A 71861-nucleotide genomic window follows, 5' to 3' on the forward strand; every position below is an offset into this window, starting at 1 on the left:
CCCCTCGCGGGGAGATGGGCCCTTTTAAACTTTGCTTGGACGTCATGCTGTCATGTACGTCGGGGACTTTTTTTTTAACACGAAAATGTTTTATGCCGGGGTCCACCAAGATGTAACTTACGTCATATCCGTGACGGGAATGACATCGCCAGAAACTTTGATTGACGCGGCGGCGCCGGGATTCGGGCCACGAACTCCGCCGTAACGGGAGGTACGAAACGCGCTAGCGACTGCGCTATGAACATACGCGTGAATAGGACGACAACCGCGTTTTATAGCCTTCATTTAGGATGGTGCTGCCATCTAGGAGAGGCGAAACAAGTAGTGCATCATGGTACGAGGGACGCGCAGCGTAAGCTGCGGAGAAGCCGACTTGCGGATATCGCGCTCGTGGCACGGTCCGCTGCTCCTTTCGCTGCAGCGGACCGTGTGTTCACCAAACGATTCGATGACAACCCGATTGGTTTCGTTCGCACGGACGGTTTGCGAGCGCCTGTGGTTTCAGTCGGATTTACGCAATGCTGCTACGCGTACAATGCAGTGCCTAACGCTGATGCGTCTAGCGGTGCCATGCCGACGAAATATAAAAAGCGACGTGCAAGTTCATATCGATGCACAATAAACATTCAACTGCTCCTGTGAAGGCACATTTCACTTTCGTGCTTTTACCGGTTCCTATGGCAGAGGGAACAACCACATTTTTTTAAACATCAAATTGGCTTTTTCTGGGAATGTTTGGTTGGCTTTTCGCCCTATTTATTTATTTTATATTGGCTTTAAATCTGTCATAGCCTAGCTGGAGCAGATCTCGTTCCCCACATTCTTTTTCTTTTTTTTTTATTCAGAAGGGGCTGGAGGTGGTACATGGAACTGGAATTGGAATTGGTTCGGGGCGTCCCACGCTCCACGCGCCTACGCGACGCTTGCACCGGGCGCCTGGGAGTCAGCATGGGGATGTCTCCCAAAGGCGGTCAATAGAGAGTTTTAGCACTCCCTGTGCTCCGTCGGTTCCGTTCGTACCGTGTTGACCGGGACCCGACTGGGCCCTTGCGCATTCGTTCCGGTAGGGTGGATTAGTTCCGTTGGCCGGCCCTCGCCATGCCCGCGCATTCGTTATGGTGGCGAGTGTCCTCCTCGCCGTGCCCGCGCGCGCAGGCGCAGTCGGGTCCCGGTCAACATGGTACGAACGGAATGAACGGACCATACGGAGTGCTAAAACTACATTGCTCGAACGCGGGGTGGGACGCGCGTCGGCTCTTCGGGGTTTCCGTGCACGCCGTCGGCTGCCGGTATCAATGTCCGAACGTCACAAAGCTAATGCCTAAAATATGTCCGTCCCAGTAGGCCAGAGGGTGCGCGAGGAATTTAATCAACACTAGTCGCGTAGCCATCTAGCTGTTGACAGAAAAAGTGGCATTACAGTCAGCCTAAAAATATTTCGAAAGTAATGAAATCATGCCTCAATCACCAGAGGCAAAGGAGACCCATATGGGCTTGAGAATACTGATCGCTGCTTGAATAGGGACTCTAGTGATCACTGTATTACTGATCTAGAGAGAACGGGGCTGTCTATAGGTGTCACATTCTCTGTGCTCCTTGTTTGTTCCCTTGTTAACTTGAAATCGTTTACAGGTCTCGGCGTACAATATATTTCCCGACCCGAAGTGTTACCGGGTCTGGTAGGCATAATATTGTCTTGCAGCCAAAGACGACGCAGCTGTGTTGAAGGACTTGTGCTCGCCTAACAGCTCAAAGAATACACTTGCGGCGAAGCAGCAGTCAACAAAGTGACGTGCGCAGGCGAGTGTCGGCGAACAAAATGCCGAGGCGTCTGCTCTGCGGGCATTTATCTTTTGGCACAGGTGTTTCTTAAACAGTCGAATTACATCGAGAGCACTCTAGATCAAAGAAGACGATTCTAGGCTAGTGACGTTAGGGCGGAACATTCTCCCTATCAAATGAGATAACCCGCGGGGCATAAGAAAGAAAAAAATGCAACACGCGCTTCACTTGGGACACAGATAACACAGCCCGGCGCAGCCGGCCAGCAAAATCAAAACCTAAACAAACCCAATGCATAGTTCGCGGGATACAATGCATGGGATACGAGGGAGGGGCATTGATTGATTGTGTGGTTTAACGTGCCGACGCAACACAGGCGATGAGGCGCGCCCTAGTGGAGGGCTCCGGATTAATTTTGACCACCTGGGGATCTCTAACGTCCGCCGAAATCTCGTACACACGGGCGTTTTTGCTTTTCGCCTCCATCAGAAAAGCGGCCACCGCGGCCGGGAATCGAACCCGCGACCTCGTGCTCAGACGAGGGAGGTGCAACTAGACAAGTAAAACTAGTGTCACTAGATTTTATTTAGTGACTTTAGGTGAAACCATATCAGAAAGGGTCCTCGGCGCACAAGCAGCACTCCCTCACAGAAAAGGGTGTGGCGAACTGCAACGGAAGAGGCATATGGTACAGGCCTTCGTCCTGCCGTAGACACAAATATGCTGCCGCTGTTGGTTTATAAAGATGTTTGTAATGCTCATAGGCTGATGAGGATTACGCTAGGAAATACAGGCTAGGATAGAGTACTTAAGGACCAATTTGGTCCGTGAGTTTTTATTAGTAACTTTTAGTAACTTTAGAGGACGTGAAAAGGCGCTTAGGAAGGTGAAGAGAGCAAAAGATGCAGGTTACGACAGAGTAACCGTGGGTCACCTAAAGGAGGTTGGAGACATTGTACTAGAAAAGCTTGCAACAAACATTTGGCAATTCTTTAGTACTTCAAATGTACCCGTGGACTGGAACAATGCCAACATAGTTCTTATCCGCAAGAGGAAGAGCGCGGTAATTTAACGCATGTATTCGTTGTACTAGCGTAGATGAAAATAGTTCGGCGATGAAAATAAACAAGTAAAAAATACAAAAATAAACTAACGAAATAAAAAAAATATGTATCTCAATCACCACCCTCACAAAACAAAGAAAAGAATTAAAAACCCACAACTATCGAAACACGAATAAAGAAGAAGGAAAAAGCACCGACCGTGCAGTATGGCATGCCGCATGCATCTGCACAAAAATACACACTTGGCGGGGTTAAGGCACTTAATGGCTATAATAGTGTAGTGTACATCATTGGCGAAAAGAAGAAAAGGAAAACAAAAAACTATATAGTAACCCAACGTATTTGACGACTCATAGCCAGATTGCGCTATAAAAAAAAACTCCGAATGAGGACAAGAGGCGTTAAAATGTTTATACATTTGTGGTCAATTATCTGGAGTTCTGCACATTCTTGATTTCTCTCCTGGCGTACTTTTCTTTATAGCTTGTATTTGCTCCTCTCTATGTTCCAAGAATGGCGTGGGCGTCAACCTTCCGGCAGACCTCTGCGCTTTCTTATAGTACAAAAACGAAAACTGCGCATAAAACGAGGACACAAGAGAAGACGACTAGACGCACAGGGCGCAGACTAGCAACTGATTCTTTATTTCAGTGAAAAAAAAAAATCACACCATCTTCCCGTAGGGGAACCCTGAGTAGCATGCAAAGCAGCCATGGGGTCGATTCAAGTGCCCATTAGTTTTCAGTTCGTCGTTTCCATTAGGTTGAGGTACGTAGCTAACGTTATATTTACAGTTTGGTTTCCATGGTAACTACCACACTTTTAACTTACCGGAACTACGAAATGGGAAATTGCGTTGAGCCCATGGCTGTTTCGCATACTACTCAGGGTTCCCCTACGGGAAGATGGCGTAATTTTATTAGATGCGACGGAGCTATGTCCCTCCCTTGTCGTTGTTGCGCCGTCCACACCCCCACTGCGCATGCTCGGTTTGCGGAACGCCCGGTGGTGTCTTACCCTTTAATGGCTCCTAGAGCGACAGTGTTACCGGTGTCTTCCTGGGCCCGCCCGAGATGAGCCGAGCATGCGCAGTGGGTGGACATAGCCCCGACCATGAGATGCTGGAGCGACAGTGTTGCCGGTGTCTTCCTGGGCCGGAACGGGACGAGCACGCTTCCCCTTAAATGGCTCCTGGAGCGGCAGTGTGGCCGGTGTCTTCCTGGGCCGGTGGATGGACGGACGACGGACGACGGACGGGGGAGCCGAGAGCAAGAGATGCTTTGCATCTAAAACACATCATGAAGGAAACTGCCATCTACGCATGTGCGCAAACCTAGGGCGCAGAACGAAGATAAACAACCAAAACCACAGCCAAAAGACTGAGCGCAACACGAGGGAGGGGCAAGGAACTGGACACTATAGGCAGAGTCCGTCAATGCTTTTGACGGACTCTGCTATAGGCATGCGGAGCCTCCACGTCAACAGCCTCCGCACTTTTACCGGCAGCAACCTGGCCACCCACTGTAAATACTGCAAAGGCTGTGCGCCACGCCTCGAAGCATGCGAAGTGTTAAGGCGTTAAAGTCTCCCTCGTGCGCGCACCCCTGTGCGCGCACGAGGGAGATTTTTTAAGCGTACGTGATCCTCAAAAAAAAAAAAAAGGCGAGGATTGCGTCAGTACACCGTCGGTGTCTCTACTAAGTACCGAGGTCGCGTATTTTGACAGGAGGACTCTTGGGGGTGATTTTTAGTGCCCTTGAACTGCTCCGGCCCTCGCCTTGTTTTGTTTGTGTACGAAGCGACTGCGCATGCCTAGTGTCAAGTTCCGTGCCCCCCACCCCGTGTTGCGCTCAGTCGTTTGGCTGTGGTTTTGGTTGTTTTTTGGCTGTTTATCTTCGTTCTGTGCCCTAGGTTAGCGTACATGGGTAGATCGCAGTTTCCTTCATGATGCATTTTTCACTCAAAATAAAAAAAAAATCTGTTGCTGGTCAGCGCCCCGTGTGTCTAGTCGTCTTCTCTTGTGTCCTCGTTCTATGCGCAGTTTTCGTTTTCGTAATGTACCAACTAGCCCAAGTTTGTATTCTACCTAATTTCATTTCTTATAGTAAAGAGCTTTCAAAGCGAAGCGTTCTTTTCCTCACTGGAGAGTTTTAGCATAGCGGGTACCGTGCGCTAACGCTACGGCGACGTGTAGCGGGGCCCGAATGGGCAGGTGCGAATTCGTTCCGGTATGGTGGCATAGTTCCGCGGGGCGGCCTTCGCCCTGCCCGCGCATTCGCTCCGCTGACGGGCAACCTCGTCGCCCTCTCCGCGCGCGCCTGCGCAGTCGGGTCCTGGTAACCCGCCGCCGTAATGTGAGCCTCCGGTAGCCGCTATGCTTAAACACTCTACTGATGGCGACCGTACGCAAAAACGCACAGCAGGAAAGCCAATTTTGCACAATGAGGGGGGGCACATAATGATTAATGGTTTCCGCAAGGGCACATAACACTCCCCAAAAGAAAAAAGCGCGTCCCGTGGCGGGAATCGAACCTGAGACTCTCGCGTTGGGAAGCGGACGCCTATCCGATTGAGCCATCCCGTTTCCTTTTTCCTTCATTACCTGTCTTTGACAATGTACAAGACATTAAAGGGGCACTGACACAAAATTTTGAAGGCGAGATAACGTCGGAGATAGATTGGTGGGAACACATATACATCATATGCAAAATATCAGCGGCGAATACAGCCTAGAACATATTTAAAATCAATTTTGAAGTGTGCGAAACGCAACCGAGCAGCCAGCAGAGGACCACGCGCAATTGTAAATAAACAACATCCAAACACGTCACGAGTTTGTGTTTGCCGCTTCCGCACTACCGGCGTTTTACGCGGGCTCGCCCGGCTCGCCGCTCCAATCGGAGGGCCGGAGGGCGGAGCTTCTGCTCTCGAGAACGAACGACCCGATCGTTGGCGGCGGAGGCGCCGTGATTTCGTCAGCTAATCGGGCAGCCGGCCGCGACCAAAGTTCTACAGCGATTCCAGGCACTCTGTTTCTATTACTGTTTATTACCATTGGATGCGAAAACGCGCCGGAGGCACGAAAAGCCCACTGAGCTAGCCGCACGGTCGCTGTGCAGGCGGCGGCCACGGCCGCGAAGTGGCCCAGGCCGGCGCAGGTAGCTCGAGTGATAGCTTGTTACCGCTGCACGAAATTGTCCCCAAGTCCCGACCATAGTGGCTTACATGAGAAAGGAGTTAATGATGCGATGGCGGGTTGCATTAAAAATTGTCATCTGCACCGCTTACGAGAGCGGCACTCGAATATCCGCCGCAGTGCTGAGCCGAACACATCTGTAGGCGGACCTGTAGGCAGACCGGCCGGCTGCTCCCAGCGCGCGTCTTGCCACCCACCGTCTCGAGCGTCGCGCGTCGTTCTTTAGCCGCGGTAGCATTTGCACTCGCAGCGCCTGCGTCACATCCACGGTCGCTTTTTAATTAAGCGCCTCACGAGATCAGTACGCGGGGGCATTCGCAGAAACTGCCGTCGATGCGGATTCGACAGTGCTACGGCGGCTCTGCTCTGTGATATCCCTCCGACGGTCACGTGGTCAGCTTTGTTCACACAAAATCCACAAAATCCATCGTTTCGCGGCACTCTCTGAAACCGAAACTGCGACTGGCCGCATTTAAAATCCCTCTAATTAAACAACCGTCGCACACTGAAGCAAATGAGGTTTCTACAGGTTATAAGTAGGTCACTAGCTACTTATCGCAACGAAAAAAACAAGATGCTAAATTTTTGTGTCAGTGCCCCTTTAAAATACAACGGCGTAAAACTGCCCACATACTAAAGGTGAAGCTGGCTACGAACAAAGGGCTGACGTTGTCAATTAAAATGCCCTCATAGTGGTCAGCTGCTCTATTTGCGGCAGCCAATCGGGAAATAGCAACTGGGATCCGATAACTTGAACGAATCGCCCAAAGCTCTCGTTAGGGTACTGCTTTACACAATGCGCATCAACATCACTGTACAGCATTGCTGTGGGCGAGCGCCATATACTGTAGAGGCTCAGGGCCATGACTAAGTCGTAAGGCACTCCACCCTTATTGCCGCCCGCAAGGAAACGTATACCGTAGGCGTCTAATGGAAAATCCTTGTGAAGTGTTCTCTGCAGCGCGTCCCAAAAATATATTCCTTCCCAACAATGCAAAAAAAAAAAAAAAAAAAAAAACGTTATCTGCCGTTTCTGGTGATCTGCAGCTAAAGAAATCAGTGTCCCTCATGGCACAAATAATAGCAATCTTTGTTCCATATCCGGCAATTTTCTCAAAAGTGGAATGTCGCTTTTGTAATTAGCGAAAACAAGCGGAACAACCACTTGTAGGAGTCGAAAACGAATTCGACACTTTCAAGTTCCGCAGCGTTGCCATTCGGCGAAATTGCAAGAATAAGACGCATCTTGGAAATTTTTATTCAAGCTCGTTCATATACCGGGAATCTTGAATGCAAGATACGCGATAAAACATATCGTCTTTTGGTACAGGCACTGAAATGCGTATTTCCTGGCTCATTCGATACAAGTACGAACTACTAAAATTGTATATTATGACTGTATCTAAAATACATGCATCTTCGTTACTGGCAAGCATTTTTACCAAAATATCCATACTTCAAAAAAAGAAGAAAACAAACAAACAAACAAACAAAAACACACAGGCCAATACGGGTGGTGTTTGAAGTTTATTTTGAATATACGCCTGTTTTACTGCGATATTCAGTACGAGGAATGCGGGCAAGCGGAAACAGTTCGTTTACGGGCTGGAAAGAACAGGTGTGTCACACACAGTAAGGACGACACTGAACGGCAGAGCTTCTAATCACGGTGTTGGAGAGAACAAAGCGCACCATCGTTTTAGTTTACTACAGAATGCCTTTAAATCCTATTTGAAACCTTAATTCCTCAGCATGGAAAGGACAAAGAAAGAGATTCATTTTTATCGTGGACAAAATAGTGAGAGAAAAGTATAGAAAAATGCTAAAATGAAACCAGGCCATAATTTGACAACCCTTCTCGCTCGTGAAAGTGAGTTGCGATTGTTGAACGCTTGCATGGCTTAACGTTTTTATAGTGCGATTGATGTCAGACGACAAAGCGGCTAATGATGACCTAGCCTAGTGTACGAAATGTCTCTGACTCTGACTTCAACGTTTTACAGTAAAGCAATTATGAGAAACTATAGGATCGTCAGCTTACGGAATATTTCGGAATACTTATGGCTAATGATAACCTAAAGGTACTTGGCAAAGCGTTTATTCAGTGAATTCGCACGCAACTTGACGCAGTAACTTCGTTCAGCAGATATTCACTCGTTTTAAAACTAAGGTAGGGCTCGTATTTAGCTAATTATTAGGTGAATCCAAATCCATGCTAATAGTTATTATATGCCATCAAATATGCGTATTTAGTATGTGTTTGTTAAACGACGATTTTAAGAAGTTTTTTATGCCTGTGAATTTTACTTGAACTGGTGGCTCTTGCGCTGACTCATACCATGACAGAAGTTAAAATAGTGTGTAACAGAGTGCGTTACATGACAACAACTTTCGGAAAGAAAAAAAAATTAAGTGTGATAATGGACTAGGGGTACGAGTGTTCCGAGGAGAAAATCATGTCAGTACGTGGACACCAATGCATGTTTAAAAAAAAAAAATGTCGCGAATATTGTTTTTTTGTTTTACTAAAAATAGCACTCAAAGCTTACGTTTTCGCATTTATCCTTTAGAATTAACGCTGAAAAAATGACTGAAGCAGGTGCCTGCTGTTGCGAAGATTATCTTCTTGGACATCAGAAGCAAGCCAGCCAGCACTCGCTCTTTTTTGCGGCTAGTGCCGTAAAGCAAAGGCGGCTGCCAGTCCGACCGAAATGGCCACCGCAGAGGTAGAAACCAAGCTAGAACCGTTGTCCTTCCCTTTTTTCTGACCCGGCATTGGCGTAGCTGGATTGCCGGTACTGGCAGCGCACCCGAAGGTTCCCAGGTAGGCTCCGATCAGCTTGTTCGCATTCTTGACTTGGTCGGCTGGGAAGCACGGCTTGCCACTTTGGGCGATGCACTTGTTTGCTTTCGTAAAAGCGGGGCTAAAGAAAAGAGGCAAAGGAAGTGGAGAAACCAGTGAAAGGATAGCTGTTAGCGGCGTTGTAACGCCACCGTTGCAAAGTCGTCAAAGCGCTGTATGGCAAAAACAAATGCGCATATTTACTCTGTCGCGTGACAAGCAGCGAAAGCCGACTTTGGAGTTTTACAAGTGTCGGATCGGTATTTTCACTTCCATTTTCATTACAGCAAATATGTCAAACGGCTCAACACGGCGCCCCGTTTCATCAAATGCAACAGAGAGAGTAGAAGGGAATAAAGCAAGGCAGTTGAGAAAAATCGCTTCTGATCAAGAACGTGAGGACAGCATATATTTTTAAATTTCTACAGAAGTTTTAACTATACGCGGGACATTGACGAGGTAGTTGTATATAGCACGTCGTAAAATTTTACACTACAAAAGCCAGCACTCACGCACTGGAAGCTGCGGAGCGACAATTTATAATGTATCACGTCAGGAACATGACAGGGTGCTTACGATAATGAGAACAGCAGGCGTGAAAAAATGACTATTAAAACATTCCAAACACATCTACGCACTTCTTATGAGTTCTGAATGCGAAAGCATTGCTGTACAATAGAATTCCGAAGAGCGCTCCTTAGAGTGGTTGTGTTGACGACGCAGGTAATGGGAATTTGTGAATTGGCCGTGACCCTCCGATCGCAGTTGTCATAGTCACTGGTCAGCCCCACAGCGTGTTGACGTCGTCATAAAGTGTAAATTGCTGAATCGGCCGTGAGCTTTCACACAGCAGTCATCGTCTTTGCTCAATCCCCTTGCGTTGGAATGTGAGAATTGCGGATGCGTACGTTGACATCACAGCCAGATGGGAATCGATGAAACGGCCATGAGATTCTGACGGCAGCTGCCAGGACAACTGGTCAATCCACCTGAATAAATACGTTGTTGCGCCTATATTCAGGCTTAACGTGTTGATACCTTGATTTTAAGCTTAACGACTTGCAAATCAAAGTTGCAGACATTGCCCGTTGTCGGTGTTCTCCAAGTCGAAGGCCACAACACACTCATTGGGTTCATCTTTAAAGAACTAAAGCCATGAAGCCGCAGTGACGCGTCGTGCGTGCATGCTGGACTCGCATTCCAGAGGCACTGCAGGTTCCGGCTCACATCCAGTTCACATTTGTCTGTTTTTGATAAGCTCAATTACTTCACTTTATTTATTTTATTTGAAATTTTTAGGAACCGTTTCGCTGCGCTTAAGATGTTGAAGCGGGACGTCGGTCTTCCGGCTCCATGGGCGAGTTAATGCTTCCGGATCACAAATATCCTCAGTCTACATTGTCAGTAAGTTTATTAATGGTTAGAGAAATGGCGTATTCGGATACCTCACTCCAAACCTTACATATTTTCTCAAAATTACATGAACGTCAAGTATAGGGCGTGGCGTGTTAATAATTTCCTGTTTAATGCAAGTCAAGCACACGGCGCGGCTACCCTTGAAGTGAGCATCATTTTAGCCGTAATTATTTCCGAACTCATGTACTGGTTTCGTCACGGTTAAATCGTCCGGCGCAGAGATCCAATGCAGGTAGCCCCTTCACGTGAGTGAGATTCGCATAACTCTAGCAGAGATCAGTAGCACACTGAGGAACGACCTGTTTTCGGGGCTGTAGCCTACTTGAGCCCACCTGCAGTTTACCGCTATATACGGTCGCAAACCCATGCGCATGTCTTAGAGCCTCGGATGTGTCGTAGCGCAATGTGGAGAGGGACACCTGATAATTGAGCCTGCATTGCACCAGAAGCGTTTTCTCATAGTCCTTGCTGCTTCCATGGGAAAAAGCTCCCACAGAGGGCCAACGGAATAATTAATTGCTTTATTCACTCGCTGTACTGTTCAAGCTCCCTTAGTCCATATTAGCGCCCACTATTGTTCGGCACTCTCATCTTAGCACACAACAACCCCGCAATACTTGGTCGGGGGGGGGGAGGGGGGGTAACATTTGGAGTACCTTAGAGTATAGTGAAGGGGGAAAGGTGGCACGCACTGTACGTTTGGCAGTGCTGCTTTCGAAAGCGCTTTTTGGGGACGGGTTACGGAAGTGTTCTGGTGTTTATGAGAGGTTCCGCGATGGTGCGTAAAGAACCTAGTCATGGCTCAATCACTAGGATGACCCTTTGACGCCGCTAAGCTGTGCACAGCTGTGATGGTGTGCACGATCTCCGCCCGCTCCCCTTGATGCCTTCAGCCAACTTGAACACCCCAGGGGATAGGACGCTCTTTTAATTTCGCAGGACGCGTTCATTCTGTTTCGCCCCTCCCGAAGGTTGGCTAATTTTTATGAATGCCTGCAAGGCCACGTAGGTTACATATATTCTTTTAAGCTCTATGTTCAATTAACGAGGTGCCACCTACTGAACCAGAGAAATAGCGTCCACCTTACGCGGCAGCCGAGCACTACAAATCGGAGAGCCGCGTCACGCGTACCTGTGTCCTATTTTTTTCCGTTTGACGCGGTGTCTACGAAGCTCCCTCAGCAAAGCATTTTTTTCCCTAGGAGGTGCTGGCCAAACTGTCGCATGTACGGAGCACCAAGAGGGCTTACGAATCAGGGAGGGTAGGCAGCAGGACCCGTGAGGGCGCCGTGTGCTCTTGTTACTGGTACTAAAAAATTAGAGGAGGCACTGGTATATTCGATGGGAGACTCGAGGCGAACTTGGTCCAGGGGGCACAATTAGGCGCCCTACGAGATACGATCGCTCGGGGGGACATGAAGATACGTCTGCCCGTGCCCGTCATATCGACACCACCGACTCAAGCATCATTTAGTGCAAAAGGCCACGCTGTTGTGCTTACTCGCAGAGCTCCTTGGTGGGTGCATTCCCGAGCCTGATGTCGCTCTGGGCTAGGCACGCTCTGAAGGCTACAGCGTCAAAACAGGAGGCTGCGCTGCGGATACCTAAAAAAAACAAAAAACAAAAAGCAGAGAAAAAACAGTCACGTCTTCGCGTTTCTCGCAGGATCGAGGCTTTAACTAAAGTTACGGTTTCTGCGAGACCCTCCACGATCTGGCTGAACTCGAATGGTTTGCTCGCATATTACTTAAAAAGTGCCTTTGTCGACTGGAGCTGCAAAGACACTGACTCTTTTCAGAGGGGTCGAGTCACAGTGAGCTCACTAACAGTGAAGGCGTAGTGGCGCATCATGCCGTTGCCCCGTCCGCTGGCCTGTCCCTCTGCATTTAATTTCAGCTGGCGGCTGTAATGAAACCGTGTATCCGTTTGTTCTTTCCTCGTCACACTGAAAAAAGAAAGCTCTTTGTGTAGTTTTTGTGTTGTCTGTATTGTATGATCCGCTTTATTTTTCCATGTCGCCTAAGTTCGAAGCTTTTCTGTGCCCTTCGACAGCATTTCGCTGAGTTGAGCTAAGCAATATAATTTTTATTCAATGGCTTTCGGACAAAATTCTTCTTCTAATCTCTCTTACTTGCCTTTCTATACTGTTGCATAAAAACTTTCAGTGTTGGGCCGGTTGGCAGGTCATATTAAGTAGTTACTGTGAGACACGAATGATGACCGGAAAAGGACCGACTTGAAGCTGAAAATTAATTACGAAAATGTGCACTTTATAGTATGTACACCTAATCACCAGGTTTGAAAAAAATTATTAATAAGGTGTAACACATAAACAACGCCACCTCAATGGAGTTCCTATTGGTGCTATTCGCGGTATCCCGATCTGTTCTGTGCCGTCGCGCTGTCCGCGTTTTTAGTCCGGCATTAACTACTTAATAATGTAGCCTTGGGTAATGTTCATTAGCGCAGGTAATAGAAAATTTCCTTCTGCAGCGTGCCGGCGGCATCAATAACAAGCCACTGGAAAACACTGCACCTACGCCGAAAAGTTTCCACTTTGGTTCGAGTTTTAATGTTGTGTGGTAATGAAAATGCAAACAAGAAAAATTGGCGCAGCTTGCATTATAGCGGTTCAAGACTGGATAATCAGCAGGGCTGGCGGCCCCTCTCCCTTCGTCGGAGACCCGGCTGTTCAAAGCCAACGCTACGAATAACCCCAAGAAGAGTACTCCGCGCGCGCACTGCGATGACAGCTCAATCGCATAGACGCAGGGTTCATAGCGCGAGGGACCCAGTAAATAAATTGGAGATCAAATCTCCAATTGATTTACTGTTGGCGTTGGACAACTGACGGCCGGGTTATAGAGCTCCGCTGTTAAAATGTAGTGTTTGATGTACCCCAGCAACACCGATGAGCCGTAGTGTAGGGCTACAAGTTCGGTCAAATACACTGCGATTCCTTAGCGCGCACAAACGCCCTAAAGCGTACAATAACTTAATAATGCCACCCTCGATGGTGGGGAAGGAGGCGTTAGTCAGTTGCGCGGGGGTTTAGCAATAGTTGTTCGGGATGGACAAACACTGTTCAGTGGAGCAACGAAAGGCGGCTCCTATAGTTCTCTAAGAACACAGGCTCTAGCTGCACTCTGCACATTGCGTGTTCACGGGATTCGTCCATAATTTCGTTAATTTCGCTTACGTCAAAAGTGCAGCACCGCGGGTGATTAAAAAGAGCAAGCCATTGTGATTAGTTGATACCCGGTTAAGGGGCGCAAGCAGTTTTCTGCAAATGAATAAAAAATTCTAGACAGAATGGTGACTAAGAGTTGTCACAAACATTGTACTCTGACAGCGTTATTAATCCATAGTTCCACCTGATTGCACACATACAAGGATGCATGCGTGTTGTTCTTACCAGCACACACGGCCCCAGCCGCCAACAAAACACTCGTGGCTTCTGAGTGTTTTATGTCATCGCGTACCTCTTGCGGTAAAGCTAGCTAATATCTCCACGTTACCGCTGGCGGTATTCTATGACGCTGGCGAAGAGATTGAGGAACTAACGAGGCAGTTCGAACATGCACACCGAGAAATACGAATGTCCTACATGTAACGGCCACACTACCAAGTGCTACCTCTTTACGGCATTTGGTCTGTGCCAAATGGCTCGGCGCGCGACTCAAGAAGCTGTGCAGTTTTTCTACCCACCAAGAATTCTTCTACAGAGATTTTGAATCGAAGCTGGGGGGCATAAATTAGGGCTTTTTCACTGTTTTGTTATCTAATGCCCTGTGGTATAAACGCGCCACACCGTATGTATTATTGTTCTTGTTTTCTTAATTTTATTGGAACGTTTGCACTGCGCGGCAGCTTTCCCTTGCCTATAACACGCGTGCAGTCGCCTGTGCTGTTGTCGAGGCTCCCGATTTTCGGTTTCACAAACGACACCTCTTCCGTTCACAGAGTTACCCGCCGTCATCACTGAGTTGCTAAGGCGTTGCTCCTGTTTCTAAGCTCAAAAAATAGAGTTTTACGCGGCCGCAGTGCATGACATTTTTTGGCTCAGGTGACTAACTATAACGTCCGTGTTACTGTGATATTTCAGCGCACTGTCGAAGTGAACAAGCGGTCCAGCTGAATCCTTAGTCTTATCGGGCTGGCCTCCTATCTCAAGCTTACACAATAAACTTTCTTACACTCTTTTTGGGCGGAAATAGTGTAACTATTTTGCCCCACTGCGCACACCTTTAAAAGGTGTTTTGGCTAAAAAAGGGTGTTCTTCGTGTGAACACCGTAAAAAAGGGTGTAAGGTTGCTTAACGCCCTAAAATAAGGGTGTGGGCAGCGCAGCTACGCGTGACAACGTGGATCGGCCGAGCGAACAGCATGACGCACAGACACATTTAACACGCAGAAGTCACACTTGAACCCCAAATCAACTCAGCAAGAAAACCAACGCGATGAATGGGGACATCGAGTGCCTACTGACCCAGAAATACATCTGCTCTTCTTGCTTTTATAGCCAGCAGAGGAAAGCCCTCCGATTGAGTCGGCTGGATTGTCGCAAAAATTAAATATTTTAACGCTAATTTTGGAATTATGCATTTTCGTGTGAGCATGTACAAATCAGCATGCGGATTTGCAAAGCTTTTTTCATCGTAAGGTAGTTAATATATTCAATAAATCATAGAATTTTAATAAATACCAAGCCCCTATTCCACATAGTTTCCAAACCCTTCAAGAAGGGTGTTCATGATTTCAGCGCCCTTTTCCCACAAGGGTGTAAAGCTGCAAATTAGGGTATTGGAAACTAAGAAAAAGGGCGTAAAGAAAACGGGTGTAAGAAAAGACCGCCAACTAAGAAAAAGGGTGTAAAAGACTTCCAACTTTGGAAGTATTTTATACCCGGTTTACACAAGGGTCGACTGAACATTTTACACAAGCAGGGGATGTTTTGTGCCTCGCGATGTTTAAAACAATATTAATTGGCCTCATTTATTACCAGTGGAGGCTGTTTAAGCTTGAGCTAGGTTCGATGGCATTAGCAAAAAAAAAAAAAAAGACCAAGAAAAAGAACTGCGTCGCTTGTAAAAGGTGCACCACCGCAGATAGGTATTACAACAGTGAAGCCGGCTGTCAAGCGTGTTCGATTGTAAGCACAACGGGTGCATGCGTATGCGCACCTCTTGCTTTACCATTTCAAAGACACTTGTTTTTTGGAAATACTAAAGCACAAAAAAATGGCGCAGCTTGCACTAGTGGTGCAAGGCCTGAGAAAGCGCGGAGCTGGGTGTCTACCTAGCTTGTTTCGCCCTTGAATCCGCTGTCAGTGTGGGGGACACACTGGAACAAACTTGTAAAATCCGACTAAGCTTGGTCTCCGAGAATAGTTTTTTTTAATTCTAAAAGACGTTTATTTTAAAAGACGAAATTTTAAACTGACGTTTCACATGCCAAAGCTGAACTTGAGCCATGAGGCGCAACGCATATGGAAACGAACGATCATTCCAGACGAACAGTTTTTTTTTGCTTATGAACATTTCTTACGAGGGGGAAGGGGGGGGGGGTAAGAGGGGATGTCTTGTCTTCTGCAGTGCAATTATACATGCATGCATGACCTTCATCAATCAACAGCTGAACACCTTTTGCACACCCTTTCAACACCCTAGAAAAGGTGTAGCATAAAGGTCAGTAAAGGTGTAGCATAAGTGGAATAAGGGGGTTGGAAGGCCATTACACCATTTTTCTTGAATCTGAACACCCCTTTTGTAGCTGTACACACTTCTTGTTTTGAAAAAAAAAGGTGTTGCACCCTTGGTTTTTCGTAGGGTGTTGAAAGGGTGTGAAAAAGGTGTTCAACTTTTGATTGATTAACGCCATGCATGCATGTATAATTGCACTGGGAAGTACAAGAGATCCCCTCATACCCTCCTCTCCACCTCGAAAGAAGTGTCCAAAAACCAAACAAGAAAATTGTTCGCGTGCAATGATCGCTTGTTTCCATATACGGCGTGCCTCATTGCCCAAGTTTAGCTTTCGCACGTGAAACATCAATTTGATCTTCTAAAATTAAAAAAGACTACATTTTTGTGGCGAAAAGGGTGTTGACCGACTGCAACGAGCTTGGCTTTCTGTAGGATGTTGAAAGGGTGTGAAATAGGTGTTCAGTTGCAAAAGCTGGGGGTTGACCTAGCTTCTTCTGGTGTTGCTAAGTTTGGCTACATTTTGCCTTCGATAAGTTTTGTTAGGTTTTACAATGTTCTTGCTAGGTTAGGCTAAGTGCTGAGGGGTGAGGCCAAGTTTAGCCGGATTTTACATGGCTGTTCCAGTGTGTCCGACACACTGACAGTGGATCCAAGGGGGAAACAAGCTAGGTCGACCCCCAGCTCTTGCGAGCTGCGCCAATTTTTTTCGCGTTATAGAATCCCAAAAATACTAATACCTTTAAAATGGTATAAGAGATGCGCATACGCATGCGCCCCTTGTGCTCACAGTCGAACCGGCTCGAAGGCCGGCTTCACTGCTAGAAAACTCTACCTGCGGTGGTGCACCCTTTACAGGTGGCGCAGTTCTTTTTCTCTTTTTTTTGGTATTTTTTTTGCTAGCGCTATTGAAACTAGCTCAAGCTTAAACAGCTTCACTGGTGATAAACTATTCCAAGTCATATTTATTTAAACATCGTGAGGTACAAAACATCCCCCAGCTTGTAGAAAATGTTCAGTCCACCAGTGTAAACAGGTACAAAATACCTCCAAATTTGGAGGTCTCTTACACCCTTTTTCTCAGTTGGCGTTCTTTTCTTTTTATTATACCATTTTTATTTACGCCGTTTTTCTTTGTTTCCAACACCCTAATTTGTAGCTTTACACCCTTGTGGGAAAAAGGGTGTTGAAAAAATAAACACGCTTCTTGAAGGGTGTCCAGATGGCGGTGAATATCTGCTTGGTATTTAATAATATTCTATGACTTATTGAACATAACTACCTCGCACTTAAAAAGTTTTTGCAAATCCGCATGCTGATTTGTATATGCTCACATTAAAATGCATAATTCCAAAATTAGCGCTAAAATATCTTGTTTTCGCGACAAGCCCGCTGACAAGCCCGGGGGGCTTTACTCTGCAGGGTATAAAAGCAAGAAGAGCATATGTATTTCTAAGTATGCACTCTCTGGACTCATGAATCCCGTTGGTTTTCTTGCTCAATTTGTTTGTGGTCCAAGTGTGATTTGTGCGCGTTGAATGTGTGTTTCTTATTGCTGGTTTTCGCTGTTTTTTTTTCTTTACTGCTGTGCCTCTTTTAGACTGGAGTCAGCATGCTTCGTTATGCTGATTTTATGCTAATTCATTTATACTGATTTGATACCCGTTTATAGCCAACATCACATGCAAAAGTATAGTCCTTGGGCCCATACGGATACAATGTGCGATTTGCTGTTGTCGTCGTTGTTGGGTTGTAGAGATATTTGTGTCACTAATTTGTGGAGTTTCGTCACCTGAAAGGCGCTATATGCGCCTCTCCCAGCTTGAAATGGGGCCTCGAAGTAATTATGCGAGAGCAAACGCTCGGGCACCCCTTTCACTGAAGACCGATCTCCCAGTGTGCATAACCATGCTCTAACCTGAAGCCGCTGGTTGGATGGCATACCGTCTGGTCAGTCAGCACGATACAGAAACTGCAAAATAGGTAACTGACCAAGTCAATAAACAAATGACGTTTCTGGAACGCTACGGCTCTCAAATGACGTTTCGGGAACGCTACAGCTCTCTAGGGAGCTGTAGTGTTCGCAAAACGTCCTTTGTTTATTGACTTCGTTAGTGACCTGTTTTGCAATTTCTATATCATGCTGTATAATGTTCCTCTTAGAATTGCCTAGGTGCGCGTTAGCACAGATGGGCGTGCCGCTGAGTACTTGCCTTTCAGGATGGCTTTGCCGTTCTCGCAAGCAGCCGTTCTCACTGCGTCGATAGCTGTTTGCCGAACAGGGAGATCGAGAGTGTCGCTGAAGGAGCAGCCCTCGAGCAGACGTTGGTCGAGGCACGTCTTCTGGCTCCTGTTCAAAGTCGATTGAGAGTTCCGCAAAAGAAATTACACTCAAAAGATATTACACGGTCGCATGTAGTTGTTGAAGATTGCGTTGCATATCCCTTCAAAAAACCGCAGTTGACAACATAATTGTTAAACTTGGCAAGTACGGCGGTTCCAAGTGCTTTTTACTTGATTACATGCGCACCGGGCGTCATACGCGAACTTCCCCTCCACCACGCGAATGTCAGCCGCCGTTCAATGCCAGAGTGCATTTGCGTTTGTTGCCCATTGTCCCTAAAAAAAAAAAAAACATACGCCCCGTAAACAATCGAACATACGCGTATGCACCTTCTCCGTTTACAAGGATAAATGTAATAGAGGTGGTGCTCGGTTTACAAACGCGCCATTTGTGGGGAAAACGGCATGCCGCAGACAAAAGAGCAGGGGTATAAGCGAATGATTTGTCAAAGCGTGGAGGCGCACTGGAATTGCAAATTGGTTCGGGCTCGCGTGTTGGTGGACGTATACTGGGCCAGGTATACGTGAGCCCAAATGAAAAGTCCATGCTCGAAATAGCTGTATTTACCGTTTTTAATGGTATTCACCGAACGCAACCGTCAAGTGCAGGTAATGGGCCATCGTGGGAGCGCATCTGGTGTCAACTGCAATGCTCGCGCCCCAAAAACCTTTTGTGCTCGCACTCCGTGACCACAATTTTTTTTTTGATAGCTAGCCCTAAAGGGTCTTGCGTTAAAAAAAAAAACATTGATTATATCTATACATGACGATTGAAAATATGCGGGCGGTGCGATTTCGTAAATGCCTGAGGGTATTAGTGAGTTGGTACTCCATGATGATGACAGTGCAAAAAAAAAAGAGAAAAAAAACGGACCATGAACAGAGAAAAGAGAATAAACAGCTCTCCCTTTTTGCTTCTTTCTCTGTCCGTGGTCAGTTTATTGAGTTTTTAGAATCATGGTAAGATTTCGTTGGAGCTCTTCGCATTTTGAATCTTAGTCCAGGTTAACTGGGACACCGTGCACACGATACGTAACCAACTAAACTCAACAGCAAACAGAAACTACGAACTACTAGGGCGGCCAATTACGTGCATCCAGCTACCATTGATTGATTGATTGATTGATTGTGGGGTTTAACGCGCCGACGCTACACAGGTGATCAGGCGTGCCGTAGTGGGGGGTTGAGGATTAATTTGACCGCCTTGGGATCTTTAACGTGCGCCTAAATTTCGAACACACGGGTGTTTTCGCATCCAACTTCTAACTACTAGCAGCCAACTGCGGCGGTGGCCGAGTGCCAGATTATAGGGGTCGAGAGGATGCAGGTGTAAACCTCGTCCCGTGTTTTTCCTTCACGCAATTTCTAAAGCTGTAGACAAATCTCCATGCGCAGAATGCCAAACAAGGCCGCATTATCAGCTTTCGTCCTGCAGTGTACACAAGCAGGCTGCCGGTGAGGACGGATAAGAATGGTTTTATTCAGTCGGACATCCTGGATTTTCATTCTTAAAGCATTTAATGGAAACACCAATACGTGGCTGTGTGTTACGCTGGGATTGGCAACCACTGGAAATAGGACGAACTGTCGCTTTCACTTTTCTTTTTAACTAATATACCGTAATTCAATGTTTTAGTCAGTGCTTTAGAACCCTGGCTCCAATAAGCAAATACAGCCCGCATTGAATGCGGTCGAATCCGGTTAGCTATATCCCGCGAAATAATATTCGAGTTATTCGAAGTAATCTTCGAGTTATTCGTACGAAACGAGTGTGCTGCTGATCATGAGAACGCAGCTTCGATCTCTTCTGCAACTGCCGTTCTTCTCATGGAGGGAACTCAGGAAAACGTCCGCGCATGTGTTGTGCCGGTGGCCCCTTTCGAGAGGACAATGTGTTCATCGGTCAGACCGTTAGTGACGTTACATTATTTTAATTATTACGTGAGAAAGAAAGAAAGAAAAACACGCGCCCAGAGTGGGGACCGAACCCACACCTTTCGATTAGATCTCGAATGCCTTACCAATTCGGCTATCTGGGCGACTGTGTTCTCCTTCACTTTCTGGGGTATTTATATTTACTACAACTGTATCTGACGCTTGAGGGTGGTAGCCAGCGCCACTCAGCGCCAAGGTAGCATAAGAGGGTTTCCCGCCAGTTACCCGCTTATGATAGGCTGTAGACGTTCGCGTCACGCCCCGGGGGTTGAAAAGAAGGTCCCCTTCTCCCCGTGTAGTCTGAGTGGCGCTGGCTACAACCCTCAAGCGTCAAATACAGTTGTAGTAAATATAAATACCTCAGAAAGTGAAGGAGAACACAGTCGCCCAGATAGCCAAATTGGTAAGGCATTCGAGATCTAATCGAAAGGCGTGGGTTCGGTCCCCACTCTGGACGCGTGTTTTTCTTTCTTTCTTTCTCACGTAATAATTAAAACAATGTAACGTCACTACCGGTAATAAATAGTCTAACCATTCCGCGTTGTAAGACTGCCGGCATTTCTTTCTATATATATATATATATATATATATATATATATATATATATATGCGCTAATGACAGGCTCATACAGGCGCTGTATAGCTGTGGCGCAGTCATTTAGCTGACCATTGCCGCCGCTGCCAGTGCGGTGCCGTCGTTTCTCTTCGGCAAGACACGTGTACTACGCTGTTTTAAGGTCCAGACCAGTCTCTAAATGTGTGCTGCTTGGTGTGTGCATGCGTATGTGGATGTGTGCATGCCTGCCGTGCATGTATGCATGCATGTGCATGCGTGTGCAATGCGTCGGTACCGCATCCGTGGCCCTGTCCGAGAAGGAAATCAGTTATCTGAATGCGCACCTGCCACGCGCGCTGAACTAAGCTAGCCCACCTATACTCGCACGTTTCCCTCAGATTATGTTTTCTAATTTCCAGCTTAATTTAAGCTGGCGCCTTCTCGTTTCGTGTGCGAGCCAATTTGTGTCCACTGGAGGGTGAGGGCCTCCCCCATTGATTAAGAGGTTTCGACCGAACACTACTTCAGGGCTGCCAGATCCTTTCGTGGTGAGGAAGTGCTGTCTGTATTCCAGACAGGCTTCCCAGTATGTTGAACCTGCCCATTTGAGCATGATTGGCGCCCGATGATGTTATTTCTATTGGGCCAGGCGGCTGTATGATGGTGAGCGGCATACGTACGCACCCGATTGTCGAGTTATTCAGGGAGAGATCTCGAATTCATGCGGTGGGACCCGCGCAATAGGACAGACACACAAAACATCGTTTGACTTTGAAGAAAAGGCGAAACATTTTAAAATAACGTGACCTTTCAGTTAAAATAAAACATACAGCTCTTAGTGTCCCTTTTAACACAAGCGTTAAAACAGCGTTCTGGCTAGATATGTCAGTTTGGTTAAAAAAAGATACATCCAGGTAACTTACCTAGCGTGTGGCCAAATAGTCAAGAGAAAAAAAAAACGTGCAATAATGCTTTTTTCCTTACCTGCAGGACTCCTCTTCACTAATTACAAGTCCTCCTCTGAGGCCCAGCCCAGTCTCGAGGCGGCGTTCCTGCCCATCGAGGCAATTCCGGACATCGTTCACTTTGCATGCCGCCGGTGGGTAAGGCTGGGTACCTGTGCAGGCGATAAACATGGAATGGGTCACACTTACAAGCCCTACTTAATTTTTAGACATATCCCTTCCGTTTTTAGTACGGAATGAACGGCTTGCTGCTTCCTCATGATTTATCAAATCAAAGCTCTATTCGCAGTTACTGACAGACAGACAGACAGACAGACAGACAGACAGACAGACAGACAGACAGACAGACAGACAGATATATAGATAGATAGATAGATAGATAGATAGATAGATAGATAGATAGATAGATAGATAGATAGATAGATAGATAGATAGATAGATACACAGACAGACAGACAGACAGACAGACAGATAGATAGATAGATAGATAGATAGATAGATAGATAGATAGATAGATAGATAGATAGATAGATAGATAGATAGATAGACAGACAGACAGACAGACAGACAGATAGATAGATAGATAGATAGATAGATAGATAGTTAGATAGATAGATAGATAGATAGATAGATAGATAGATAGATAGACAGACAGACAGACAGACAGACAGACAGACAGATAGATAGATAGACAGACAGACAGACAGACAGACAGACAGACAGACAGACAGACAGACAGACAGACAGACAGACAGACAGACAGACAGACAGACAGACAGACAGATAGATAGATAGATAGATAGATAGATAGATAGATAGATAGATAGATAGAGAGGCAGACAGACAGACAGATAGATAGATAGATAGATAGATAGATAGATAGATAGATAGATAGATAGATAGATAGATAGATAGATAGATAGATAGATAGATAGATAGATAGATAGATAGATAGATAGATAGATAGATAGACAGACAGACAGGCAGGCCGGCAGACAGATAGATAGATAGATAGATAGGTAGAGAGAGAGAGAGAGAAAGAGAGAGAGAAAGAGAGAGAGAGAGATAACTTTATTCCAAATCGTGGTTAGGAGGGGGCGGTGACCGGAGTTCTAGCTTTCCTGTGATCAAGCCAGCCCATTCCGTTAGACTTTACTTATCCTAGGGTCTGAGCTACCTTGCGCCGCCTCCCATATCACGGTCGTACGGATTAACGGTAAAGAGCCTTTGTTACATGCCCACAAGGTATTAATGAGGGTGGCCTTCAAACCACATTCGGGACATTTAACAGTTAGGGGATTGATACAGGGTAGGATGAATTAGGTGCAGTCAGGCGTGACAGGGCAAAGTGCTGGTTTGAATGAGGCGCCACAAGTGTTTTTCAAAGTGAGAAGAGGGTAGTGTTACGAATATACTGTATGTACGCGGTTTGACGCTGTGCGCGAGGTTCGACAGTGAACAGCATGACAGCGCGCTGAGGTGCTTTTTCACTTCGCACTGGTGCCGTGAAGGAAAGACACTTGCCGCATTCATTGTTGTAAGGAAAGGCGTTCCTAGAACTAGTTCCTTTTTTGAGGAACGGAGGAACGCCACCGTTCCATTAAGGGTCGGTGGAACTGTAACGGTAACGCGTTAGGTTTATGAAGAACGGCAGGAACGGCGTTCTTTATGCAAACGTTACATCGCTAGGATTTGGCTGTTGAAAAATCCACAAGTCGCCACTGTGTTTCTCTTTATAAAAGCTGGCCAAATTGTCCGCCCTACAGCGGAGCGTGGTTCCTCGAAGATCAAGGGCAGAAGAATAACCACTCAGCAGACCGCAGCTTGCTAGTTCGAATCCCCGAGGGTACTTGTTTTTTTTAAGCTGATTTTTTTCCGTTTTCGGCCAATGTTTTCTATACGGAGTTCACTATTTTTGTGCCGTAACGTTCACTGCTCCACGAGCGAGTTCGGGAAACGCGCGCAGACTGACACTGACGCGCTAGCCAGTTCTCGTTGGCGTGCTGCTGCATTAAGCACAGACTGCTTGCGGGCAGTGGGCACAGGCCAGAATCAGCAGACCCTTGTCCTGGTGCGAACACGCTTTTTACGATGCAGGCATGAGTGAGGCAAGCTCCAAATATGGGGAAAAAGCGCATGGCATTTGAGCGTCTGCGGTGACGCGGAGGGCGTTCATCCACTGCGTAGGCCTCAGCTAGTGATTGGTATACGATTTCAAGCCGTCCTGGGAGGCTTATCTTAGACATTTTACAGCCGACAAAATGGCAGAAGCGCGGTATGACGATTATTATATATATCGAGAATGCCCATCCAACGATAACGCCGGATGTCAGGCATGTCGTTTTACAGAACCGAAACCGAAACTAAGTTTGAATGCTAATCTTGGCCATCGCCTAATCACGGTGCACCTCCTCCCGTCGTCACAGCGTTTAGTTGGTGCGGCCGCCGCAGACCGCGCATGGTAGTTTTTCTTCTTTCGAGCTTTATAAAATAATTACCGACTTGTCAACCGGATAAACGATGAAAAGTGTGTTAATTTGAGCCAATCGACGCAGTGCAAATAAAAACGGAAGCTTAACAAATTCACTTCAGTGTCCCTTTCAGTCCTCCTTTGGACCCCTCTTCCTCCTACATACTACCCGACGCCTCTTGACAGAAGCCCCGCAGACCCTAGTGAATACGCAAAGGAGTTATAAAGTGGGGAAGCGCCCCCTTGCACATTGTTCTACTTGTTCAACAGGATTTACGCACAACGCGATTAACGAGCAAATCAAAAGTGCCCTAGAGACAAGCAGTCACATCGGCAGTGAAGCTGACAGTGGAGCCGTGCAAAAAAGGGCAGCGGTACCCTGATCACACCGCCATATTTGCCGGACGCTACTAATTGCTGTAAAGGTTTATTCACGGCGTCCAGAACTAATCGTGATCTTTTAGATGCGACGCATCTCTTTCACTCGCCTTGTCCCTCCGGCGTCGTCCGGCGTAGTGCGCATCCCTCCCCCATTCTCCTCGCCGCGCCAGCTGCGCGCTAGAGCCGCTCTCACCGCAGCGCCATCTGCGTGTTAGCGCTCGCCGGCGCTCGCTCCGTCGCCGTGCCCGCTGTGCGTGGGTGTGGGTTAGCGCGCAGCTTGCGCGCAGCTTACGCTCGGTTAACACATGCGCATGCGCTGCTATGCACTGCTCTCTCTCATTCCGCTGCATATAAACGCGGTAACTGTGCCGCTCCGCTCAGTCGTTCCGCCGCCGCTCCGCCGATGACATCCTCTGATGACCACCGATGATTTGAATGGAGACTAACAGGCCTGCTATCGCGATGGTCGGCGCAACCGTAACATGCACCGGCCACCCCGATAAAAATTTACACCATCTTCCCGCGAGGGGAACCATGGGGTAGATGCGAAGCATCGGGGGTGAACATGCTGCGTAAAATATGGACACACAACAACAATGGACACGCTAACATAACGGAAACGCAACGGAAACCCCCGATGCGTCGCATCTACCCCATGGTTCCCCTCGCGGGAAGATGGTGTAAATTTTTAGTTCCCGGTGGATAAGAGCTACCAACATACGCACCTTCCAATCACACAAACTGAAGGCTTTTATCCCCCTGAAACGACTAAACAGAACCGACGCGCCCTCCCAGAAAAGAACGGAGGCTTGTATGCTCATCGAGGATCATCACATGTTGTCTTCATCACGTGCTGCCTTTGAGGAAGCAATAAAACAAGCGCAAAGGCATTAGCAGGGCCAAAAGCACAGAGGCCACCGTATAAAAAAGCAAACCTAGCAACGAATACGCAATGGTCATGCCCAAGAAACACCAGGGACGTATTTATGGGCAGGGAGTATGGGCTGAAAACCAGCGCCCCTTCCGCAAATTCAGCGCTGTTGGGAGACGCTACGAAAAAAAAAATAGAAACACTACTACCTATTCGATTAGAAATCAACTCAGGACAAAATATCGATAGCAAAAAAAGTGTTCTGTTGATATATAGTTTAATATCGGCACTCTATCGATTTACTTTTGATAGGTGACGAAAAAATAGTTTTCAAAAATCAAAAATAATTTTGATAGGTGACGAAACACTTAGCAAGCCTCGTTTAACAAGAAAACGCAGTCGACGCGGACATGGCCCCATAATTATCGAGGAATGACCTGAAAAATCTTAAAAGCTACATAAACTGTAGGAATATGTCTTCCTACAGTTGACACTGGCACTGCAGAGTATATTGCCAGCATTTAGTTAAAATTGGCCGATGATATATCTTTCTCGTTCGATTGCTGTATTAAAATGTTCTAGAAATATGGAAACAGTATTTGTAGAGATATGGTATTACAGGTTTGTTTTCTTGCTGAAAAAAAAAGTATCCAATAGCGTGAAGACTTCGATACTAAAACTGGGGCTCCACGCCAAGAAACTATGTACATCTGGGCGTATGTGTGAGGCCCGCTGCATAGTGGGAGGGTTATGAATAGGATATTGGGGGGACTATGAATATACGAATATAACCAGCCTGGGATCTTTGAAGGGACACCGAAATTAGCTGCAAACATTGTCTAATAATTTTGCAAGGATAAAGTCGAGAGTGCGCAGATTATGTTACGAGTTTTCGCGACCGAATGACACGCATTTTTAACGAGAAAAGCATTTTAAAAGGTGCCGTTTCTCTCGCACCATCCTCATCGCCGTTTTGATGACGCCACTATAAATATACCGCGAACACTCCGCAGAGCCAAATTTTACGGGTTATTAGCATGGACGCACAATATATGCGTGAAAAAACACATCATCGGCAATATTCGCAAAGAAGATCAAAATATGAAATTTGAAGGCCATGATAGCATGAAAACACACTGCAAACCAGTGTGACATCGCTGCAGAAGTTGGTGCAGCGTCCACGAATGGCGGACGGTGTTCGCTCTTCAGCCGCCCATTGGAGATAAACCAAGGCTCTATAGACGACCTTAACTATGAAGTATAACTTTATATTCGTCGGTTTAACCACATAACGGGGCCACAAAAAGTGTTCGCCGAATCAGTGTCTCTTTAACATAAAATATCCGCACACCGGAGCTTTCGTTTTTCGCACACATCACAACTGACCGCGATCTTACCCATGAGACCCTCTTTGAACCCCATGCGCCGCAGCCCCTTCTGTATTTTTTCAGGTTGTTCACTGTACCGAATGCAATCAGGTTTCCACGACGACGGTCCTTAAGGACAACGAACTTAATTTTTTGGGCTGTAATGTTGTCCTGCATTTCATTGACGCTTTTTTTTTTTCAAATGGGGTGGCGTGCTTGAAAAGGTCTAGGAAGAGTGAAAACGCTTGTGTTTCGGCTTGCCTTCAACCATTCCTCGTATCTTTGAAGTAATTTGTATTCCGGATTGCCACATTTTCACTGAACGTAAACGCAGCGGCGGATCCAAGGGCAACTCTGCGTTTTCGAAATTATCGCCTCCAATCCTACCGTACTTGCTTCCCCACCCAACTTTGACCATGTTGCAAGACATCCGTGCCTCAATCCGCACAGAAAAAGGTCGGTGCATGTGTATCCGCCTCTGTGTATGTGACGTTGATTACTTTTTGTGGGTTGTATTTATATCATTCCAAGAGGGCAACAAATCTCGTTGGCTCGCATATTTGTTTTATTCACGATTAAGTTCTTTTTTGAATCATTGTTTCATGAAACGAAGCCAATGGTTGAAGGCTATCGGGCAACGCTTTCCGGCTGTATACGGTACCTAAATACAGCAACGCATTCTACGTCCATAGCGAAAGAGCTCTTACTTGGAGATGGAGGAGTCGTCAGTTTCGGCTGTACGTCCTTGCAGCCCAGCAGTTCCATTCCAGGCTCGAGGACTTCGGTCGGCAATCGCTGCTGTGACGCGCACTCGTTGAATAATTGCCGCACCGATCTGCACGCGCCGAAAGGAGCAATAAGCCGCCTCAACAAGGCGCATATGGGGGACACTGTACTTACGGCGTTGTATGTGGTATGGTGAGTGATGTGCGAGAATGCCCACATCGAATGGCGTTAATCGCGTTTCTTAATTATCTTAGAATAGGCAGAATCTGAGCTAGTTGGATCATACTTGAATTAATACTGGTCAGCCTAAATTTAACTGGGTACGCAACCTTCCTCGTCATAGCGGTTACATATATGTGACGTAATTTTTGAGCGCTGACTCGATTTCGTTATAACTGGAATTGCAGATATATTTTTTTAAACTATACGCTCTCGATTTATCCGCTGGGCTGAATTGTGATGCAAATAGCGATGCCAGGAAAGTTACCCCAAATTGAAATAAATTGTCCGCGTATCTGCTCGCTTCGCTGTAATTGCCATTGAAAGACGATAATCTTCCGCAGTCCCTCCCACGCAAAGGCGTATTCACACGACGGAGAAATCCGCCGTTTGGCTCCTAGGAGTGCGCGCCTCGTGGCCCTATACGTCACGGTTTCTCTGCGACGCACCGGTCCGATCGGGGTCGAAGCTTCTGCTCGCGAGCTACAAAGGATCTCATGCTTGGCGGCGGAGGCGGCGGGATTTCGTTTGCTCATCGGGAAGCGGGCCCCGACTCAAGTTCTAGAGCGGTTGCAGGCGCTCTATTTTTATAGGTTTTTATTACACAGGGCACGAACATGCGCCGCGCAAACGACCGGCGCACTGAAAGAGCCGCGTATACCACCAGCACGGGCTCCCCAAGGCGCAAACAAAGCTGCGCATACCAGAAAGGGGGTAATAATGGGATGGAAAATTACATTCAAAATCGTCATATGCGCCGCTTGCGAGAGCGGTAATCGAATATTCGCCGCAGTGTTAAGCCTAAAATCTGTATGCGGGCATGGCGGACCGGCCGGCTGCTCCCAGCGCGCGGTCGCCCCACCCACTGCCTCGTTCTGTTTCCGCGGCGGCTTCTGCATCGCGTCCGCTGCCAACTTTTGGGCGGCTGACAAGATCAGTACGTAGGGGCTTTAGCAGAAATTCCCACCGTCGCGGTATCGGCGGTGTTATGGCAGCCCTACTGTCGATATAGGCCACTGCAAACAGTGATATCCGTCCGACAATCACATCCTTCGTGTGGGCGATGGAGCTGGCCAAGCGGAAGTCCGCCTGCGGTGACGTCATGATCTCCCTCGGATTTCTTCGCTGGAAGGCTCCGTCGTGTGAATACCGATTAACTACCTCTCGTGTCTCCCGCGCCCATCTATCCCGCTGTTCCTGTTGTGTCTCGGGTCTCTAATGAAAAAAAAAAAAAAATGGCGCAGCTTGAACTAGCGGTGCAATGGAGCGGGGGGTCGTCCAATAGCTTCTTCTGGTTTTGCTATCTTTTGCTGGGTTTTGCTAGGTCTTGCTAAGTTTTATTATGTTTTGCGATGTTCTTGCTAGGATAGGCTAAATGTTCAGGGCTGAGGCGAAGCGGCCGTTCACGCCGCCCAAGGATTTGATGGCTTGGCGTTGGAAGTTCTGCAGTACTCGAAGTCCAGAGTTGTTTTACCGGCGGTTCCGCTTGTTCTCCACATCACGAGCGCGGTGCTCGCGGGATCTTCCGCTCTTCGCTGCCGTTTAGGCGCGGCGGCTTCGGCGCCATACTCAGGGTTGGATCGTAGCCGTCTATATGTTCTCAAGCAGCGACACGACGGCGTTCGCGCCGCGCTTCTCCTTCCTCGGGAGTCACATACTTCTTCGGCCGACCCTTATTTTGCGGGAGTGTAAATGATGTGCTCGACGCGGAGTTGCGAGGCGCTGTCTGTCGCCGACGCAGCGACACGAAGTCGCCGTGTCGGCGCAGTGACGTCATAGCTAGCCGAGGCTTGGTTCCGCCTACGCATCTGTGCGAAGGTCGTGCCGGGAACCTCGCGCTGGAGTTTTTTCTTGGTATTTTTTTTGCTAACGCCATCGGACCAAGCTCAAGCTAAACAGCTCCGCTGTTAAAAGAAAAAAAAAAACAACAGCAAGGTAGCGCAGATAATGCGTGTACGCACCCACACTTTGCAGTTTCATTTCTGAGGACATCTTGTACCGCCCGTATAGCGCCCTTGCAGGGGTCGCTCACTTGAGCACTCAGGATGGCCTGGAAACCTGCAACAAAAAATGTGGCCCCATTTGGTGAACTTGGTGCCATGGGATGCATCGATGACTGATGAAGAGATAACGTCATTAAAGGGTCTCAAATTTAGTGATAGATGCATCACATGGAGGCATCACAAGGACCCTATTCATTCCTTTCCAAAACGCGTTAATGCTTTCAGCATATTCTAAGTACAAGGGCATACAAAGGCCGTTTTGTTCCCAGTTTTTCCATTTAGACCAAATACTTGCAAGATGGGATATTGCTTGTTTGTTTGTTTGTTCGCTTGCTTGTTTGTTGACTTGCTTTGTTGTTTACTTACTTCGTTGTTGACTTACTTCGTTTGTTGAATTAATTTGTGTGTTGACAGCGCTAGCCCAAGTGGATTGGTGCCAGGGCTAAATCTGCACCAGAAGCCGCCTGACTAGGGCTTCTAGTTAAACTGACTGCAGACGCAGTGGACACCACGAACGCGATCAAGTATCTAATACGCTGCAGATATATGAAACTCGCAGAGATATTTGAAAAGCGCATACACATCATCATACCCGCTAGAGAAGCATATTAGCAATTAAAAAAAAAAATCACCGTCAGAGTGCGTGCAGAGCTAACGTGACAAAAACGTATTTAGGATCAATGCACTGCGACACATAGTAGCAAATAGTAAAGTAAAAAAAACGTAATTTAAATGGAACATTCTTCCTAGGTTAAAGAAGACAAACGCACATGCGCCCGAAATTAGGACTGTTGGAAGAATACATGTCAGTAAATTTACTGAACCCAAGTAAAGAGTAAGAACCCTGTATTGTACCTAGCAAAGCAGATAAAAATTCAAAACAGTTATCATTTGAGATTTCAACACAGGACCCTCTATACAGACAGCGACCTGCCTGTTGAGACAGCATGTTGCCTTCGCCCGTTTTCTTTGTTTTTTTCGCAACGTGTTCCTGCCCGTAACAATAATGCTAACCCAGACACGCAGACAAGGCTTGCGGAGAAACACGCCAAAGGAATGAAATAACGATTCTTCCCATATAGTCTGGTTGAATTCGGTCACACCGGTCAGTCGCAGGTCGTCATCCTCTTCATCCTTTATAACAGTGTTTCGAAGTCCAATGTCGCTTTCTAATCACGGCCTTGTTTAGCTGGGGCAACGAAAGTCCCACAAAACTGTGCCATGGAAGGAGTGAAATGGGGCTCTATCTTGAGTAGACCATCCTTATCCCGTTAATTGACCGGGTATGCGCCGGTTTCAGCGGTCGTGTCAGTGTAAAAGCCTGAACAGTAGTCGAGGTAGTTCTATTTCGGAAGAATTTCTGAGCTTGCTTGCTTGCCTATTTATTTATTTATTTATTTATTTATAATGATACCTCCTTTGTAACGTGATGTTCACCTGTGTCATCTCCCCAAAGCATCTGATGTATATATGTTGCATCTATATATGTTGTACTATAAGCGGGAAGCTCAAATTGAATTTTGCCTGTTACACGTGCTGGCTGTCTTAAGCTATATCCCTCCTCTGCTCTTCCAATCTTTTAAACCCCTATGCAGCCTTCCAAGTGCGGAACGCTTTAGGGGCCCGGCTTGTCGCCGTAGCTCGTCCGCGGTCACGGAATCTAGCCATCAATAGTCACGCGGCGTCACGCACCCAAACAGAGACTTCGAAAAGATACCCGCTGGTTTCTCGATTAAGCCTTCCGGCCAAAAGTTAAGAGAATACTTGAGCTAGGGGCTTAAATAGGCAGAACCGTTCGAAACTCCTGGAAATGCTGGCCCTAATTTAGTGCAAAGAAAACTGCAGGTACATTTGAGGCAAAATAGAGGTACTTCACCGGCAGTCCCCGAATTTTTTAGTCAAGAATTCTTGTTGGGTTGGTTTTTTACTATAGGAAGCGAAAAAAAAAAATTGGCCGCGTATCTGCTCCTTTCGTTGCAAATGTCGTCAAAAGACGATAGTCTTTATCGACTTTTGCCAAGTAAATGCCCCCCTTCGCTTTGCCGCTCACCTCTCATGTTGTTCCTCTTGCGTCGCGCTCCTCCCAAGGTAAAGACGCCAAAGGCTTGCTTAAATCATTTTAAATTTCCCGCGTTCCACTGCTCCAAACCGGGTGTCTCGACGCCAACGCTGCCGTACGGCGAAGACGCGCGTGAATCGAGGCGCCCTATACTTCAACGTTTATAGAACCGCGTTTCCCTACTCCACGTGTGCTGCAAGCAGAACGTGGAACCTATCTAGTGGAACCTTTCGTAACTGTTGCCGGTTGGTTTCTTAAAATGGCGCCAGAAGCTATAGTGGCGCGGGCGACAGCAGGCGACGGCGGAATGAATTTTTTTTCTGCAGTTGATGAAGTATTTAATTTCGCAAAAAGTCAAGCATGTATGATTTTTTATAAAGAACACTGCAAATATTACTTCTGTACTAATTTGTTGTCTTATATTTGCGTTGTGTCTTGTTATTCTTCAACAATGTTGACAAGTATGAACATTACACCGGACTTAGACAGGTAGATTTAGCTGTGACTATAGAGGCATTTTTTTTTACCTGAACTGGCTGCACTGGTGCAAGCAGTGCAGCATATGTTCATTTTAAATGCAGAGCATTTCTTTAACTCACGATGTTATGCGTCCGTAAGAGTCAGTATATTATCTCTATGTCCGTAAGTCGGCGTCCGCAGCCAGCCAGCACGTGCGCCCCTCCCCCGCTCCTCCTCGCTCTCAACAACAGGTGCGGGCGCGCATGCGCGTGCTCCGGCGCTGAAAGAGGCGTTGCAGCAGTAGGTGCTACCTCCTCTCCCTCTACTGCGCGCGCTACAAATATACTCGTTGCCCGAGCGAAGGATCCGCGGCCCGACGTTGACGTTTGGCCGCGGCTTGTCGTGCACGAAGTTCGGCGTCGGCAGCGCGCTTCAGACGCTTGCGTTCGGCATCGGCAGCGCGCCGTCTCGCCGCCTTGTCTTCTGCCGCCGTCGATGAAGAGGATGGCACGATGTCTTGAACTGGTACTGCAACGCTGACGTTGGCTCAACAATTCAAAGCGGTGGGGTGGGACTATCGGTGCGGCCCTTCGTCAAAGGCCCCAGTCTCATTCGCTCCTCTCTAGGCATTCAGGGTCAAGTACCTCTAAATCCCTGAGTCGGAGCTGTCGAGAGCTGCCTCCCATAGCACAAACTGATTGTCGTTATTGTCTGCTAAGGGTGGTAACCCGAGGAAAATTAAAGTAAAATAAATTAAATTAAGAGTTCGTAGTCCCATTTGATGCGGGGCAGGCGCTGGTTAATGTCAAAGGATGAATAAATATCAGTTTTCAGTTTGTCCGCCACACTTAAATATTTTTTTACCAGTCGTAGGTCTCGCTTCTCAATCCGTTTCGAGCCATGTCGGGTCAGCTGAGTTCTGTGGGCAGCGCTTCATGCGTGTGGGTTGTTTTCGTCGAGGGTTCCGACTAGTTCCGACGTTCATCGAAGACTGTGACACTGTGTTGCATGTATTTTCGCTTCTCTAATCGGCACTGCAGTCTCTAGGGCTTGCGGCGGCTCGCTGCTGGCTATCTGCTGTGTCGCTGAGTTTTTCAGCGTCTGCGTGCCTGCAGTGCTGTTCCCAGAGGCGGGCTCGGCGTTGCATCAGGACCGCGACCTGTCGGGCCCGGTCCTCTGTCGAGTTCCCACACAGGGCCAAGCTTTGGAATAGGACCTCGGAGGCCAAGACAACTAAGGGCATCTTGGGGCAGTCGTGGAGGATGTGGTCTTCTGTTTCTCTGTGGGCTCCGTACAGCCGGCACGTTGGGTCGGACCCGAGCAGCCCGTGTCGGAGCTGTTCCAAGGAGCGGCCCGGTTCTGGCTTGGAAAAAGAAGCCGCTTTCTCTGTCTGCGCAGTAGTGCAGACGCTGTTGTGGCTCGGTAATGTGTTGCGCGTACAGTGTGAAACTTTGCTTTTTTGCTACTGCCGCTCTCCAGGCTGTTGTGCTAGCTTCTGTTATTTCGTTTAGCGCCAATTTGTTCCAAGCTGCTGCACTTTTTGATTCGTGGCATTTGGAGTCCTGGCTGTATTTAGCTTCCAGTGCTGTGAGCCTACTAATCCGGTGCGTCTTGAATTTTCCCTAGCGCAGGTGGTGGTACAGGTGCCGTCAAAAGTAACTGGAACACGGGAGTTGTGGCCGAACCGCTTAGGAGCGCCGTGTAGCTGCATTGGCGGTAAACGGAAACAGCGTGCACTCCTGCCGACGGTGAAGCCCGTCTATACCTCTCAAAGCACTTCTTTTAACCTGGCTTCGAGCCGTGTTCACAGCATACTGGTCTCAGCGATGGCACTGATAGACTCACAAAAATATTTGAAAAAAAAATTGGCGCTTCAGATCCCTGTGATACCGCTGCTTCTCCAGTACCTCGCGTGCGCTGGAAGGGTGCGAGAGACGCTGTCAGATGTGCCTCTCCAGTTTGCTGCGAATAATTCTCTTGGTCACGTTGAAAGAAGTGAGTTGAGGGGTATATATGGGTTATCACCATTGGCAGGCGCGCATGCGTGTTCTGCTTCTGTCGTTTACCGCAGGTGCCGCTGCACGGCGCTCCTAAGCTCTCGTCAACCTTAAGCGATGCACAGCCGTCTTTCAGCCCGCGCGAATAGCTCGAGTCTTTTCGCGCGCAGCGCAAGGTTCATCCCTCCCCACATCGTACACTCACAAGGCGGCAGTCCGTCCTCCTCCGACAGATACAGACTAACACATTACCCACGGAACATCTCGCACATTGCTTTCGAAATTTACCCGGCACCCCTACTTGCTCGTTCTGCGGAGGTTACCCAAACATATTCCACACAATATGGGCCTGTGATCGACATCCAAAGTTGACCCGCATTCTGAATCCAACTCTAACATCCTGGGAGGCAAGTCTGGCTGACCCCAGCGCTGCGACACAGCTCCTGCTGACGTACATAGCGAAGGAAGCCATGGCCACAGCTTCCCAAGACGGCGCCCTGGACTAAGGGTGCTTAGGAAAATAAAGTTTACTTCCTTCCTTCCTTCCTTCCTTCCTTCCTTCCTTCCTTCCTTCCTTCCTTCCTTCCTTCCTTCCTTCCTTCCTTCCTTCCTTCCTTCCTTCCTTCCTATGCGTTCGGCCACAGCTCCCTGGTTCCAATTACTTCTGATGGCACCTGTACATTCGTTTGCTCACATTTGTTTCCGGCATAATTTTTAGACGGTCCGCATGCTGAATTTTTGACCTTGCTTCGCGCATGTCGAAGGGAGACCAGCCCATCTTCTCCACTGCGATCGCCGTGACTGCGTTGCCTCCGAGTAGCCACCGCCCCAGTTCATTTTGGTGGCGGTCGAGGCGCTTTATTTCTGGGGTGGAGGATGCCAGCACGTCCCCTGCGTAGATCACTGCTGACACCCCAAGCTCCTTGCAGAGAGTGCGCCCCACTGTGTTGTGGTTGTATCAGTGCCTTACCAGATTCCAAGCACGGCATTTTCAGCGGTTGGATTTGACAAGCAGGGACTCTGCCTTTTGTTACAGGTAATTTGGGTGTCGGATACTGTTATGCCGAGGTATTTGTACGTTGAGGTTTGCTCAATTTTTTTTTCTCGGAGCAGGGATGTAAGGCTTACGGTGGTGTCTACGTTTAAGCCCGAACAATGCGTCTTGGCCTGGTTGAATTTATTCTTGCCTTCTTTTGCCACTCGAGTAGAAATGTCTTGGAAGTGTTGCCGTTCCGCTTGTGATTCTTCTATTAGCACTATATGATCTGCGAAAGACCGGCTTGAGATTTTTGTGTACTCGTCTTTTCCCTCTGCTGTGGTCGTTGATAGTCTTAGTCCTGGGCCCTCTTCGTCTAGCGTTTTGAGCAAGTTATTTATGTAGATGTTGAACAGGGTTGGTGACATTGGGCATCCCTGTTTGAATCCTACAGTCAGCTAGATTTCCTCCGAAGTGAGGTTGTGAAGGCTGTACACGGCTGCGTAGTCTGTGTACAACGCTTTTATAATCTCACTAAATTTGGCCCCTACGAGTATCTCACTCAGCCTGTCCCATATTTTTTGGTATGGGATTGAGTCGTACGCTTTTTTCATATTCAGGGAGGTCAAATATAGCTGAGATTTGTCTTTTTTCTCCATTTTCATTGCTTGAGTGAGAATAAAGATGTGGTCGCTTGTGCGGCGGTGAGGTCGGAAGCCGTTTTGAGATTCTGTTAGGATGATGTTGGTTTCGCAGCAACCCTGTAGTCGGCAGTTGAGTACTGTGCTAAGAAATTTTGAGACGTTGCTTATCATTGTTATTGGCTGGTAGGCATTAAGGTCATCTTTGTTGTTTCCTTTGCCTTTGTATATCAGTTTAACCCTGCCTGCTTTCCACTTGGGTAGTATTTTCTGCGTGTCCAGGATTGTGTCGAAGCAGTTGAGCAGGGTATCTCTTCCCTTAGGTTCCATAGCCTTTATAAACGCGTTGTGGATGTCATCGATGCCTGGTGCTTTTTTATCTTTTAAGTCCTGTATGCGTCGCTTGAGTTCTGTAAGTGTGATGGGGCCTGTCAGGAAGGCTTCGGTGTCTGCTGGGGCTGTGCTTGGTTTGGTTTCTGTCCCTGGCGCTGTCGTTGCCTGCGGGCGTACGTCTTGCAGGGCCGTGAAATGCGTCGTCATGTGGGCTTTCATCTCCTCTTTTTTCCTGAGTCTAAGGCCGAACTGTGTTTGGAGGCTGAAGGTTGTTCTGGCATGTTCGTTGGCTTCAAAGCAGTGCACGTGTCTCCAGAACCTCTGACTGTAGTGCTTACTTTCTTTGTTGTGTATTCTTCTTCTTGTCCAAATGTTCTTGCTATTTTTCTGCCACAAGTTTACGGACTTGCTCTTTTTTTCTATGTACTGCTTCCAACCAATTTCTTTTGGTATTGTGTCCTCCTTTGTATACCGGTGTAGGCTGGACAGGGTACGGTGTTCGGCTGTTGCATTTTTTACCATCTTGTAAAACCTAGGTGTTGATCTTGTCCTCGTTGTTCTGTTTTGCCGATCGTCTGTTCGGTCATCTGCAGGAAACGTTCTTGGAGCTCTGCGTGTGTTGTTATGTCCTCTACTTCAGACTCCAGCTGAAGGGAGAAAGCTTCGAGTCTGTCTTTGTTCATTTGGCAGTGTTGTATTACTGGCCTTATTTTTTTGTCCACTTTATGCTGTGGGAGATATTTAGTTGCAAGTTATTCGATTGTGGTCGCTCCCACAGCTTTTTGCCGTTTCTGTGCATACCTGTGCATATATTTTTCTGTGCATTCATAGATATTGCCATTCCACGTCTTGTCTTTTCGGTTTGTGGTTATGTAGATAACACATATGTTTAACACCTATGTTCCTATTAGCACTTTTGCCCATGCATGTTCATAGCATTGGATTTCAGGGGGTATATTTGTGTGTTAGGGAGCTGAGTAATAAAGACGATTCCTCCTACTCATTCTTCTCCAGTGCCTCTGGTTTTCCCAACCCATGCCCGACTATTTCGGAATTGCGTTACTACTGGCCTCCTCAGGTGGGTTTCTGTAAGACCATAAATAACTGCTTTCGTTTTGAATTCGGTCCTTCAACTCTGCGCGTTTCACTTGGCTGTTTCTTTGCATGTTGGAGAGACATATGGTGAGGTTCCTTTTGCTTTTGTTTTAGTTACGCTTGTGTCTCCTCCGCTTGTGGGGCTTGCATTGCACGTGTTCTATTAGACTGTCCTGGTCTGCTCTGGGGCTTATCAGATGCGTCTTGTTAGCACATCTGTGTGAGGGCCATGGTCATTGCTTGGAGCAACGTTTCTACGGCTGTCCGTTTCAGGCCCGGAAACTGACGCCAGCCCCGTGAGGTTGCACCCTGCGAGTTGTAGCTGCAGTGTAAGAAATTGGGGATCCTGTCTTCCAGCTGGCGGCCTCTTTCTGTGGCAGTGGCTGGGGTGTAGCTGAGGCCATCCTCAGTCATCTGTGCCTGGGTTGCAATGAACCGCACTCCAGCGTTCATTTGGTCGCACATGCTTAGGACTTCTGTATTCCACTGGCGGTAGGCTTTGGCTACTTCTTCACCCCTTGGTTTGATTTCAGGCACTGCGTATATTTCGTATCTGTCTTGGGGCGCATATTGGTTCCAAGAGGTTAGCTTCTGTTCCAGCTGTAGGGTGGCGAGGTCTGTGTTCTTCCCCTGCAGCAGCTCTGTGCTGTCAACAAGGAGTAGGAGCTGCAGTACTATGTCGGTGGAGTCGGCTCGCGCAATCTCTCCCCCGGTATGGCCAAGCGTCTCCTCCGGGCTTGCCTCTGGCTTGGTAGTTGTACACAATCTTCTGTCTTTCACCTGCTAAGTGTTGCCTTCCTCAAGCAGTATGCGTTTCAGGCTCCCAAGACTATTGTGCGCCGGCGGTGAGGTCTGGCATCCCTTGATTTCCTGGTTTTGGGGCAATTCTCTTGCCTTGTTTCAGTCGCCGGGGTAAGCAGGTTGTGGTTTACTTCATTGTGATTGATTACTCCTGGGGAAGGGGTTGCTGTTTTGAGGTGGTTCTGGGTTGGGCTGGGGGTTACGTTCTTGGCCTCTTTTTGTTCCGAGTTTTGCAATGTTCTTCGGTCGTCCTCACTCTTGCTTGTCTGCTTCGTTTGGAGAGCAGGGGTGGGCTCATCTGGGGTGTCCCACCTGGTTTCCCGTGTTTTTTCGCGATATCCGTGAGTTACTCCTTGATTTCCGTCATCTCCGTCGATAGCAGCTCGCGGAGTGCACGCTTCATCTGTAGTTAGGCCTTCCGTTTAGTGCTGTTTGCAACTGCACTCGCAAAGTGTCGATCTGTTTGGTATGCACGAGTGTCTAGCTTCGGAATCTCCGCCTGCATGGAGTCGGGCTGTTGACACACGACGCACGTGAACGGCGTTTTTTGGCCTCTTGTATGTTTTTAAATGGGGTGGAGTCAATGTAGATACAGCCCGCGCAGCCTCCGCACTGGATCATACCTGCTGACGGTCCGATTTTTTCCGATTCTGCTATCCGATAAAGTCCGAATCTGCTGTCGAACCATCTCGGCCCTGACCCTCGCTTTACTGCGCTGTAGACTCAAGTTCGTTTCAGGGTTCTTCATTCAGGGTTCAGGGTCACTTAAAGCTGACCCTCGCGCGCGCACACATAGGTACACACGCACGGGCGCACACGGTTGCAAAACCGTAGGTAGTGTGGTAAAGGCATGAGGGCCGTCCACATATATTGCAGTTTTTATTGTATTGTTGTGGATGCATTATAGATACCCGTGTATTGCTAGGGAATGTCTTTGTCTGAAATTGTCTGAATGTTTGGGTTTCTTCAGCCGTGAGGCTTTTGTGCGGGATGGGGTACTTGGCTCGTAGCTTTCGCTGAGTCTTCAGTCATTCTCCAAAACCGGACGGCAGGGTTGAAAGGAGTCAGAATCCCCTGCAGCGTGGTTGGTGAGATTGCGCTCAGCTAGGTCCGCCCTCTCGTTACTTTCCAGTCCCTCATGTCCCGGGGTCCGTGTGATTCAATGGGCTTGACTGGCGTGCGTGGGCTCGATTTGTTGAAGCCGCTTGTGAATTCCCTATCGATGGTGTTTTGAATGGCTTTCTTAAAGTTGGTTATTATATGAAGGCTGTTCTTGCGCTATTCACCCAACCTTATGGCTAGGAGCAAAGCGCCGGTCTCCGCCTATTCGGGGCTAGTATTCTTGAGTGTGAGATCATCTTTAAGATCTCGCACCTGTTCGACGACCACTATAGATGCTGCGTCGCTATCGTAGGAGGCAGCGTCCGTGTAGACCACATTGACATCTTTCGCGAGTAGTTTTTTGAGGGAGGCAACTCTGGCTTGTATTCTCTCCTTGCGCAAGTTTGGGTCCATGCTTCTAGCAGGAGGAGAGAGAAAGCACTCTTTGAGCTTGCGTGGTTAGAAGGCTGTTCTTGCTGCTGGTTTATGCCGGGCAGCGACGTCGGCGGCTCTGGAGACAAGGGATATTTGGATCGGTCTGAGTTCTCCAGTGCCTTCTCCCACTGCTCATTGGAGGAAATTGGGGGAAATGGTCTTTGATGCACCCCCAGATGATGTGGGGAAGGGTCTCCAGGGCTCCGCATGCTTTGCAGTTTGGTGAGGGGTAAAGGGAATGGTGAGGGAAGTTGAGTTTGGCTGAGTTCGAAAAGGTGTTCGTTTGGAGGAGTCTCCGTGTGCTCTTGTGCGGGTGGGAGCAGTGCGCTGGCTGAGGGGAGTTTTCCGCGGGAGAGGCGGTAGTGCATGGTTATTTCTTAATATGAGACCATTCTGCCTCTGGCGGATCTGGCACCATGGTAGGGGAACGTACTTACCTCGGCTAGAAAAGTAAGCCCCCGAGCCATACTGTGGGCGGACTCGTTGCCCTCCAGGCCAGCGTGCGCTGGAGCCCATACGTGTTCTACTGGGGATTGTGGTGGGTGCTGTTGGATAACTTTGGTTGCCGGCGGCGATAATAGGCCCGTGGCAAAACTTTGAATGGCCGTCTTAGAATCGGGTATTATGGTTGTAGGGGCTGGCCTTTGCAAGAGCGCTATAGGGCTATGGCGGCCTTTTGCGCATTTGTAGGGTTGGAGGTGAGAAGTGTTAGTGAGTTAAGGGAGGGAGGGGTTTGTGGTCGTTGGTTGCTGCTATTGCGAATGCAGCACGGTGTCTATAGTACGCCGGGTCCACATAGATCGTTTCCACTTTGGTGGGAAATCGTTGCTGTAGAGCCTTCGCCCTCATGTCTCTACGTATAACGTGGTATACAGGATGCAGTTTTCTTCCCATCTATTAACCCTTTCAAACGTTGCTTGCTATTTGCCCCTACAAATTTTTTTTGTTGACGCTATGCTCTGTGTCTCACCAAATAAGATGACTTGGCAGGTTACTGACCGCAACACAATCTTACTATTTTTTTACAGTCTTGTACAGAATTGTGTACAGTCGGCAAAACGCTTCTCTATAGCACTCCAGCGGCGGGCTCCGGAGTGCGAGGGAGACATCTAGTGATAACGCCTGGTTTGAGACCGGTAGAATGTAAGCATGCGCGACCAGCATCAACGCGATGGCTGTTTCCCTTGTCGCTGTGCCCGTCGCCTTGGCTTCCGTACTTTCTTTCGCCGTGAGAAGCGCTGCCTGCTCTGCCGGGCCGGGAAACAATAGTGGAGATTAGGGACTGTTAGTACAGCGTTGGCTTCGTTTAATCACGTGCAACGTTTAATTTTCGAGGTGCCCTACGCAATTTCGACAGGAGTTTTTTTTCGTTATGCGAGAAAACGAAGAACAATCCCCGGAAACGCATCGCTCCCGGTGTTCAAGAGTGACTAGATATCGGTCCGTGATTGCTTGCTCAATGCATTAAGTTTTCTGGCGTTAGCCCGTCAACAGTGACGTACAAAGCGGAGTGCAGAAACCTGATAGTGGTGCACGCGGTTCATGCAGCGTATTGGCAGAACTATGGCGCAATGAACAGCTGTGCGCCAAAGCTAATGCAGACGAAAAAAAATTCCCGCGCCTTCCCGCGAGGGGAACACGAGTAAATGCAGAGCATTGGGGCCTCAGTACTGATTGAAGGCAGTGTTGCTTCCATCGCTTCTTCCGTGATGATAGAGTAGCAGACACGAGTAAACGTGGGCACGAGCGTCAACCCAGGAAGGAAGGAGCAACGCAGTGACTGAAACACGAGCGACCGCTAGCCGCTATATTTGCAGCGCGCGCAGTAGAGGGAGAGCAGTACGGGGGGGGGGGGGGGGGGGGGAGAGCGCGCATGCGCAAGCAGCGCGCGCCCTTCCACGACCCACCGCGCTGCTATCACGCACCTGTTAGGCCGAGACCGCGACGGAGCGAACAGGCTGACTACGACGCATGCGCGCGCCAGCTGCTGTTGAGAGAGAGGAGGGAAGGAGAGGCGCACCTGCTGCGGACGCGAAACTGTTGACACCGTCCGACGCAGGAACAGCCGAGGCTAAGAAATGCTCTGCATTTAAAACTTTCACAGCGCGCGCTATGGCGGGTAATCTCCGCTTTTTTTCCCGGTCCGGCAGGCAGGCATGCAGCGCTTATCACGGTCAAAGAAGGCGTGGAAACCAAGGCGGCGGGCACAGCGAGGAGGGGCACAGCCATCGTTCTGATACGGGCCGCGCATGCTCACATTCTACCTATCTCAAACCAGGCGTTATCACTAGGTGTCTCCCCCGCACTCCGGAGCACGCTGCTCGAGCGTTATAGACAAGCCATGTGCCGACTGTACATAACATCACAGAGGCCAGGAACGTCAAGTAGTGCTGAATATTTCCACATACGTGACATTTGTGTGATATGCATTGTTTCTATATTTTTTTAGGGCGGCAAGTGTTTTGAGAAAGGGAGGAGAGTTTAAAAAGATCACCCGCTGAAGCCATATCGAGTGTCGCCATTTTGTGTGTTTACGCTATTATTAATCTTACTAGCCACCAGATGGCCCTAAAATCTTCATTGTTAGAAAAAGGATACATATTTATGCTAAACAAGCAAAAACTTTCAGCTTTGGTATTTATTTTTGTAAAAAACTGCAGGATTGAAATGTACACAGTTGTGTACGTAGCGTCTGAAAGGGTTAAGGTCCTCTTTATCGCTGTTGTTACGGATGTTGTCGGGGGAGCGAACCCTTTGAAGGGGAGCTCTGCCCGTTTTCGTTTTATACAAGAGGTCTTTCTGGGAGATATGCAGGGCTTCGCGAATTTCATTGAAGGTGTTTCATATCCACAGCCCCATAAGCTCTTCATTGGCTGTATAGGAAGACAGCCCGAGGGCTGCCTTATAGGCTGTGCGCAGTATTCTGTTGGCATATTCCTTCTCTCGTTGGTTAAAGGAGTGACAGGAATGACTAGAACAGGGCAGTAAGAAAGCGCCGCCGCTGGTGGAAGTACAAGCGCAAGGACACGTGCAATGATGGTCGCCCACCCGTCCAATTACATCTTTTTGCGTCGTGCGTGTGCGTGCGTGCGTGCGTGCGTGCGTGTGTGTGTGTGTGTGTGTGTGTGTGTGTGTGCGTGCGTGCGTGCGTGCGTGCGTGCGTGTGTGTGTGTGTGTGTGTGTGTGTAAGGGGGGGAGGTGTTGAAACTTCACTTCCACGAGGGCAAAGAATTTAGTGAAGATGTTGTTTAAGAGGACGATAAGGAACGATGGCGGCGACCGGACATCTTCCGTATGTAATACCATGCAAAGCGAACTGCTTTCCTCTGATAAAAGTGTTGTACAGAGGGCAAAACACTTGTCTATAACACAAGTTTCGTACTTATAGAATTATTTTCCCTCGGTGGAAAAGCATTCGAAGAAAACTATTGTGTCATTCTGAAGTCTTAACCATATATTTTGACCTCAACGTTTTTTGTGAAAAGTTTGATTCCTCAGTTTGGAGAGGTAACTAGTTTAAGTTGGACTCAGTGTTATAGACAAGGGTGTTGCACACTGTACTCTCACTCTGATTGTGACACTGATCTCAGTCTGAGATAAAAAATAACTCCTCCACACCAATCACATTGGATGCTTCTGCAATGGAAGTTTTTTCAGCTGGTAAAAAAGAAAGCTCAAGGTATTTTACCGTGACCTAATCTGAAGTAGCTGGAATTGAGGTTCACTCAATGTTGGAGGGTCAATATCAGCACTGTTCTTTTTTGTTGCAAGGCCACTCCGCGTTTTATTGTCTTATTAGGAACCATAATTCCAATCCATTTCTGGTTGTGGCGCTGTCTGTAAATGCCAAACTGCACCGTCATAGGCGATGCTTCTGTTGCCATTTCTCTGAAAACTCCAAAAACGCCATCACCATACGCCTCCCAAAAGTGAGAAGTCAGAAGGATGAAGAAATAACGAAGTTCTTTTCAGATATCTCTTTGTACTTTTATTGGTTTAACGCTATACGAATGCGAGCCTGAGAACAAGTAAAGAAACTGCCGCGGGTTGGCATCGCCGCAACGCTCCAGAACGAGAAATCAGCGTGACCAAATCTGCAAATTTGGCCAATGACGTGGCCCAGCATGCTATTTGAGTGACAGAACAACGCAAATGCACGCCTTGCGGTGTTGTCACTGCGCAGATTTTATTTTTTACTCAAATTACACGCTAGACGTCGTCATTGGCAAAATCAGCAGATTTCTCACGCTGATTTCTCGTTCTGAAGCGTAGCGGTACGGGCGTAATCAGGCAGGGGTGGGGAAGGGGGGGGGGGGTTCGGTTTTAAAACACCCCCCGAAAGTTTCTGAGCGGTGATTTCCCCCACCTCCTCCTTCCTTTTTTGTCCAAGCTATTTACACACCGCATCCACACATTAAAACGGAAAAACTAAGATAGGATAAGAAAACGGAAATAAGAAATTGTCTGGGCGTAGGATATCAGCCCTTTCAATTATTTATTTACCGGCGTCGTAGAACACCTCCCGAGAAATATTTCTGGCTACGCCACTGGTAGCGCTGTGATGCCCGCCCGCGGCAATTACTTACGAGTGATATGCAGTGTCGTTACACCAAGGATGACGTGTGCTGTTTGCGCTGCCGGGATTTGTGCCGCGGATCCGGCCTTTCGCACTGTTGATCATGTTTTGTGAACCCCTGTAAGCAGGTATTGTAAGAGTGGTTGCGTCACTAGCTTCATGTAATATTTCACGCGCAGTGGGTGGCCGGTCATGAAAGAACATGGCATTGCTCGGCGGCGCGGTATAGATTCGGTGTCAGCGCCATTTGAAGGAGAAACGTTACCTTACGGGAGCAGGACCTATCTGCCTCCGCTCTTTCCCACTGCCATTACGTTGTTAGTGCGCATATTCTGTGCAGAGACGTACGTCTGCCGCTGACACCACAGTGAATCTTTCGGAGTAGGTACTCACGCTCCCAATCCTTTTCGTTCCCACCGCACACGAAACCTCGGAGCTGTGCGTAGACGTTTTCACGTTTTGCGATGTCGGGGTGCGTGGAACAGTTTTTGAAGCTGCTCTGGACACCACATGGCGATTCAGGGAGAAACAGGACGCTGAAAAAAAGAAGGATCTGTTTAACTCCTAAGAATTACTCTTGGGTCAATATCATAATTCGGTCGTGAGGATACGGGTGATGACAAAAAAAGTTACGGATAGTGGCGAACACGAACATGAAGAAAAAACTTGTCACCTCTCTTGGAGGATACATGTTTCCCTGACTCCGCCGAACGTGTCCGCGCTGTTACAACATGCTTAAGCTTGGGCCAGAGCTGCCGCACGAGAAGGCCAGGCTTCGACCCAGGCTCCTTAGGCTTACGAAGGCATCAAGGTGTTCACTAGGGTTTGCCGAAAGGATGCATTGATTTGGAGCAGAAATATATCCTGGTCAACCTCAGTGCATCCCCGTGAGGGCCATCCGTCCAGTATACTTTATTGGTAGGGCACTAGTCGCATGCGGTCAGCACCCCGCTCACAGAATAGTGTATCCCCACTAAGCCACCATGGCAAGTCCTGGAATAAACGCCGCAGTGTGTTGACCAAGCTATGTTACTCATGAGCACCCAGACTGCATCACTCAATAGGCCTAGTAACACAAGTGCGCGTTGAGGTCGGGTAGCCCCAACCGCAAGGAGAATTATTGAAGTCTTCCGCCCCACGTATGGTACAGCTAGAGCGTGAACGACAGAGGGAGGTCGAACACCTCTGCAGGGAAGGCGGGGGGTGAACGCGCACTGGCCGCCACGACAGCCTTATTAGGCTCATTTTACGATTTTATTCGTGGCTGCTAGCGATCCGCTATCAGCCGTACTCATCAAGCGTCCGCGGAAGCACGTCATCGCTGCCAACCGGACACTTCAACTAGGGCACCCAGATACGAGGGCTCGCCTGAATTCGGAATGCGGAGCGGCGGCAGCAGCAGTGTGGAAAGGGGAAGAAAATGGCTCAGCTTTTAACCCTTGCACACCTTATTCACAAGGCAAAGCATGCTAAACACACAGTGCCCGCTAAAAGTGTCCATCGGCTTGAGATTCGCAGCCTTCCGTCTAGCTATAGCTGCTAGATGATTGGATTCGTTCTTTCGTTGGCGCTGAAGGGGACGCACAGCCCGCCCAGCCGGCGCGTCATCGATGGCGAGACTGAGGGACCAAGCGCTGGCGAAGCGGCTGTTACACCAGAAAGAATAAGTTCACAATCTATACAAAATTGGGTTACGAATTAAACCTAGCTCCTTGCGCAGGTTTTTACTGTGTTCAGACATTCAAGGCATAAGGTTCCCCTGTAACTTAATGATTTTGCGTAATCCGAAATCAGTGCCTTTTGTTACCTTGGAATATTTCAGTACCAAAGCGATCTTTTTCATTTGCTTCACATCGGCCCCATCTAAGTACAAAGGAGCCTGTGTCATGCAACGTAAAATTAAGGGTAGCTTTGGCGTGATTAACAAAAGCTCTTCTACAGCGCTCCACCCAAGCCTGAAATCAAGTCTTACGGCATATTACCCGCAAAATCTCCGGTACTTGGCGTCCCCGCCTGCCGGGTCCACTCCCGGAAGTCCATTTATTTCATCCTGAAAATGCTTCCTAAGATTCGTGTAGCAGTTCAAGGCAGCGCTGCAGTTTTGCTCCGCTGGAGCAGAAAACCCTGAGGACAAAAGAGGAGACGGCAAAAAAAACATCAGTGCCCTTGCACTTTGCGTAGTAGTGAAACTGGGCGCAGTCCAAGAAGGGGGCGACACAAAATAGGCTTGTTTGTAATTTGCGATTGAACATACTTCCTAGTAAATTAGTTGAATGAAATTTGGAAGGACTAGAGTTCAATTCTAGTAGACAAACATAAATCGCGTTTACATGGATGCGACAGTAGCGTATCGCATTGGATTTGTCGCATTACCATACCGCATCGCATCGCATGTAGGCAGGGCAATTCGCTTGGAAGACGCGTCGCATCCGATGCGCTAAACCAGGGTAGATCGAGAACGCAAATGCGACTTCCCGAACGCATGTAGCGGCAGTCGCATCGCATTTCTCGGCTCGGCTTGGGTGTTGGGAACTTTAGGCTTAGCATCGTAGCGGATATTTGATCGCCGTTGTCTGTACAACTGCGGATGACTATCTTTAACACAACTTTTTGCCACATTACCATCGCCCTTCTCGTATGTGGAACTTTATTTCCGAGATAATTGCCGTTTGAGCGATCGGTGTCCAAGACATCAGCCGTGGCCTGTCTTGATTCTTCCGCGCAGGTAGCGCCATCTTTCGGCCGCTCGCCGCACCGCGCGCCGCGGTGCCAGGTCTGGAACCACCGCGGCCGTTCAGCATAGGCTAAGCATCGCGGCAGATATCTGATCGCCGCTTTTAAAAGCACCGCTGATAATCCCTAGCTCAATTTTTCACCACAGAAGCATCTACTTTCTCGCATGCGGAACTTCTTTTTCAAGATCAGGTTGATTTGGAAGAGTGGCGACAAGCTGTTGCTACCGTGGTCTGCGGCGGTTCGAGCCGCTTTGTGGGCCGTGCAGGCAGGTCCGGCCGGCGTGTGTGCGGACCGTTACCGAGGGCAAGTAAACGCTTCACGATTGACTGCTGCATCCATTTGCTGGGAACGACGCGCGGAATGTGCACATTTAGCTCAGCGATCGTCGTAGTTGATCGGGTGGACCGGGGAACGACCCGCAGGCTTCGCTTCAGTCGCGATAGACGCCAAAACGAACACAAGCAACTTGCCGGCCTGGTAATGCCGTAAATGCGACCCCACAACTCCCAGATGTGACAGAGGGCGGCACTAGTCTCCAATGCGCATGCATGTAAACGCAAGGGAGTCGAATTTGCCTGATTCGACGAACGAATGCGATACGCTACTGTCACATTCATGTAAACGCGCTTATAGATCTGTTGGCTTCCCTTCCGTAAAGACCATGTATTGCCAACACACGAGCATTCCAGAATATTTACAACTTAACCACAAACTACGTAATTAAAATGAGTAAGTGAAACCCGCCCTAATGGTAGAATCGTCTTACGGCTATTGTCGTGTATTTTTTTCGGGATAGTTCCGAAAAAACAAGTCTTACATCCGCTCTCTGTAACCATACTCCCTCCGTAAAAAATTTCGTTCTATACGCCTATCTGGCCGCCCACGCTATTTGGGGAAACGGAGACACGTACAGCTTCACTGTAAAAACAAAGCTTCTGAAACCTGAAATGAGAATTACCGATTAAGGCGCTGGAATAGTTTTCTCTAGGATAATTTCAGGGTATCGTGTGTTTCTTGCCTGCCCCACTCAGCCGACATTTGACATTGCGTGTTTCGCGCCAGATTCCATCAACGTACGCCAGTTGTGAATTCAATGTCAGAATCTGCAACAATGCGAGTTCATTTTTTTTTCACCAGCGGATCATTCAAATTGCGTATTAACTCATCTACTGGTGAAAACACGTACTCGCAGGAGCTGGATGCACATTTTTGACGGCTTCTTCACTTGTAACGGTATCTCTTGTGGTAATGAAAGGCAGGGCCTTGTGATTATTCAAGCAGCCGAATATCTTGCTTAATCGCCCGCTAGCTCAACTTCCTGTCAACAACGGCAGGCCTACCCACTATAACCAAAATAGGGTACGGGTCATTTCTTGTTACATGAAGCCCCAGGAAGAATTTATGATCGCAATTTTATATATTATATGAATATTAGAAAAGAGATCACATTTGCACTTAAATCTGATCTCTTTTCTAATGTTCATTTGTACTAGGCTAAACAGTCCCATCATGGCTTCATACTTCCCACCGTCCGATCGTGATTCATATATTGAAACCCCTTGCCGGCCTCTTGTGCATTTTAATGGACTTAGCTTGCGAAAGCATTCTGATGACATAACTACATTCCTAGCATCGCTCATCGCTCAATTACCACTTCTGGATCACATGTGTCAATGAAACTTGGCTCAATAAAGCTGATAGCAACCTATACTCTTTTTTATCTTATACAGCAGAATAGTGTCACCGCAGCAACAGCTGGCATGGCGGAGCAGCGGTTTTCATTTCCACTGAATTACAATATTCCAGGCCTCGGGACTTATCAATAAATCAAGTAAATTGCGAGCCTGTGGGGATTGAGCTTGATGCGTCATTTCTCAATATTGATGCCGAAAGCCTGGGTCTATTTATCGCTCTCCTTCAACACGAATTTCGGATTTTTGTTTAGAATTAAACCAGGTTTTGCACACACTCTCACTGGAACGAAAAAACATCGTTATTATCGGTGACGTCAACACCAATCTATTAGACATTCACAATTTTTTGCATACTGCTTATGCAGATACTTTGAATGGACATGGCCTCGAATCACTTACAATTCCGACTCGACGGAATTTTGCCGGACAGGACACATTCATTGATCACGCATTGTCAAACCACTTGGTTACTCCTGGCTCTGGTGTCATTGAACTTTCACTAACTGATCATTACCCAATATTTGTGCGTATAGACTGCAATGTAAAAACTCAGGATATGTATGTTAAAAGAAATAATATCGAAAAGGCTTTTAATAACAAAGGTGCCAATTCCGATTGGTGTCCCGTTACGGCACAAAATGTTTCTGCATTCGGTTTTGAAATGTTTTGTCACATAATTTCTAACGCTATTTCCGAGTCGACCACAATAACTACGAGCAAGAAAATGTTTGCTTCACCTCGATGTCCATGGATGACCGATAGTCTTCTAAAATTCGTGCGCAGGAAAGATAATCTTTATAAAAAAACAAAAAAAAGAAGTCATTCGATTTGACCCTGCTGGTGCGTTACAAGGGCTACTCGAATATTTTCGGTACACTAATTAAAAACGCCAAGAAGAAGTATTATGAAAAAGAAATTGACCGTGCTGGCAAGGATTCAAGAAAACAGTGGAAAATAGTAAAGGAATTTTTAAATAAAGCATCGTCAAACCCCCCTATAACTGCTATTCAGGTTGGTGAGCAAATGTTAAATCATCCCTCAGCCATTGCTAATGCCTTCGTGGCTTCCTTCTATCCTGATCATCCACATCTCTCACTTCCAATTGCCAACGCTTATCATCGTCTCCCTCACAGTTTCTTCCTCAGACCTGTTTCCCCAGAAGAAGTGCGCATGACCATTGCTAGTCTAAAAAACACAGGTGCTGGTTTAGACAACTTTAATTCTGCTCTGATGAAGCTCATAGCACATCTTCTCAGTGGCGCACTTTCACACATAATAAAACTAGTTTTCAAAACTGGCGTCTTTCCTAGTTGCCTAAAGATGGCTAAAATTATTGCTGTACTCAAAAAGGGTCGCAACACGTCGTTATTTAACTATCGCCCCATTGCTATTTTGTCGTTCTTCAGCAAATTAATTGAAAAACTGTTTGTTATTCGTTTAACCGGCTATTTCACAAAATTTTGTATTCTGCCATCTAATCAATTTGACTTTCGACGTGGTTACTCTACCGAATTAGCTCTCATTACTCTAACTGATCATCTTAAAACAGCCATTGATGAAGGTAAATTTGCCGGTGCCCTCTTCATTGATTTTTCTAAAGCGTTCGATTCTTCAAACCACGACATACTTTTTGCAAAATTAAACGCTTTAGGTGTATGTGGCCCAGCGCTTTCACTAATTCTCTGTTATTACGTGATCGGAAGCATGTGGCCTCTATTTGTGATACTCATTCTTGTTCTAAACTAACCAACATTGTAGCACCACAAGGCTCAATTTTGGGACCCATTATATTTCTTGTATACACGAATGACCTTCCAGACCAAATGAAACATTTTAGTTGTATTTTGTACGCTGATGACACGACAATTTATTTTTCTAACACATGTTTAGATTTCCTAATATCTCACCTCAAGGCTGATGCCGCTGAAATCGTTAAATGGTGCAGTGATAGTATGCTCAATATTAATGGCACTAAATCACACTTTGGGATTTTTTTCCTGCCCGTATAGAACTGTTCCGGGAAAGCAATTGATAACCCTTGGGTCGAATTTGCTTCATGCTACTGACCATGCCACATTTCTCGGCGTTGAACTCGACAGGAAATTTACCAGCCACAAATTTTTATTAACCCGTCAAACAGTCTACGGCCTGAGAGTACTAATTAGAGTCCTTCCTATTTTAATGAACGTGTATTAGTCTCACTTTACTTTGAATTCCTTCACAGTCATATCTCATATTGCATTTCGTCTTGGGGCAACACATATCAAACTCACTTGGCACCTTTACAGGTAACACAAAAACCAGCTTTAAGGATAATCATTTACAGCCATTTTTCGTGTAATGCGCTGACATTACTCCGCAGATTTAATATTTTTTCAGTTGGTGATTCAAATAAATATTCTATTTGCGTCCTAACATAAATTCTATTAAGCAAATTTACCTACTTCGTTAATATCTAAAGACCAAACCCCGAATTTCGATGCCACTCGATTCTCACACTCAAATAACTGTATTTTACCAAAATCTAGGACTAACAACGGCAGTCTAACTGCGAACGTTTTGGCGACATCATTCTCGAATTCAATACCCCCAATCATTAAATCATCTGCTTCAATTCATTGGGTTAAAAGTCAGCTTCGCCAGATCATTTTGGCATAACGAGTGTAATCATATAATTGTATATGTGCTATGTGGATGGAATATCCCCTTTAATTACCTTTTTTTGTGCAATACTTTTGATTGTCAATAACAATATTTGGCTTGATTGTGTAAACATGTTCTTTCATTGTGTTTTTAGAATTGTTACTGCTGTTAACCGCATTAGGTGTACTTTTCGTTTGTACTTGTTGGTAGGAGGTCCCTCCCCAGTCTATGACCATGGGACCTCTTGGAGTTATTTATGCACTGTAACATTTCAACTGCAACAACAAAGTGAAACTGAAACTGAGAAACTCTGGCACTTGACCGCACCAGTCGACACTCTCGCACAAAACAAAGTACCTTATAAGCTTCAAAAGCAGTAAAAAAAATTTACTGCGGTGTTTTAGCGACTACATTATGTTTTGCCACAGTGGACTTGGTACTATCGTCTCAAGATTTGCCAAAACTTTTTCGAGGCGCGCTGAAATTTCTTTACAGTCTGTCAAGTTAGCTTTACCGCACACCTTTTTCTTAGGCAAAGTGCAGGTCTGAAAGGTGAAAACATGCGCTAAATCCACCCTTTCGCTGTGCGGCAATTTCTGAGCTCACGGAGCCCCCCGTTTTCAACGGAACAGAAACTGCGAGACAGGCCCCTTTGCAACTTCCGCAGTACGTACTTCGTAAGGTGTGTGTGCACTCTTTCGGCTTTCGTTTCTAAACAGAACCAATTCTAATTCCAGCTGGGTTGTGGATGAGTACAAGTGCACCACGGGTGTCTAAATGACCTTGCCAGCCAGTCGGAAGCTTTACACTAGGGCCTCCCAATTTAGAAGCGAGAACTGTATGTGGGAAGCAGTATGATTTCACTGTGCTTGGGCTGTACGCCTGAAACCTCGGGAACTCAATAAATAAATTAAAAAATGTCGCTATTAGAGACCTAACCCCAGCCTGGTTGCTTTCGAAGCTTCTACTACATCATTTTAACAGTGTAAAGCTGCGTACGGAAGGCTGTTCTGGATTTCTCAAAAAAGATTTTTGTCTGAATGTGGCTTTATTAGATTTTTTACAGGTATTAAGTGAACTCCAACGATACATAAGACGATATGCGTGGGGCCGAATGAAAATAGTTATGCTTCATTGTGGGTCCTCGTACCACCGGTACTATTGCAGATGCCTGTGACATCTCTCATTTGCTCGCGGTTGCGGGGCCTGCGATCCCGGTCGGCCCGGGCGCGACTTCCGGCGATCGCGCGCAGGAGGGAGAGCTGTAGAATTTCTTCCCCCGAGTAGCCAAGGAAAGCGGCATATCTAACCGATGACATTTCGTCTCTGCGCGCGACATTCCGCCCCACTCAGATAACAGCGCCGAGAAGCGTTATCGAGACGCTTTATTGTTCTGCGTAGCACATACCTTCGGGGCAGCGTCGTCCGGCAGGTTACGCGGTGTCAGCTCGAGTCAAACCGCCGCAGTAAAACCAAAGCAGCGCGAATTAGATTACTGATTGAGACCTCGCACTGTGTGCGCTGGATAACGTCAGAAAGGGTATTTGGCATCCAGCCCAGTGCTCACTACCGTCCAAGCTGGATGCCTCATCTCTGCGTACACTCCCATCCTGGCATCGTGCAACACATCTTATTTCTTCGCAACCTGAGGACTTTGGGGCGCAGATTGCATTATGTTGTCACACAACTGCACACGCACGCACACAGCGGGCTAATACGTTTGTACTCAGCTTTACAAAATCATGCCGTGCTCTAGAACTTCCTTTATATTTGCGAAGATGCTGTAAAAACAAGAACAAACGAAGTGACTGTAATTTTCCACCTTCTGAACGTTTCTATGAAAGACGATAGTCTTTCTTGGGCTACTTAAACCCGAAAATTTCAGTCTGTCTGTATGTCTGTCAGTCCCTCGATTCAGCCATCCGGCCAAAAGTTGAAAGAATTCCTGTTTATGTAGACAAAGCCTTTCTGAACCAATATATCTGGAAACATACTTAGTACTACTCAACATTGTTCAGCAAAAGAAAACATTAGGCATATTTGAGGCATAACATCTATGCACGACTGGTACTCGAAATGTTCTTGTAATTGGCAATAAATATTTGCTTGAAAAAAATTTTGATACCAGATAAATACACATTGAAAACGATATTTTGACCCCAAAATAAAAAACAAGCTCACCCGACCCTCACCCTTGTGGTGGTGTTTCCAGTTCAACAGTAACAAAAGATTCCAGTAGACGGCAAGAACAGTAGAACGCCAGAAAATTGAAATGACTTTAAGAAATCTCCTCTGTGTTTGTCATGGGAAGAACGAGACAGGAGAGAAGAGCGTGAGAGGACGGCGGGGGACAGAAGAGGGACATTTACGTGGCATAGGCGATAGAAGACCATTGTCTTTTGACGACATTTGCAGCGAAACGAGAAGATACGCGACCAATTTTTTTTCATTGTGCATTTTACGCATATAATGAGTGTGCTGTCAACAAGCATTAGGGGCCATGAAGACAAAATAAAAATTTGTTTTATTTTAAAAAATTGCTGTTTTAGAGGCCCCCCGGTACTTTTCCGGCAGCAAGTGATGCTTTATTCACTCAGAAATGTATCAATTTAAGTTAAAATTTTGATTCTCCCGCCATATCGTGGGTTTTATGCCGTCTGCCTTGATGTCACATGGACGGGTACCCAAGCGAATTTCAAGTGCACTGTTCAGCCTGCAGCGGACTGCGGAGCCTTGTTTACCATCAGTCCTCCGAGAAGGCGCCACCATACTGTTCCGCACCGCTATTCGTCTTTGCTTTGTTTTTGACCGTATTTGCACCTGGCTTGTTTTTGTTGGGGTAGGTAGTATTCGGTTAGGGAAACATGGGATATGTTCGACAAATAGGGTCACGTAAAACCATGTCGCTCAGGCCAATCGGCCAGTGTCCTCTGAGACAACCCCAAAGCACCACACTGCTATGCAGCTATAACAAGCATAGTGCGCGCAGTAGCAACACCAGTACGCACTGGCACTTGTGTTTCCGTGCACTTTCGTAACTTTCATTGTTTCACCCCACCATTCTTATTGTCACAAAATGAATGTGCCTTAAATTTGAGCAAAAATAGCTCATTCTGAAGCTTATAAGCCCTGCCTAACTTGCGTTTGCTTTTGTCAGCCTCAGACAATCGCACGGCTGTGCATATGACGTCACATGTTTTAGGCCGGGAAATGAGCTAGTGAGTCGTATGGCCATTCCCTTTTCTCCCAATTATGTAGCTTACTTGAGCGAAGTTTACGTTAAAAGTGGTGTCAGTACGTTTCTAACTAGACAATCTTTTGAATGAACCACACTTGTGTTTTGTCTGCATGGCCCCTTTAAACAAAATACCAGCCAAAGAAGAATAAGTGTTTTCTATCTTTCTTCTCACTTTCATAAATAGCACGTCAAAAACATACTGTGTAACAATACTTTAGGAGATGGCACATCTTAAATCCCAGAGAACAGATGACGTATTAACATACCTACGAAGAGAAACCGTTTGCACCAGCCCAGTATTCGACCATAGGGTATTACAGTACGGCGTATTACTGTAGTACTCTACGATCTCCGTTTGCACAGATCCTATACCCTCGGAAGCAGGCTAACGGTTCGCGAGAAGGCAACTCGACATTTTCAAAGACATAGATTTTGCATAAAGACGCTCGTAAGTCTTTTGTTGAGAAAGAGGGAAGAAGGAGAGGGAAGCGGAGAAAATTCTAGCTTTGTCACGCAACGAACCTGCAATCATTGAAGGTAAATGTCTTTTTCTTTTTTTTTCGACAAGTGGGAACGTCTTTTCTCGCGTCTAATCTTCCAATTGCAGGAAGTTAGTCCCCATAGAACTAAAACCACTGAGTTCTGCAGAGTTAGAAGGCCAAATTTTCAGCTCCGCACTAAAGCGATATGGGCTGGGACCTGTTGACAACACTGGTAGCAGTGTCATATGTGTTGGTCCTGTTCACACGGGGCCAGCACGTATGAGTAAACAGGCGTATGTTCTTAACTTCGTTACACTTACTATTTAACCACCTATAAATCCCAGTGCCTGAATTAAAAAGGGTTGCAGAACGAGCAACGGCAACTCAATTGGAATTCGTTGTGTCTGCAGCTGCGTGCGAGGTCACGAGTTGGATTCTGCTCGCAGTGGCAGTTTTGCCGATAGAGGTGCTAAAAAGAAAAGACAGGCTAACGGTGAAGGTTAAAGTTCCCTACGAGGCCAAAATGAAACGTATTTGTACGTCGTACGTGCCTCATAGCCACGGGCGCCTTTCGGGCATGAAAGTCCAGGGCAAACATTTGAACATCATCAAAAACAAAAGGATGTACAGGCATTCGCTATGCGTGGTTACTCTCCATTTGCGCTGTTTTCACAGACAACACGTACTTTTCTAAAATGTCCCAGGTCTGGATAGCGAAAATTTCTAGCGTAGAAAATGAAAAGCTCTTTTGCGTATTTTTGGTGGGAAAAAAATTAGATTGCGATATTTATGGGTTCGTTAAAAGCACCGGAATCAGTGAAATGGCAGCTTGAGTTATATGGTTCGCGAAAGCAGCGGCTGGTTCACCTGATTGCACCAGCAGTAGAGAGATGAGGGCGACTGCGGGAACCATGCTGCAAGTCCCGCTGCTGACCGGCTCGCGCTGCGGTTGCGGCACGCTCGGGCGACGAATAGATAGGACTGGACGCACGGAGCTACGTTTATGAGGTCGTAGTGCGCCTACACCGAGAGCACATGGCCTTCATTGATAAGGGGCCGTCCGGATAGGTTCGTTGTGACGACAGCTTATCGATAAGGGATCCGAAGACCTCGAAGGCGGCACCTGGACTGGCAGCACCATACCCGCTGCCGGTATAGCTAAACTGCGGGGCCGCTAGAACAACAAGGCATTTATCCTGCAGTCGAGACAGCCGCGTTGCCGATATTATTTTTGTACGACATGTATTGTGACCTCAGTAAACCACCGGATGTCATTTTCCCAGGAGGAAAAAGTCAGAGCTTTGTTCCTTTAATGAATGCAGTAGGAAAAGTGTGTTCCTTTTGAAACACTGTTTTGACCTGATAAGTTTTATAGGAAACATGGGTTCATTGAAATAACATTAAAAACCTTTCTTTTGAGGAAAAACGTTCAAAAGGAAAAACTACAATACAGCGGTTGCTGCAAATTTCAGTGGCAGCTGAAGTCAATATTCATTGGCTGATTAACGATCGCTTGATCAAAATAATTGACCGCTGCTTAATTGATTAATTGAAATAGTTTCAATAGCCGTATCATAAACTTCGGTCAATGACTTTGGACAATCGCAACGAAACTGGAATCTACCGCTCGCAGTTCTCGTCAAAATGCAAATGGCCTTACACCACAACTTTACCCCTGTTCCCAAACCCTTCCCAAGAGCAAGAGCAGTGGGAGGGCTGCTGGCTAGCTTACACTTGTAGTCCAGACCACACCTGGTGCTGATCTCCCCTGCGTAGCCGGGCACGCATGTTCGAGACATCCTGAACCGAGGACGCTGCCCACTTGAGGAAACAAACAGCTCAACCGTTTTCCGTTTTGCTGTTTCAATAAACGTTCATTCCTTCTCCAGCCGTTCAGTTAATCCTTGGGAAATCCCAATCTGCGGATATGTTTGAACGACAAGTACCACTGGCGCGGCGATTCGTAGTGCCAGGTGGAGTACGAATCGTAACCATTGATCGTTTAAAATTGATAGAATTAATTGTCCCAGTAGCTGAGACTGCTCATTAAAAGAAATTGACTGAATATATCATTTGTTTGATTAACTATTTTACAAATCTCGGACAAGTCACTTAGAGCCCTGTACTTCATCCGGTGCTGATCACCTTGCATACCTATCTCTTGGGCGCACATAATGGGGGCGTACGATATGGTGTTATGCACAACGCTACACTTCACATATGAGGTGCTTCCCCGACGTTTAATTTTACTAGATATATAGCGGCTGTTCACTAACTTTTAGAATAATAAGAGTTTCAGCTCTCAGGTTTTTCTAAGGAACCCGAGTGAATCATCAGCATGTAAATATCTTTCTGTCCTAGGAAAACACACATGCATCCGCGCATGCACGCGTGCATGCGCGGGCACACACACACACACAATGTTCTATGCACGATTAAAAGTTAGGATCGTTTTCTAGAGCCTCTACGAGAGCAGAGGTTTTAATTCTTAGTCTGACGGAACCAGTGCTGCGGAGGTACCACTCCGCAATGGGAATGACTCCGGATTCATTCCACCTTTTCGAGATGCCGGAATGGAATGGGAATGGAATGAGAACAACGCTAGGAGGAATGAAATGCGAATAGAATTAAGCGCCTTTGGCCCGCAATGGAATGGAAATGGAATGGTGATTTTTAGATGACAGTGTTACCGTCGCTGGCGCCTTCTGGCTACTGAAGTAGCCTAGGGTTGCATTTTAGAAGCTTGTTCATAGTTACAACTCTGAACAGTGTTTTTCAGGGTTTCCCTTAGCCCCAATACACCTGTTTCCCATCATTTTTAACACTTTGTACTGTATAAAAAGTGTTTTATTGTTCACAGTGGCTCCCACATATGCAGTTAATCGGCGCGAAAAGAAACAGGGGTTTTGGAAGACGTGTTGAAGCTAGACCAGAAAAAAAAATATGTTCGAAGTTAGTGGTTTCTAGAGCGCCAGGTCTTTCATATTTGTTGTTTTATTCTTCTGGCTGCCTTCGGCATTTTGCACAACGCTGTCAGAGCATTGATCCCTCATCTGATGTGCATACTGCATAAAACTAATTTGTTGTATTAGATTAATTCTCATTTTTACCTATTTTCTGCCTTCCGACATTGTGCAACCGACAATTTTTACTATATTCCGCTTTAGTAACTTATACAAAAAAGAGCGAAGTCACTGGACCTACATTGGCTTGTGAGAAAGTATTTTGATACCATGTGAGCAAATTCACCTCCACATGTGATTACAAAATAAGTTACTCAAGCTTTGCAGGTTGCAGTAGCGATTCCTAATGCAAACGCATCTCTTAGTCGCTGGGGTGAAATGTGTCCATGCCGTGGACCGCTGGCTGCACATGACGAAATGCCTCCAACATATGAACACAGATTTTTCTCCCTTAGGCGTGAATCATCACGTCTGGCTGGTGGCGCCGTTATGTCGGCTCTTCGTGATTTAGCAGGCCTTTCGAGGCATAGCTTTCTCTGTACAACTGTCCGTGGGGCCGATGGCAGACGGGCATCTCAGTGGCAAACGCCGTGTGGACAGGCCATATATAAAGCGTCCGCGCATGAACGTGAAATAACGAGTCTGCTTGACGTTCTCCTTTCACCCTCCATGCTCGGCGCGCAATGCAGTGCGTTGTGACTGTAAGCCGACCTAGCAGGCATCTCCCGGGAAGTCGGCGCCAACCTGTCGGCCGTCAGTTTGTATACTGCAGCGGGGCCCCGAGGCTCCAACAACGACATTGCCATATAATGTTCTTATGTTAACGATGCCGATTCTCTCCGCTTGTCTGCCGCCTTCTATAGACCAGTAAAATCGAAACCAAGGCAGCAAAGAGAAAATTATGGGGGAGGACCTCGCGTGTCCAGCACCCGCCATAAACGTAAGAAGTTAACTTCGGATGTATTACTGAGCTTTCAAACTCCACGCTGTGCTGCGGTAGTGGGCAGCTGGGATATTGTATGCGACAATGCAGAAAATACAGCTACCAAAGCGCGTTTGTTTCTAACAGTTCCGGCTCCACCAGCGCCCTTGCTTGACAATGCCTTGACAGTTCTCAGCAGTGCGACACCGTGCTTTGCTTCGATCAGAACGTGCGGCCCTTTCCTCCAGTTGTGCCAAACTTGTTCATGGTTTGGTTGCTGTGTTTCTGTGTACGTGGCCTTTGCGCCTGATTACTGAAGCCTTAGTCGTCATCTTTAAAGCTGGGGCATCACCACCATTCAGGTTGGAAGGCCCCATTTCAAACTTTTGATAAAGTTCTGATGCATATAAGTTGCTCGTTCGTGGAGACAAAGTGCCTGACCATGCTTTTTATTTTGCCAGAGATCCCGTCAATACATCGTTCTGTCACAGTTATCTTCGTGAATGTTCTTTTGCCCGGGGCTTCTCCTCCAAGCCGCAGTAGCGCTGAGGATCTCACCCCGGGTATCCTCAACCGACAAACTCAGCTTCCGATACAAAAACTGTACATTTATTTACAGCCCGGCGGGCGGCTAAAAAACAGTGCTCAGGCGGATCTCGAAGACGACGGGCCGAGCTCTCCTGCACCCGGACCGCGTCTCTCTGTCTCATCTTCCCTTCCTCCTGCCGCTGAGGGCCGGGGAAGAAGGAAAAGCCAGTCGTTTTCGTCGATGGCCATCCCATGTGGTGGCGGTTAGGACATCCGGTGCGAGCAGGCGCGGCCTTTGTCGGAATGCGCAGCGTTCGAAAGCGGCGCGATTTACGTGCTTTCCATTTCCGCGCTGCTCTTCCCAGGGCCCGCGCCAGTTTGTGCGTCAAAGCGCCCGACAGTCACTTTGGACGTTATGGCGCGTAAATGATCTTTAGAACAGCAGACCCAAGTGCTTCCGGCCTAACAAATATAGCAGCCCCATGCTTAATATCAGAAAACCCGACTATGGGTTTGTTCAATTTGTTGCGTTATGAGGAAAAAAAAAGCCCAGTGCTTGAGTCGGGTCCGAAACGTCCACTAAAGGCTCCGGGCATACCTTTATACAAGCGGAAAAATGAGGAGGTCATAAATAATTTTCTGTATTGAAGGGCTTGTGTTGAGGTAATGCCAGGACAATTGACAAGCAAAATTCAGGTCAACGTGGAAGCGATAGTGAAATTCCTACGGTGAATACAAAACTGTTAAGGGTGTTCCCTGACGCTGCCCTGCCGTCTCTCGCGTTGGTACAGTGGTCTGACCGTACGCGAAGCAGATAGCAAGATAGCACGCGAAAGGCTGTGCAAAGAAACTGAAAAAAGTAGCTGTCAACATAATTGCTGCTTCATCTCGCGTCGCGCAAGAACAAACCACTAGAACAAGCTAAAATGCAACTTATTAGCAAAACGGGCAGTCTGACACTGCCCCTTTTTGCATTAGAAGGGCGGTTGTTCTGCACGAGATATGTCCCCAAGCTGCAACAACCTTTCGGGGACAAGTGACACGTTGTGCATACTTTTGTTGTTTTCAATGCGTATGATAACGTCAGATTTATGTAGCGTTCCTCAGTAAATCGATAAAGCTCCATGAGGCAGTTTGTACGTTGAGGAATGAAAGGGAATTGAACTGCTCGTCCATTCCAGGAGTGGGAATGGGCCAAGTTTTGTCATTCCGATGAATTGAAAGGCATGGAATTGCGACAAGTTCGAATTCCTCGGAATGGAATCGGAATGGGGATGATGTCCATTTAGCAAAACTGGACGGAACACGCATCAATCCTAAAGATATCATCATCATCATCATCATCCTACTCAGGTTCACTGCAGGACGAAGGCGTCTCCCATTGACCTCCAACCGCTCCTGTCCTGCGCTGCTCAAGTCCACAGTTTACACCTGAATTTCTCTATTTCATCCCTCTATCACGTTAATGGCCTTCCCCTCCTTCTAGACCCATCTCTTGGTATCCACTCTGTTATCCTAATTGTGCACCGGTTGTCGATTGGTCTCACTACATGGCCATCCCAAGTCCATTTCTTTTTCTTTATTTGAGCTATGACATCGTCAACTCTAATTTGTTCTCCGATCCAAGTAGCTCATTTCTTGTCCCTGAGTTGAGTTTTATTCCTAAGATTATTCCGAAGATTTCATGGCCAATTGAGCCGACCTAACATTGCTTTCTAGTTGTTTAGTAAGGTGCCAAGTTTCAGCTCCGTATGTCATCATCGGCAGTATGCACTTCTTGTAGATTTTTCTTTTGAGTGGCAGAGGTAGCATACTTTTGATTATTTGGGAGCGCTCGCCGGGTGCTCCCCAACCCATACCTATTCTGCGCCGGATTTCTCTCTCGGGGTTGGGCTCAGCACTAACCATCGGTCCGGAGTAGGTACATTCGTTTACTTTTAGCGTTTCGTTTCCTGGGCTGAAGAGGATGTTTTTGGCATGCTTATTCCTCATTACTTTAGATTTATTGATATTTATTTTTAGCCCCATGGCCATGCTTTCTGATTGTAGTGCCTCAAGCATTGTTTGCGTGTGTTCTGCAGTCTCACTTAGCAACACTATGTCGTTCGCACACCTCGAATGGCTCACGTATTCCCTGTTTATCCTTAATCTTATGTTTCCCCAGTAAAGCATTCTGATTACCCCCTCCAGACATGCGGTGAATACTTTTGCAAGATAGTATCTCCCTGTCTTACTCCCTTTCGGATCGGAAATTTATCGATTTGCTTATGTAGGGTTACCCTGCCCATGCATTTCTTATATATCTCAACTAGAAGTCTTATCCTCTATTCCCTGGTCTTTTAATGCTTCTATAACGGCTGCGGTGGGTACAGAATGAAACGCTTTCTCATAATCTATTAATGCCATGAAAAGGGATTTAGTGTACCAGGCGGACTTTTCTTTCACTTGATTGACGACATGGATTTCATTCATGGTTGAGTGTCCTTTCCTAAAGCTAGCCTGTTGTCTGGGTTGTTGGGAATCCGGGCTGTCACCTATGCGGCTGACTATAACTTGGGTAAACAGCTTGTAAATAACTGAACGTAGGATGATGGGTCTGCAATTCATGAGGTCTTTGGAATCTCTCTTCTTATGAATCAGAATAATGTTGGCGTTTTTCGAGGCTATGGGCACTTTTGATCTTCAAGCATTCTGAAAATAGTACAGCAAGCTTTTCCAGTACAGCTCCTCCCCTTCAAACGATTCACGGTTATGCCGTCATCACCTGCAACTTTTCCTATCTTTATGCCCTCGAGAGCCTTTCCAACTTCCTCTTTCGTTACTAGTGGGGCATCGCAATTTGAGCTTGTACTCTCAGTAGTTTCCCCTGGTCTAACATCGCTGGCGTACAGCCTGGTGTAGAAACGTTCCGCTGCCTTTATTCTTTCGTCCAAATTGTACGTAATGTTACCCTGCTCATGTCTGAGTGTGTACATCCGGTCTTTGCCGATGGCTTTCTCTTAGTTGCTTTCAAGCTTCTCCCTATTTGCAGCGTTTTCTCGATCACTGTCATGTTATATGCACGAATGTCGTTTGTTATGCTTCTGTGAAGCAGTTTCGAAAGCTCGGGTAATTCAATCCGGTCCGTCGTACTTGGAACGTTCATGTTCTTACGTGTCGCAATTATTTCGTTTGTTTTCTTAGTTTTCCAGTTTTTTCGCTTCATGTTGTTTCTCCCAAAGCTGCTGCTGTTCAGTAAGTGCCGATGTTGGGTTGTCATTTAGCCCGCCTACACTGGCCTCGTTTTGCTTTTTCAGAAGGCCAAATTTGTTTTGAAAAGTTACGTTGAACTCCTGCGATCTGGCTTTGACTGACTCCATGCGGGGTTTCTTAGTTTTCTCGAGTTTCTTTCTCTTTCGAAAATCAGCTTTACCTTGCATCTAATCATCCTATGATCGCTGTTCCTAATCTTACTTAGCAACTGTACGTCTTGCACAATACTTGGGTTGTAACTTAAAATGAAGTCAATTTCGTTTTTTGTTGCTTCATCGGGACTTATCTATGTCCATTTCCTATTATTTATTTTGCAGAAGAATGCGTTCATCGACCTCAGGTTATTTCTCTTTGCAAATCCCACCAGTGCATCTCCTCGGCTGTTGCGATTGTCTATTCTGAAGTTTCCCACTGAACTTTCTCCCACTTGCTTCTTACCGACCTTTGTGTTAACGTCTCCCAGCACGATCATGAACCGCGTTTTTGTCTTCTTCATTGCTGATTCTACGTCCTCGTAGAAGCTGTCGATGGCTTTGCCATCATAGCTGATTGTTGCCGCACGGGCCTGTACTATCTTTAACCTGTGTCGCTTGTTTAGCTTGATCACAACAGTCGCGACTCTCTCGCTAATGCTGAAAAACACCTCCGCGTTTCCTGCTATTTCGTTGTGAATTAAAAATCCCACCCCGTCTTCTTTCTTCTCTTAGTGTCCACTGTAGCACAGAATATGCCCGCTAGTGAGCTCCATGAAGTCTTCTGTCCTTCTAACTTCGCTTAGCCATATAATATCCCACCTAATGTCCGAGAACTTCTCCAGTAGTACACCTAAGCTTCCCTCAATAGACAAGGTGCGTGCGGTGAACGTTGCCAGGATCAAGTTCGAAGTTTCAATGTCAAGTTCCGAGCTTCGAGAAGCTTCTAGTCGTGGCGGACGTGTTCAGACGGAGCTGCGCGAATTTTGAAATTTTCGACAGGAAATATGCCATGTTAGCTCTAATCCTTTCACACTTCTCCTTCATAAAGCTCTAGAGCGCCTTCGTTCTAAGTGTGAACCTCCTAGCACCAATAGTTATACAGATACAAACATTTTCTTTTACTCGGCGCGATGGGCGCGTTGAGTCACGCCTGGTGTCCACACAAGTAAAACAAACCCTTCCGCGACAGGGTGGCCGCTTACAGGCCATACTCGCGTTATCGCGGGACTATTCCGACAGTTTGACAAGTTAAACGAGCTCTCTAGGCGCATTTTTTTGTAACGTTACAGCCAAAGGCCGAAATGTAAACAAACAGTAACCGTAGCTTCGAGAAGCTTCTCGTCGCGGTGGACGTGTTTAGAAGGATCTGAGCGAATTTTCAAATTTTCGTCTCGAAATGTGCCATGTAAGTCCTAATACTTTCGCACTCCTCCTTCATAAAGCTCTAACTTCGTACCAAATTTGAACCTCCTGTATAGCACCAACAGCTTTACAGATACTTTTTTACTTCAGATTTTTGCCATGCGGCATATGAAGAAGGTGTAAAGATGTGAATTGTGAATTGAGAATTGAAAGAAGAAAGTATCGAAGTGAGACAAATAGACAGTAGAAAGAAGAGAGAGAAGGGGTACAAATATCACAGGTAGTCAGGAAATTGACACTGCACAAGTCAACATGTAGGCATGCAGTCCGGTTTCGTCTAAAAGTTCAGCAGCGACCTGCAGTAGCGGTCTTCTTGCACCCACCGGTTGAAGTCACCCGGTTTATCCCACCGAAGACCAACCATTCTTAGCGCATTCGTTTTCTTTACTTCGGCTCGGGGATCGCCGCGTTGAGTCACATGTGAGGTGAGGTGACTGTGAGAGGGAAAGAGATTCCCAGCCTGCACCACATATGTATCGCAGGGAGAGAAAGGGAAGGGGAGGGGGTAGAAATATGGGTTGAGGTAGTGGTACAAAGGTGGTTGGGGCAGGAAAAGGAAGGGGTAATGGGTAAGAGAAGATAGATGAGCGACCACCGCCAGGGAACGGGAAAACTATCAGCCGGATTTTTTTTTTTTGAACATGAAAGGAAAATTTCCTTGTTTGAAACGAAAAATCAGAAAACTCTACAAGTATTAAAAGAAAAATAACAAACACTAAACCTTAAGAACACTTCGTTCTAAAAATTGATCTTCACTGTCGACTTGGATCCTTGGTAGACGTCTTGTCTTGTTTGTTCTCGTTCTAGAACTCTACTTGATTCTTGATTCCTTGATCTTGGTTTGTTGATCTGGCGCCAAAACAAGTAAAACCACCCTAGCTAACTTCCGCTACAGGGTGGCTCCTTAAAGGGGCCCTGAAAGGCGTTTTGAGCACACTAAATTGACTAGCGCAATCGTTAGATTGGGTCGTCAACATCATCTGTGCCAAGTATTACTCTTTTACGCGCAGCGGAAAGCTCACACTTTTGTTGCAAAGTTTGTCGCTTTTTTCTCACCCTTCCTTTCGTGTTTTTGGACGCCGCCATCTTCACATGTCTACGTCATCGATTCCCAGATGTTCGTCATGATCTAGACATCCTGTTATTGGGCGGCTTTTTCCCGCACTTCCGCAAAGAGATGAGTCATCTGCTCAGTGTCGGCTCGCCGGCTGATCTGCCAGCAGAGTGCTTGGACATTATACGACAAACGAAACTAGTGTAAACAAACGCTTAACCGTTTGTATTGAATGCAACAGAGCCATAACACGACATGGATATTCTCTTACTTGAGTACGTTCCATAAAGAAAGCGTTGAAACCCCGTGGCACTTCTTTCGTGCAATCGCAGAGAACGCCCTGAGCCGAATGCCCGGGTTTGACGCATACATTTTATTCAACTTCCAAACAATCCAGAGCTGCGTTTCGAACGAACACAACGTCACAACATGCGCTGCAAGTCCGAACCGCGATTGGCAGACGATGGGTTGCCTCCTCCTGCTCCTCGTAAATTTGGCACTTACCTCGCGCGCGGTTTGCGGGGACGAACAGCAAGACACTTAACTCTGGCGCACAAGCCGAGATGGTTTTTAGCCACGCACACTGCACATATCCCATGCGAGGTTGAGTCGTACGCCGCTCGAGAAAGATAATCCAGACCATGGGAAGCACTATCCACCCGCAGAAGCACAACGTCGCATTTCATCGCGAAACAAAGGCGTCCACAACACACACACCATCGCCTCCTGTAGTGCCAAACGCATCTCGCACTTGCAAATGGGAGTGAGTAGTATGCCTGCAGTGTCCGTATGCCGCGAGGTGGGGCCCCAAGCTGAACCGGGATCACGCAACCGTAACTGACTTCTAGAACGGTTGGTGCCTTGTTGCCAGGGCAACCGATGTTTGATATTGTCAAAGAAATGGTGCTCGCTCCAGCGCTAGAAAGCTCAGAGCCGCGGCGAAGCATGTTTTGCCAACGCTGCCGCTCTCCACCACTCGTCGCCCCAAGCTGAACTGGCGTTTTGTGCACGGGTTCTGTATCGGTTTAAAATGCCTTTTTCACATGCCGCCGGCAGGAATTACCACCGCAACAAAATAAGACCCGGAACCAGCGGGGCCACATCTGATACGGCGCTTTTTGGGTAAACAGTGCGCTGTGCATCCAAGGGAGCGAGCGCACGATCCTCCCCGTGCGGCTGCGAGTTCGCCGCCGATTAAAAGTCACGTGCCGCCGATAGCAAAGTTCTGAGGCGACGTACACCGCGAAAAGGCAAGGCCGCACACACGCGGCCAGATTTTTCGTTCGCTTTTCCAGCCTTGAGCGGAGTGCGGGATTCATGGTGTCAACAAAGCTTGCCCGTAGCAGACGGCAGTGTGAGCAGCGCAATAGCGGAAGTACGTCACCGCCGAGGAGCGCAGCATCATGGGAGCGAAGGCTCGCTCGCCGTCAACAGCGGAGAGTAAGTTGAAAGGAGGAGGAAACGCGGCGCGACGATAATACGCGGTTTTTGATTTACGATTTCTCAGCTAATACTCATCGCTTTAACAAAATTCTTGCGGGAGGAGCTTGCTAATACATTGCGTTATTTGGTTACATGTACATCCACGCATCGGCGGAAGGTATTGCAGGTCCCCTTTAAAGGCCATACTGGCATTATCGCGGGACTGTTCCGATAATTTTACAAGGCAAATTAGCTCGCTAGGCTCTATTTTGGTTAAGGTACAATCAAAAGATGAAATGTAAACAAAGGAATCACGGTAGCCCTATTCGGCGAGCCACCTGTGCAAAATAATAAGCAAGTAATTCACCCGTCGGGGTATTTAGACAGTTGAAATAGGCTAAAAAACCCTTCCGCAGCATCACACGGGCACTTCAGCGCTCGTCGAAACACGATACGAACAACCCGCAGTAACCAGAAGCCTAACCGGCCCATCAAGCGGGGTTAAATTTGAAAAAAAGGAAATAATTCACTTGTCACAGGGCAAAGATTGTTGGCAAAGCTAAAGAAGACCTTTCGCAGCATCGGAAACTAAGGTACGAATGGAAAAAACTCTGCATACGTTCGGCGCTACGTCGGAAACACCGCGCCCATACCAGGCTAGGAATATACGACGACGGCCCAGGGACGCAGGTAGCATCGCTGAAATTTGAATAACTCGACAACCCCTGGGCGCACAGAAAAGTACAACCACTTGCCGTGGCTGCCGGAGCAAGGGACACCTAGATATGTAATCGGTTTTTATGTATAAAATACGGAAATAGAGACTTTGCCCAAATGTAGTGGTCCCCGTGTTTCCGGACTTTAGAGAGCATAGGGTAGCCTAACTTTTGCGAATCCCTGCCAAAGGTCACCGTTGTTGGCACAGCGCACGATAAACATTTCTCGGCTTAGAATTGTACTAAAAAGGCGAGGAAGTACTCTAATGCAGCATCAGCGACCTTTTTGTTTAGCTGAGCTTCAAACTCCTGCTTCTTTTTCGTAGCTATACACTTGAGCATGGCAGTGGATTACCTTTCCAACAGCTAAACGTCAGTGGATCTCACCAGTAAGCCAGCGTCTCAGCTTTTTCCTTCGTAACCACGCGTATACAAAGCAAAACCGACAAACGCTTGCTCAATAGCACTGCAGGCATGCGGGGCAACGTCGTTCACGGAAAACTTATCTCGCTTTCGATCTCTTTTTTGTCTGCCCTTCTGTGCGCAACCCATGCAGGTATGGAGTGCTTCCTGCTACGGAAGTAACCGTCATCCCAGATACCGAAGGGGCTACACTAGAAAGGTTCAACCATGCTAGGAAGGCTTTTAGGGACATAGCACTCCCTCACCAGAGAAGGATATGGCCACGTAGCTGCCACCTCCCAAGACCAACCAAATCAACTCACGGTCCTCAGTCCCCAGCGCCTGTAGAGCACTTGTCCACGGCGGTCGTCAGAACAGCGATACCGCAGACGATACTAAGAATCTCGGGTCCGAACACGCCGCCATTGGAACACAGAATCCTGAAGATAATCAGTACTAAAATCAGTTGAGTCAAGTCGGACGTTAGCGTGTACACCACTGTGGTTGGTGGTGCGCAGACCTAGATATGTTCACGCATTACATTTAAGATGATCATATGTAAGCGCATTCTATGTAACTTGTGCGGTTTTGAGGGTGCCCGCTTGACGCGTGCAGTACCGTCAGTATACTGAGACCTCCTTCTCTGCACTCTCCTCAGAGTAGCACACGTATTGACTGAAGAGGCGCGGGAGTGAGTAGTCGGCGTTTCTCTGCTCCTCAGTTCAGCGTCAGTGGGTGGCTAAGGAAACCTAAAAAAGTTCTCCAACACTTCCCATCAGCATGAAGCAGCGAAACTCAGCTTCAGCTGGTGGAACGCGCGGAGAAGGCAGCAAGCTCCAATAGGATCCTGAAATGAGGAATCCGGCCATGTGCTCTTTTTTTTGTACAATAAAGTTTACCCTATTTATTTTTGACTCCATATACCAGAGCTGCTAATCTTGGCTAATTTGAGCTACCTTATATGAATAAAGTGTGCTGTTCTTTTCCGAGCTGTAGACTTCAGATTTGCACACATATCGGTAAAGTTTTCAGGAACAATAAATCGATTGTAATATGCTAATAGTTTATAGGCTATAGAAATAAAATATATTTTTATGAGATAAAATGCAGAAATGTACTTGATTTCTGTAGCATTCGTGGCAACCCTTATGCCCTCCTCCCGAATAAGCTTTTATTAATTGCTTTGTTTGTAGGGTTTAACGCGCCGACGCAACGCAGGCGATGAGGCGCGCCGCAGTGGAAGGCTCCGGATTAATTTTGACCACCTCGGGATCTTTAACGTGCGCCGAAATCTCTTACACACGGGCGTTTTTGCTTTTCGCTGTATAAAAAAGTGGCCGCCGTGGCCGGGAACCGAACGCGCGACCTCGTGTTCAGCAGCGCAACGCCTTAGCCACTGAGCCACCGTGGCTGGTAAGCTTTTATAAAACTCTTCTGAATAAATGCACGTACATTATGAGCGTCAACGCTGCCGTAATTTAAAATTAAACTGACTTCATAAGTTTCAGTTCGTGTGGCACAACTTACGTCCCAGTGGCAATATGGTGTCGTGGGCCAACGGACGAGGTAGCGGATTAAATTTTCGACCACATAAACTGTAATTTCTATACTGTGCAACGTACAAAAAAATTATTGTGTTTACAAGATTTCGGCGGAAGTTAAAGAACGCCAGATGTTCTAGAACGTTCGAAAATACCTCTACTATACGTTGCACCTAATATTTCAGGTATTTCAAGTCTAGCGAAAGCACGTTAAATCCCAACTTTGGGATTTGAAGTCATGTGCTGGTTGAACGAAGCAAATGGTGACGGACAGAGCTTGTAATTTACTCATCGAAAAATTGATTTGAACAAGGCTCCGGCAGAAAACCTGTCCGCACGTACAGGTGGCCACAAAATAAAACGGACTAAGCGAGCGGTGCGCGAAAACTACCGACGTCACACCTTCCGTCCCGCATGCGTATTTACCTATATCGACAGCACTGTCGATATAGGTAAATACGCATGCGTGTCCTTCCATAGTCAGGCACTGCATTTGCATTTTCACGAGTTTGGTGGCAGGGCCTTATGTCTCTTGAAACGGGGCGGCGTGTTGTGCTTCGGGCCGATCGAGGCGATTCTTTGCAGCTGACGGAAGCATGCGGCATGTGCGGAAGCCGTGAAAGGATTTAGGGTTTAGCTTCAAAAAAAAAATTGCGTCAGGAGGTCGGTTGTTATTTTGTTGGCTCTTCCGTAGATTGGCATTGGGGCCTACAGACGATAAATCTTCACGCGTGACTGAAAGCATAGAGTTTCTTACAATATACAGTAGAGAGGAATCTGGCGTTAGCGTTATGCGACTCACATCAAGGCCGTCTGTGTAGTCAAGGGCCGCCGTTACATGATGCGCTCGCCTTAGTTTCATCATTGGCTTGGATTGAAACACTTTATGTATTCGAACACAGTGCCACAAAAAACGCAAAGAATGGCGTGTTATTATAGAAGTGGAAAATGAAACAGGCTGTTTTAAAGCTAAGGAAAAAGGAAGTAAAGAGTATTTTTGCAGCAGCGGTTGTGCCAACTTTTCTGCAGGCCAAGCTGGTAGTTAACCACAATGTTAATATTTGGGGGAGGAATGCCATTATAGACTGTCGTTTTATTAATTTTACCTTTATTTCAGACAATAAGTTGTTTGAAGAGTTTGGAAAGCTTTTTGAGCGTGTCTATGAAAACGTCGTCTTCGTGGTGAACCGGGGCACCGATCGTCAGCTGCAGTTAAACAAAATTTGTTGCTGAGCGAGTTGGTTCATACTTGAAGAAAAAAGAAAACGTGGCGTTAAAGAGTCGTGGACGAAAGCAAGATAGGGCGGATACAGGCCCCCGTATCTTCCGTATCTTGTCTTCGTCGAAGTACGTTTTGTTTGTTTTTATTCTTCGCTACAACTTTCGCGGCGGCATATTACCCGTTCAGTCATACGTCCTTCGACTGCGGCATGACAAACGTCAGGTACGATCACGCACTGCCTGCCTTTTCACCGAACACGTCTACTACAGAACAGGCAGGATTTCGGGTTGCTCGTAGTTCGTAATGCATAGTGAAGAAAGCAAATCCCCAAAACCGCTTAAGAATCCAATTGTCATGCCAAGCTCAAGCCAAAAGAGGGGTCTTTCCATAACCCCCCACGACGACATGGATTCCCAGGTGCAGTTTCCCCTCTAGTGTACTTACTAAGAAGCTCAATGACTGAATGGTCGCCGATTGGTATATGGCGGAAAAGACAGCTAATAGAGAGTTTTAGCTAATCGTTTTCGACGGTCCGCTTCGGTACCGGTGGCCAGCTCAACGCAACCGGAGCCAATGCCGTTCGCTGACAATCGAGTCACGCATGCGCAATGGAGCGTACCGCTAAAAACGGTAAGCTAAAACTTGCTAATAGCGAGTTTTAAAACTGACCGTTTTTAACGCTCCGCTCCGTTCCGATAGCAAGCGAGAGCGCCACTGCGCATGCGTGGCGCGCTTGGCCGCGAACGGCATTGGCTGCGGTGGCGCCGAGCCGCCGCCGATGCCGGAGCGAACCGTCGAAAACGGTCAGCTAAAACTCTCTAATATCAAGCATTAAGGCGCCGCTCTTCCTTTAAAGCAAAGCTTTTTACCTAGAAGTGTTTCCCCCTCCACCTCCTCCTCCTCCTACTACTCCTCGTCCTCCTCCCCCGTCTCTGCCGCCGATCTCGTCACCTCCGTCCGCGGCGGCAGGGACGGAGACGTGAGATCATGTAACACCGGGTTTGAACTTCCTTTAATTTTATAAAAAAAGAGTTTCCACTCATGTGCTACAACAATACAACTCAACCAACCACCGTTCATGCATCATGGATTGATTTAACCTTGCCAAGAATATCTCTGATGTTGTAGGGCGCCGATGTGGTCGTGCGGCTGACCGTACATTTATTTACTGAGGAGGATTCGGTGGCAGCAGAAGCCCCGCGAGTCCGGGAGCGCCCGTGGAACGCGGCCGAGCAGCGCAGAAGCCTGGATGTTGTCTGGCGCGTGGCTTGTCGTGTGTGTCGAGGCCACGCGCTGCTGACGCTGGCGGCAGCGGCCAATGATGATGATGGTGGGCTGT

General features: G+C 47.2%; 1 protein-coding gene across 2 annotated transcripts; it reads right to left on the reverse strand.

The window, feature by feature from the left end:
• Positions 1-7550: 7550 nt before the first annotated feature.
• On the reverse strand, positions 7551-56185 carry LOC144141116 (uncharacterized). Of its 2 annotated transcripts, XM_077672643.1 has the most exons (9): positions 55971-56183; positions 46293-46434; positions 44704-44846; positions 29796-29892; positions 27597-27724; positions 21820-21952; positions 18215-18351; positions 11802-11904; positions 7551-8966 (listed from the first exon to the last, which is right to left on the reverse strand). In XM_077672643.1, the coding sequence occupies exons 1-9, from the start codon at positions 56014-56016 to the stop codon at positions 8714-8716; spliced, it is 1182 nt and encodes a 393-aa protein (XP_077528769.1). In that variant the 5' UTR covers positions 56017-56183; the 3' UTR covers positions 7551-8713. The 2 variants fall into 2 exon arrangements, with proteins under 2 accessions (XP_077528769.1, XP_077528777.1); XM_077672651.1 differs by lacking the exons at positions 44704-44846; positions 46293-46434 and having other exon boundaries at positions 55971-56185.
• Between the last annotated feature and the right edge of the window lie 15676 nt (positions 56186-71861).

The sequence above is a fragment of the Haemaphysalis longicornis genome, unplaced genomic scaffold, assembly GCF_048455015.1.
Source record: "Haemaphysalis longicornis isolate Haplotype H1 unplaced genomic scaffold, Haemaphysalis longicornis Haplotype H1 scaffold_1, whole genome shotgun sequence".
NCBI lineage: Eukaryota > Metazoa > Arthropoda > Arachnida > Ixodida > Ixodidae > Haemaphysalis > Haemaphysalis longicornis.

Bases quoted from the DNA above. Each gene is read 5' to 3' on its own strand.
- LOC144141116 (XM_077672643.1), bottom strand. From the start codon at position 56,016: ATGGTTCCCGCAGTCGCCCTCATCTCTCTACTGCTGGTGCAATCAG. The intron at 46,435-55,970 runs GTGAACCAGCCG...TTTTGTCCTCAG, and splicing joins TCTACTGCTGGTGCAATCAG to GGTTTTCTGCTCCAGCGGAG. The intron at 27,725-29,795 runs GTGCGTACACGC...CGGCGCGTGCAG, and splicing joins AATGAAACTGCAAAGTGTGG to ATCGGTGCGGCAATTATTCA.